The sequence below is a fragment of the Mixophyes fleayi genome, chromosome 6 (genome assembly GCF_038048845.1).
Source record: "Mixophyes fleayi isolate aMixFle1 chromosome 6, aMixFle1.hap1, whole genome shotgun sequence".
Classification (NCBI taxonomy): Eukaryota; Metazoa; Chordata; class Amphibia; order Anura; family Limnodynastidae; genus Mixophyes; species Mixophyes fleayi.
In genome coordinates this window covers 12,514,365-12,586,453 of record NC_134407.1, presented here as the reverse complement: position 1 = coordinate 12,586,453, position 72,089 = coordinate 12,514,365, and the positions used below count along the sequence as shown (strand labels likewise).

General features: G+C 43.0%; 2 protein-coding genes across 4 annotated transcripts in view; both read left to right on the top strand.

The window, feature by feature from the left end:
• The window catches only part of TPI1 (triosephosphate isomerase 1), a 7,651-nt gene extending 160 nt beyond the window's left edge, over positions 1-7,491 (top strand). The window contains exons 1-7 of the mRNA XM_075215819.1: positions 1-20; positions 5,080-5,203; positions 5,280-5,364; positions 5,808-5,940; positions 6,141-6,226; positions 6,640-6,727; positions 7,222-7,491. The exon at positions 1-20 is cut by the window's left edge and continues 160 nt beyond it. Coding sequence (XP_075071920.1) covers positions 1-20; positions 5,080-5,203; positions 5,280-5,364; positions 5,808-5,940; positions 6,141-6,226; positions 6,640-6,727; positions 7,222-7,340 — 655 coding nt within the window. The 3' untranslated portion in view covers positions 7,341-7,491. The remainder of the gene's footprint in view (positions 21-5,079; positions 5,204-5,279; positions 5,365-5,807; positions 5,941-6,140; positions 6,227-6,639; positions 6,728-7,221) is intronic.
• Positions 7,492-11,478: 3,987 nt separating this feature from the next.
• Positions 11,479-70,392, top strand: LRRC23 (leucine rich repeat containing 23). 3 transcript variants are annotated; one of them, XM_075215818.1, is made up of 8 exons: positions 61,306-61,515; positions 62,742-62,903; positions 65,674-65,786; positions 66,766-67,022; positions 68,128-68,258; positions 68,792-68,928; positions 69,060-69,279; positions 69,507-70,392. In XM_075215818.1, exons 2-8 carry the CDS (start codon positions 62,745-62,747, stop codon positions 69,519-69,521), a joined length of 1,032 nt encoding a protein of 343 aa, XP_075071919.1. In that variant the 5' UTR covers positions 61,306-61,515; positions 62,742-62,744; the 3' UTR covers positions 69,522-70,392. The 3 variants fall into 3 exon arrangements, with proteins under 3 accessions (XP_075071918.1, XP_075071917.1, XP_075071919.1); XM_075215817.1 differs by lacking the exons at positions 61,306-61,515; positions 69,507-70,392 and adding an exon at positions 11,479-12,159 and having other exon boundaries at positions 69,060-69,499; XM_075215816.1 differs by lacking the exon at positions 69,507-70,392 and having other exon boundaries at positions 61,304-61,515; positions 69,060-69,499.
• Positions 70,393-72,089: the final 1,697 nt, after the last annotated feature.

The window sequence follows — 72,089 nt, the reverse complement described above, 5'->3', positions numbered from 1 at the left end:
TAAGCTCAACGCGGAGACAGGTAGGAGAACCGATACCCGGATCAATATCTAATCATGGTGTCCATACCCTGATCAATATGTAAATGTGTGTCCTGATCAGTGCAATTACTAGCCTATCAATAAAGTGATTAGCTATGATTATTGTATCCAAGTCCTGATCAATAGTGATTATTGCATCCCTACCCTGATCAATATGGCAATGTGTATCCTGATCAGTGCAATTACTAGCCTATTGTCAAAGTAACTAGCCATGAGATTATTGTATCTGAGCCCTGATCCGCAGTGTTTATTGGCTGACTAGTTAGGTATATCCCTGCTCAGTGCAGTTAGAATTCTATCAATACAGTGATCATTGTATTTATTTTACTATTCTATCAATATCCAGATTGATGGTGATTATTGTATCTATAATCTCATCAGTACAGTAACTTATAAGGTGGACTGGTTGTTTGTACCCTGATAAATGTAATTATTATTGTATTAATACTATGATTCTTATTTGGCCTGGAATGCTTTGTGTGTATGATTAGTGACTTGGCCAATTGAACCTGTATCCTGATCAATTTAAATAGTATTGATTTCTATGTAATATTACCTGTCAATCTGTGTTGTACTTGCTATGATAAATAAATTGTACATGATAACTATTCATAAAGGTGGTTGTACAACAGCCAACTATGTTTGCCAGCCCTACATAGTTCTATAATGTTTATTAATTGCTGATTTAAGTACAGGGTCAGTCTGGGACTTAAAACCAGTTCTGGTTTTTAGACCACCAGCCCTAGTTTGTGTGTGGCCCCAAATAAGCTGTAATTAGCCGGATAATGTCAGGCTTCCATCATTACAGGTAGGTGAAGGTGTCTATTTACTAACAGCCACTGATCCAGTTCAGTGGTGGGGACAGTACAGTGGCTGCAGAATTACCATGTAACCGATATAACGGGCGTTCAATCTCCTGTTTGGTCCCTTTTGCAGACTTGGTGTCACAATGCATGCCGACCAATACACTCTGTATTGCATCAAGGGCAAATGCTGGCTAATTGGGCCCTTCGGAGCTTGGTAATTTGCATCCGGAACCGCTGTATTGATGGTGGGCAGGGTCTTTCTATTTTAGTGCAAATCGATGGACTGGGTAATGGTGAAGCAATCATCTGCCCTTCATATAACCTGTTCAGCGAGGCTATGGATGCTTTCTATATATATATCTGATATAAATCAACATTAGTAGATGTACGATGGGAAGGGGAGGCACTGACTGACAAGCCAGTAGTAATGTAACGATGCCCCTTTGACAGGGTCAAAAAAAAAAAATAACTGTACTGATTGTTCTGGTATCTCATGTTAGAAACTCACTAATTGGCTCTAGATTGCATTACCTGTGACTATAGTGCATTAAACTTCTGCCTCACAGCACTGGGGTCATGAGTTCGATTCCCGACCATGGCCTTATCTGTGTGGAGTTTGTATATTCTCCCTGTGTTTGCGTGGGTTTCCTCCGGGTGCTCCGGTTTCCTTCCACACTCCAAAAACATACTGTAGGTTAATTGGATGCTATCAAAATTGACCCTAGTCTCCCTCTCTGTCTGTGTGTCTGTTTGAGTGTGTGTATTAGGGAATTTAGACTGTAAGCTCCAATGTGGCAAGGACTGATGTGAATGAGTTCTCTGTACAGCGCTGCGGAATTGGTGGCGCTATATAAATAGATGATGAATAATGAAGAGTTCTCACATATTTGGCAGTGAAGAGGGTTAATGGTTGAATGATTCTGTAAGAAACTGTATTTCCGGTTACTAAGTATATTGAACATTAAGTAATCCTTTGACCACAGAAATGTGTGTTCAGTGAAGTACACACATGTAACTGTCTACATGTGCAAAGGCCTATGTGACTTTTAAACTAGGATGTTTTAATAGGATATACTGCCCCTCAAATGTGATACATCTTCCTGTGACCTTAATGTCCTTGAACACTTGACTAATCAGGTCTAAACAAACAGAATGCATTTCCCATATAGAATGGATTACAAATACAATCCAGTGCACTGTAATTGGGCAGAAAGATGTGGTATGCAGTGTACTGAGCACCAAACCACAGCCACACAGGGCCGGATTGTAGATGGAGCCAGTAAGATGGCCCAGGATGCATTGCAATTGCAAAGAGGGCAAGAGATGCAGAATGCTGACTTGTAACTAGATCCAATTAGGTATAGCCCAAAATTCAGTGCAATGAATTATAAGGGATGCAAAAGCCAAAAGGGAGAGGCACAGGAGTAAGAATGCAGGGACCAGGGAGATATAAGGCCTAGAATGCAGTGCAGAAGGATGGGAGTAGAATCATGTGTATATGCTGCCTATTGGCGGAGGTGGCTGTCTCTGCAGAACGTGGACGTGCCTGTGAGCACAGTGACAGGTTTAAAGAGACAGTAGCTGGGCCCTGCCCACATGCATGCAGCAATGTGGCTGTACTCGCTCTGCTGATCTCTCCCCTCTTCTCTGCACCAGGTCCCCTCAGGCCTCCGCTTCTTGTCCTCTCTGCCCCTGGGTGAAGGTTGCATCACTCGGTTACTGAGCACAGATCAGCCCAGACAGACTGATAGTCTTTCAAGTGACCTTTAACCCGGCCTGCCTGTGACAGCTGAATAGTCCTAAAAACAGCTCTGACCTTTGAAACCACTCTGTACTTGCCCATGGTGTGAAGGTCGTGACTCTTAACCTTTTCCTGTGCCCAAAATAAACGCTATGGGTGTCTAATATTAGCCTGGTGTAGGGGGGATTACTGTCCTTGGTCTGCATATAGCTGTACTGTACTTGTGTAAGGATCCCTGGTGTCTGTGTATATGGATAAAACTACACTGATCTAAACTACATGGATATTAAATCGCTGACCATATCCATTTTTATTTTTTTAAAGATCAGAGAAATCTGTGGTGACTTATAGGGAGGGCTTTATTCATTATTAGCACAGTCCCCAAATGAACACTGAAGTGGTGATGTCTGAGCTCATTTATGCATATTATATACAGGAATATACATATCTATATCTGGGTTTTTTTGGGTTTTTTTTTTTATTGAACCTGCATCCCCAACTGTGCCCCCCCCCCCCCCCCCCTCTGAGTTCCCAGACAAGACTGCGTTGTATGACATCATTGTCCTTAACCACATTGTGCTCAAATGCCGAATACTGTTACTATAGGAGCCAACTTTTTTTTTAAATGATTAGGTGCTCAGGTTATCACCCTACCCAAATATGACTGAGAAATGCTATGATTAGATATGGGTGAGTGGCAGCACAAGTGATATTTGGGGGGGGGCGGCTCCAACACCCACAGAGCTGACTTGTAGTGTAGATACTTGGATATTAGTGACCTCTATTTACAGGATTGCTGAGAGGATTATCTAATGGTTTTACTGCATTTGGCTATGAAAATACATCTCTGAATAAGGGATCATTCAGTCTTGGAAGCCAAACTTGAAATTGGTGCCCTTACTTCTGTGTATTGGAGGTTCCCCAGTTATCTGAAGCCAGGAGTGATTGATGTGAACTGCAGTAAACAATAAGACAATCCAGGACTGTGTTTCTGGGGGGCCCTCTATTTATTGTATGCAGTACCAGATATTAATGGGGGGTTGTCCAAACGTGGATAGCCTCGTAATCGTGTCAGGTCCTCGTTATAGTGCTGGGAATATTTCTGTGTGGATTATATTAGAATCTATGGAGGTCTCACAGTAGGGTGCCACGTAAATGCTCGGAGAGCTGCCTCTGCCTCAAATTCTTATTTTACAGATATAACTTAGGAGAGGGGTAGCACCCAGAATGCATTGCACATGATGCCAGGGAGAGGTGCAGCACCCAGAATGCACCTCTCCCTGGCATGTGCAATGCATTCTGGGCGCTGCACCTCTCCCTGGCATCGTGTGCAATGCATTCTGGGCGCTGCACCTCTCCCTGGCATCGTGTGCAATGCATTCTGGGCGCTGCACCTCTCCCTGGCATTGTGTGCAATGCATTCTGGGTACTGCCCCTCTCCTAAGTTATATCTGTAAAATAAGAATTTGAGGCAGCTCTCCGAGCATTTACGTGGCACCCTTCATGCATTGCACATGATGCCTGGCTTCAGAGTGCCCTCTAGGGATGGTGCTTCATTGCAATGTACAAGCATTAGCATGCCCCGGGCACAGTTTGGGTAGTTATATACTGAGTAGTGGTCTCTTTATTGCACTAGTTTCTATAGCTACACAGAATACACAATGAGGGATGTTTTTGTCTTAAGTTTCATCAAAGTTACAAAACCACTGCACTGGTGATGTTTAAAGATGTGCAACTGAAGAGTAGCTAGGGGTTAGTAATGCAGGTGTTATACGGAGAGGAACAGGAGTCTGTGATTACTCTGATACTGTGTTCTCGTAAAACATTCACCAACTCGTGTCTTGTAGGTAAGGATTTAATGCCTTTCTTCAGTTAAATGAATATGGTAATAGCACCACAAACTCAACTGGGAATATTTTGAAAAACTGTTGCAAGGGCAACTGCTAAAAAGGTGCTGTATCCCGTAGCAACTTGGGGTTTCCAAGGTAGAAAAGGACGAGCAATTGTCCGATTATGGATGAAATTGTGTCTTATGCAAACTTCCAAGTGCACCAATTTGCTTTCTCCCCCTGGTTTTATCCTGTTCTGAAACTTTAAAACTTATGGAAATCAAAGTTGTGGATACCTGAAGCCTGTGATCTCCTTCACTCTGCAAATAACCGGCCCTCACAACCTTCCCTAGCATCAGCAGGACATGGTACTTACTTGGCTGGTAAATGCAGCCAACTGGCAGTGTCTGATCACTAGCACCTGTCCCCTCTACTCTCCATATTCCCCGTCTCCTCCGCTGTGTGCATGCCTTTCATATAAGGATAACCTTTGTACAGTGCAATATAACCAATGTGTTTCTCCTGGGGGGGAGCACACAAGGGGTCTAGGTGTATAACGATATCATTATTGGTCTTGTTACATAGAATGTTTCTGAAGTAACCATATAACTTCACCCCTTCAATATATGATTCACATTTAATTTTTCTTCCTTGAATCCTGCAGATGTGGTCTGCGGTGCTCCCACCGCTTACCTGGACTTTGCACGACAGAAGCTGGACGCTAAAATTGCAGTAGCTGCGCAGAATTGTTATAAAGTGGCTTCAGGAGCTTTTACTGGAGAGATCAGGTATAGATCTGTACAGTTGTTCTTTCCTTACACTGTGTGTTGTAACCTGTACTAATACAATCATTGTTTCGCCCAGCCCAGCTATGATCAAAGATGTTGGTGCTACCTGGGTGATCCTTGGACATTCCGAGAGGCGACACGTTTTTCTGGAGACAGATGAGGTGAGATCATGGTCTAACCTGTCTCTTGAATGAAGGGGTCCTGTAGTAAATATTACAAGAGCAAATAGAGACACTTTAGATATTGCAACTTGTGTACTATGAAGCTCCCATCTGTGACCATTTTTATTTGAAACATCTATCTACGAGGTTAGAGCCTCTCTATTCTACAGCATATTGTTGGAAGACTGAGCTTGCAGTCTCCTAGGTAACCATTATTAATGTTCTGTGTAGACATCTTTTCACGCCCTGGTGTGCAAATGCACAAGTGACGTGCCAGGATTATCGACTGATCTTTTTGCCCTATGTTAGATTTTTATCACTAGAAGGACAGTGGGATGTGGTAAATCTGCTCTTTGAGATGGAAAGAAGAGTCAACACTTTACTTATCAGCATTTTTTTAAATAATATTGGGCTGTCCTGACTTTAATCTCCATTCTGTACAGCTGATTGGCCAGAAAGTGGCTCATGCATTGTCTGAGGGCCTGGGTGTTATTGCGTGTATCGGGGAGAAGCTGGACCAGCGGGAAGCTGGAATCACAGAGAAAGTCGTGTTTGAGCAGACCAAGTTCATTGCAGGTGAGTTTCCCTGGTGACTCCTGTCTGGTGGGCAGCTAGGTGTTGGCTAGCATTGATATTAGCCATGAGCTGATCCCACCTGTAGCCAGTAGGGGGCATTGGAGGGGGGAGGGTGTACTATGTTGCGCAGCAGTTTCTACATGTACTCCCTATGTCATACAGTGCTGTATCCTGCAGTAATTCAGTCTTTTCTCTCGCAGATAATGTTAAGGACTGGAGCAAGGTTGTCCTGGCATACGAGCCCGTCTGGGCTATTGGTACTGGCAAGACTGCCACACCCCAGCAAGTGAGTACTAGTCTTTCATAACGCTGAGCCCAGACTGACAGTGGTATAAAAACTTCCTGGTTACCGCCTAGAAAAGGTGGCTTCTCATTTTTCTTGTTTAGAAAACAAAAAGCCAGTGAATCTGGATGCGTTTGATAACATCAACCTCTGTAGAACAGTTTTCATATCCTCCAGTGTTTCACCTACTGCATTGTACTGGCTATAGATTGTTTATCATGTCTGAGACAGATAATCTAATGGTGATAACTAGTTCTGTTCCCCCTGTGACCACAAACCCCATGTTCCATAACTTCACCCTGTCTCTTCATTCATGAGATCCAGAATGTGTCATTATCTCCACGTCCATGGTCCTTGTTATATGTCTGCATCATATGATCTTTTGCTGTCTCTAACTCTAAACATGTCCCGTTTAGGCTCAGGAGGTCCACATTAAGCTCCGTGATTGGCTGAAGACCAACGTATCTGAACAAGTTGCCCAATCCACCCGCATTATCTATGGAGGTAAAGTCTAACTGTAACCAAGACAAGATTCTTCCTTTCTATTCCTTGCTTAAATTACTATCCCTCAAAATAATACCAAATTTGGTGGGACTAACCCCATTCTTGGACCCTCAGCGGGATCTGGCCTAGCCAAAATGGCAATGGTTTGGCTGGATCACCTCTGATATGAAAGAGGGATCACTAGCTATTTATATAGCGCCACTAATACCACAGCGCTGTACAGATAAGGCCATGGTCGGGGATCGAACTCATGACCCCAGTGCTGTGAGGCAGAAGTGCTAACCACTGAGCCACCGTATTGCCCACAGATGTGTGTAGGATGGGAAGAGTATTTAATCTGTAAACCCTGCAAAAGGCAACCATTTATTACCTTGTGTAATCCTGACCTGTGACTGAGGCTTATATAAATTAGAGCATACAATATACGGGCAGTTTGTGTCTTGCTGTATTAAAGTGCAGCTATAAGATTATTATTTTTTTTCCCCCTGTCCTAGGATCAGTCACTGGGGGCACCTGCAAGGAATTAGCATCTCAGCACGATATCGATGGATTCCTGGTCGGAGGAGCTTCACTGAAGCCGGAATTTGTTGAAATCATCAATGCCAAGCATTAACTCTTTCCCTTCACAGAACGTACCCTTCTCACACGGTTTAGCTCACATCCGTACTGTCTAATGTCCCAAATTTTCATGTCCAGTGCCCCATTGGTGTATAGGAGGAGTGTGGGTGATTTAGAATGTGTAATAAATTAAAGACTGTCGTCTAGAGTTGTGTTTGTCTTTTCCTGGGACAGCGGGCTACTCGTATCACTTTAATCTCCTGTACATTAGGGTGAATACGGTAACATTCGTCCTACCAGAAAGACTGCCACTGGTTGCTGTGTCTGACCTCTTTCTGGTGCCTTGCCATTTTTACGATTGAAAATAATCTCCGTATCACTGGTGCATTTAAAGGGCTTGTGACACCAAGGTATAATCACACCCTTCATTATCCAGTAAAAGTACATTGAGAAGTGTCGTCTTACCGGTGTGAGTGAAAGTGTTTTACTTTGCAGCAGTCCGGGAATAACTCTGGAACATTTACACTAAGCAGGAATGCTGCAGACGCAAGAGATGAGTTTGTCTCAGGTCTGTCTTCACGTGTGTTTGAGCGCCCCCTTGTGTTTCCCTGAGGTCTGGTACTTTCATTTTCCCTTACAGCTGACTAAAAATAAAATGGGGAAAAATGCCAAAGGGGCTGAATGGAATTAAAATGGATTTATTCAGAAATCTGTCCACTGTACAACACAACCTACCCTGTAATGTGAAATGGGGGAGAAAACTAACTTCTTTCTTAACTATAAATATGTAGTAGGTCTCCTCTGTATCTAGGACAAGATTTTTAGGTCTTTATGACTCTATAGAGTGTGTGTATTGACAATTTTTTCCCCCAAATGGGAATGCTCATGTGCCTATCATATGCTGGAGGACCAAGTTCATGGATGCTATAATCTCCTGCTCAATGTGGTCTGACTGCTGTATGATTGTTTAATGGGCCGTGGGCCTCTTCCCAGGTGAAAGAACTAGTACTGACTGTAATGGCCACCAGTTCTACAACACTGGCTGCAGAATGACAACATCAAGTAACAGTTTAGTAAGACCAGAAGGATTTGCCTGTGTCTCTAAAATGTATGCAATGGAGTATGTCTTCTAATAATGCCACCTGCAGCGATCACGATGTAAGTTCTGCAGTTTGCAGAAACTTCATGGTTAGCTTCGTCTTTTTTTTTTTTTTTTTTATCACCTGCATGGTGAACAGTTACCCCAGCATAAGTACACCTTCCCACCGCTGACTTACACTACCTAAAGTAATAACCCTCTATTTCTCGTGGCCTGCACTGCAAGCTGCTGCTCTGGTCTGTCTGACCCCCCCCACACACAACACGTACATCACTACTGCAGTTGTCTTCACCCACTAATACCTGCACCTCTGCTGCTATGCCATCTGTCACCTGCTGCTGAAGGGAGAAGATGACAACAGTGACTGCCCATTAAAGCTTTGCCCAGAGGTGAGGGACAGGAGAACCAAGAGGAACATGGCAGCAAAGCAATTAGGAACAGAGGAGGAGAGACCAAGCAGTGGCTGATGCTTCATCGATGGTGGTATCTCTGAGACAAGCACTGGCCTGTGCCTTGGACTGATGTAAGCTGCTGCTGTGTGATGGTAATGGGGGAGAGTTACAAAGAGAAATAGTTTGGAGCTGTGGAACAGTAAATGAATAATACCAGAGCTCCATGCATAGCACAGTACAGTGAAGTTGGAGCAGAATAGGTAAAGAGACAGCAGGTACAGTAAGTAGAGGGGATCTAGTGCAAAAGGAGCACTATAGTTCCTAGAGGCACTCTGGGAATCTGTAGTGTTGTGAATGAGTGCATCCAGTAATATACCTGTGATTTGCAGGGTATTACAGTGCCAGCCCAGGTGCCTAGTGAAGGGTATACTAGCAGCAACAGTTACCCAGAAGAATGCAGCTAAGGAGTCCAGTGATGGCAGCAGCTTAAACCTCTCCTGCTGCAGTTAGAGGGTGCATCTGTGAGAAAGGAAGGGAATGGTAGGAAGACAAGCCCAGCCAGTCCCAACAACCCAACAGATGGGGGCATAGGTGGTCCATCCTGTCACAGTAGTGTACAGCGAAAAGAGTAGAGGGCCAAGAGCAGATCTCTGGGGGACTCCTACAGGAAGGGGGGGGGGGGGGGGAGAATGAATTAGAAGTGGATACAGAGAAGGAGCGGTTGGTGAGGTATAAGGTGAACCATGGGTGGACATAGTACATATATACTAACATTCACGCAGGATCTACAATGCTCAACACGATTTCCCAACACTCTATTTTGGGAAAAATATGCAACACCTGCTCTCTGTAAACACGGAGGGCCTGATTCATTAAGAGATGCATACTGAGCACAATGTGTGTTTGTTTTAAAATACAAGTAAATTGGGTATACGAACGCCCGAATTCAACAAGGAGAGGATCTGCCGATACGTGTGGTAATGAATATGGGTGTAGGTCTATTGTCTACTACACAAGACACAGCAGAATAGTCTATATATATATATATATATAAACTTTCAAAAGAACGCACAGAATTTAATATTTAATTAATGATTAAACATTAAAGTTTCCATGAAAAACATTTATTAAGATGTTTTTAATGTCTACTGTACATAAAATATATTTTTTACGGTTGCTTCTGTCAGGCGCCGTCCCCACACTTCCTGTAGCTGCTGGGGATGGACGCCTGACTTCTTTCGCTGCCCGCATCCTGTTGCCTGGCAACGGGGCGTTCTTCCTGGCTCCGGGTGCCAGCGCCCGCATGCGCAATGATACTGGTGGCCCGCTGCTAGACAACAGGATGCTCCCCACTCGCTTCTGTTGGCGGTCAGCTGTATCTCACCACTGAATATTAAAGCACTGTTTAAGCCGGGGCCCAACTTCATCGCTGGTACCCGACTAAAAAGCTTGTAAAATTAGGGGTGAAAAAAATCCTGTTTTTTTTTTTGTTTTTTTTAAATGTTTTGGTGATCTGTCAGTGTCACTGGAAATAACATTGTTATAATTATTTTCAGGTCAGAGGGCTTGTAAAGAATTTTATTTTAGGAGCAAACCTAAATGTATCAAAATGTAATTGCCTCGTTATTTAAGGTATGGTCATGCCAAGTAGCAATAATTTTAAACAAGGTCTGACTGAGTTGTAGAGATACATCCTCCCCATGTGCATGAGTTCTAAGTTTGAAATAGAGGTTTTAGAACACACATTTTGGAGGTGTGAGTCCATTGGGGGTGACAGTCACTGAGTGTCACCATATTGCGCTCACAAAGAAGGCGTGCATGTGATATTGTGCTAGCTAGGGACTGAGGGGCCACAATGAAAGTTCGCTGGAAGTATGAGGAGGACAGAGATTTGCCAAAGCTGACAAAATAAAATAGCTGAAGAAATAAAATGACACATTGTCAAAACAAGGGGTGAGTGGAGGAAGATACATTTTACCAGCACTTTTCATATCTAAAACCCCCTCTGGTGTTGTTGTTCACACCTCCCAGTGACTGAGCGTGTGACCGGCACTAGGACCCAGAGGAGACACCCAGGGAATGTTGCTTAGCAACATCAGGCTGATATAAGGGATTTAAGAACCAGCAGAGGGAGGGAAATCCAGGGACCCAGGACAGAGGGGAGGAGGTCCTGGGACCCCCCTGATCATCTGGGGAGCTGGTCCATCGCCTGCTGCCACTAGGGGCCATAGTACAACATCACTGACATAATACTAGTGACATGGGGCAGATTACAGGGATAATTTACCTCAGAAAGTGACACCATGATAGAAAGTAGCAGCACACAGGGAGTGTCTGTCAGCGTCCAACTGAGAGATAATACCCCCCTCCCCAAGGGACAGGAGAGAGATAATACCCCCCCCCCCCTCAGAGGAGGGGTGAGAGATAATACCCCCCCCCCCCTCAGAGGAGGGGTGAGAGATAATACCCCCCCTCCCAGGGGACAGGTGAGAGATAATACCCCCCCCCCCCTCAGAGGAGGGGTGAGAGATAATACCCCCCCCAGAGGACAGGAGAGATAATACCCCCCCCCCCCCCCCAGAGGACAGGAGAGATATATCCCCCTTCACCCAAAGCATGGGAGAGAGATAACACCCCCCACAGAGGAGGGGTGACAGATAATACCCTCAGAGAGAAATGTGACTACCCCATTAATATTCTGTCTATGTAGCCACTAAGACCCGTGCAGGGGACAGGGGATGTATATAGGAACTGCACATATTTACATTATCACTGCAACCGTTTAAGAATGTGCTGGAGTGAAGAAGGAGGTAAATAAATAAATGTATTCTGCAATATAGACATCTTATTGCACTGCACCCCAAGTTACATCACCTGTGTCTCAACATATTCACAGACACTGTGTAATAACCTGCATGTGTGAGGACCCTCTGGTCATCTACATCCACACCAGGCATAGTTGCCAATTCCGCTTATAACAAGCGGAATTGGGCTTCTTTTCTTCTTAAGTTGCGGGTTTTCTTGGTCTGCCGCAGGCAGCTTGTTTTTGGGCTTGGACAGAGCTCCACGTCCTCGGGCTGCACAATCGTTTTGTTTGGGTTTTTCTTTTGTCGGTTTCCATTTTGTTACTGGTGCATTTAATTTTTTGGTTTTTGTGGGCGGGTTGTGCAGTGATTTCCTCCTTTGAAGTGGCGCTTTGTTGGTGGGTGGGCGGCGTCAGAGGAGGACATGGAATAAATCACATACACTTGTATAAACACATGGCAGATTTGGCACACTGTTAACCAGGTAGCAGCAGGGATAACACAGACGGACAGAGACAGCGATCCACAGCAGCCTCATCATTCATCATTATCATCTCATCTCCAGCAGCTTTATTAACGGTGAGCGGGTATATGAGAGTATATGAGGGAGCCTGCATCCCTACACCCCTTTCCCTGCCCTTATAGTCCCCAAGGGTCCTTTTTTTTTAGGGAAGGGGGGGGCTTTTTAGGATTGGTTTGGGCTTGTTTTTTACTTACCGGTTGCTTGTTTTTCATTTCAGAGTTGGCTACACTGACACCAGGGGGTAAATGTATCATACCCCGGTTTTGTCAACTCGCCGGGAATCGGCGAGTTGACAGCTAAAATTTAAAGCGGCGCTGGCTTGTAAAGGCAGCGCTTGCCTTTGCAAGCCAGTGCCGCTTTTAATTTTAGCTGTCAACTCGCCGATTCCCGGCGAGTTGACAAAACCGGGGTATGATACATTTACCCCAAGGTGTTAACCAGGGCTGAGAAGGAGGTGTACTGCCTAAACTGTGCACCTCATACTACACACAGTGACAGGGGGTTACACATATATTATTACAGTTATGTGTTGCTTGAAATGGTATTTCTAGGGGAATGGCTTATTTAAAAATGTATTTGGATAGATATATAAAACTTGGTTTTGTATCTATGTATATAATATATACTTGTCCACTCTCCCAAAATGTCCTGGAGACTTTCGAATTCCAGGTGGGACTCTCAGGAGAGCAGGACATTCTCCCGCATCCTGTGGGATGGGGGCCTTCATGATGCGATTCGTGTAATTTTGGCCCGTCACCCACCCTGTGATGAAATTGCATAGGGCGTGGTCAAAACGATGCAATTTGCATCATCCCGGGAAAAAAAAATAAAGTTGTCAGGTATGATGTAATATAAACATAAGCAACTTGTGGCTCTGTAACTTCTGGGGTACTACAGGTCCCAGCATGCACTGTTGCTTATATTTGAAATAAAATAATAGAACTATGATTATGAGTGGTGCTATTTGGAGAGGTAGATTCAAGTGAGGAGGGCGTCTGGTTTAGTTAATAAACTTTAATATTTTAAATATCCACTTGTTTTATCTAACGGTTGTTAATTATAATTCCTATATGTCTAGTTCAATCAGAGATGCAATATTGACCCAAATGATAATATGGATTTGATAATTGAGAAAAACAAGACCTTTATAGTAATATACCATACACTTGTTGGAACATTATGCAGCACTGAAACACTTATGATCCACGTGACTGGGTCCTTTCCTCCCTCATATGATGAGCAAATCTTTTAGTAATCTATCTGGTCCTCAGTCTGGTCCTGATACGTTTTAGTTTAGCTGCTGAACATTCCTCTCCCATCCTTGGTGTAATAAGTAGGTGTAGGACAGATGTTGTACGATCACATGCTGAGTCTGATATAAATGACAATAGACTAGATGATAGGTAGGCACTAAATTTTTCCTGTTTACATCATTACATACCTATAAAATTGCCATTTCCTGTATTGACACGAAGAACAATGACTGGTCATTATGTCATGTGCATTAATTCTGCCCTCACCACCATATCTTCTGGGAGGTTGTGATGATACCGGGTTTAATGTAACCCTCTGTGCAGCACAGCTGGCCTACCTGGTACCAAGGTTCAAAATCACCCAGACAAATATCCAAAATATAATAAATAGGTTTATTTAGCAACTTGGTAACACCAAACAGCAATAATCATATTTAAATAATACCCTGCAACAAATAACACTACAGTCTGGCACAGACAACACACAGGGTATAATGAAAACATCTCATCAGTTTCCTAGCAACTCTCAGGGGGTGCCGTCTATCCACACTTCTCCTGGCTACCAGCAAGGCAGCGGTCCTGAGTTACTGTCACTCTGCTTTTGGCAGACACACAGCTCCCCAAGACCTAGAAAGAATAGATCAGGACAAAGGCAGTACTCCAAGGACCCACTGTCCTTTTCCTGTCAGGGCAGAGACCGAGACCTCAACACCAGTCTGACTACAGCTATCACTCGGTAGTGAATTCCAATTTGCTGTTCTCTGGAGCTTGTTTCTAAAGGACCTCAGGAGTTTTAGGACCAGCATGATTGGTCCTTTTCTGTGCTTACCTTTTCACAGATAGCAGATGATTTGCTCTTTATACAATAAGAGACAAGTATTGTTCTATGGCTATACAGCAGAGGTTGTTTAAACAGAAGAGATCACAATCCAGTCACATTACATTTATATACACAATGCAGTCCTCTGTAATTAAACATAGAGCTCTATCTGTTAATCTGTTCCCTATATTAAAACATGAGACCCCTGGTGTGTGGTACATTCATTCAGGAATGGTGGACAATAATCCTTTTGCCTAGGCTGAAACAATGCATGATACAACAAGTACGGCTGTATAATCAAGCCAAGCCTGATGCCGTGTACAATGTCCAACATAAAGAATGAATAGATAAAATGCAGCTTTTCTTTTCCACATATGGGACCGAACACGGTTAGGGGATATAAATCCCCATATAGTTGTTTCTTTAATTTGAAAGAATAGAATAGAAAGAACGATATGGGGATTCATATCCTATAACTGTGTTCAGTCCCATAGGTGGAAAAGAAAAGACTGCTTTTTATCTATTCATTCTTTATGTTGGACATTGTACACAATATTGAGCTTGGTTTGATTATACAGCCGTATTTGTTGTATCTTGCAATGTGCGCCTCAGGTACTTTGTATGTTTTATCCATGGTTTGAATGTAGTGGCATTCTTTTGTGTATTTAGGCAGCTATTTGCAGGGAGCGCTGTTTGTTAGGGATGACTTTTTATTTATATCATCTAAAACAATGGACTTAGTCTACAAGATAAGAAAACCATGCTGCCACACACTTTAACTGCTTACAAATAGAATATATTATTATTATTATTATTATTATCATTTATTTGTTAGGCGCCACAAGGTATCCGCAGCGCCGCACACAGTACTAACAGTAGACTATACAGGGTGAAACCATACAGAACAATGAACAAAAAGTACCAATACTTCAGAAACTCCGGCCAGTCATATGCAGTAAAAACGGAGCGGAAGAACAGGTATGGAGACAGGAGTGGAGGGGGCTCTGCTCATACGAGCTTACATCCCAAGGGAGGGTAAACAGACCAGGCACAAGAGGAGCCAGTTGAGGCAAGAGGAGAGAAGGGAGGACGAGCTAAAGGGAGGAGATGGGGGTTATACAGGTTTAAATATGATTGACAAATATGTGGAACCAGAGGGCTAGAAAAAGTATATGTTTTTATAGTCCACAGTTTGTGAGAAACGAGGTGCAGACTGGTTGAGGTGATATTAATGCCTTGTTTCATCTCAGAGGTAGAAAGCATTAGCTGGCTGTGGTCTGTGTGTTTGTCTACACACTTATGATTTGGATTTTACATTTAGACAAACTCACAATATTTATCATCTACAGCTACTGAAAGATAAACAACATCCACTATTTATAGAGGAATGTCACAAGTTTGAGAACACAAGATATAGACATTCTGTAGACCCTCCTCCCTTGTGGAGAGGGTGTTTACACACTGTGATTCCCTGTATAGGTAAACCAATCTGTCTCATATTTGCATCCTTCCCTCGCTATCCGTCCTTAATATTCACTTGTTGTTCCATCAGCATCATGTCTTCTACCATTATATGTGGTTTTGCTGCACCCTTGATCATGGTCTGCCTCTTGGGACTGACTACTAATGGTTTTGTGCTGGCAGTCATCCTTTAGGACCAGATTCTTTCTATCAATGCAATGTTGTGAAGGGTTAACAAGGGGGGGTTGTTCTTGCCCTCCCCCCTCCCATTTAATGAGGCAACTGCAATCCATGGATTTGACTAGTGTACTATGATATCTACTGACAACAAGCAAATCAGGCACAACAAAAACATTGATCCTGTTCTCTTCACCCTCCTTCTTCTAAAAATGGTGTGTTCTCTCTCCCAGAACTCTTGGTGGAAACGGTAACCCAATGCTTCCATGTTTTGCATCCTTTTGTCTTCATTCTAGTCTCACTCCATCATTTCATTTGTGTCGTCAACATGTCTTCAACCATTACATTCGTTCTCTCTGCATTCCAGGTAGCTGCCTCTTTGCCAGGGGCAGCCACTAATGGCTTTATGGCTGGAGTGAACCTTTGGGACTGGAAACAAGGCTGCACCCTAACTGCCTCTGATCATTTAATATGTACCGTTGCCCTGTCAAATCTCTCCCACCTGCTGTGGTCAGGATTTAATTGGTTTTGTGAATTCATCTGGCCCATGGAGGTCTTCTGCCAAGTTAGCTTTGCGCTGAAGATGATCTCCACTCACTGTAGTCTTATAGTGGCAGGATTCCTGTGCTTGTTCTACTGCACTAGAATTGTGATGTCCAAACACTGGTTATTTCAGTTTTACCAAAGACGCCTCTTCGACCATTACAAACGTATAATCCTTAACTCCATTGTTTTTTGCATCTTGATTGGGTTACCACTGTTCAACATGACTAAATTGTCAGCCAGTGCTAACTACAGTTTCATCTCCAGCTCTACTGATACAATTCAAAACAATTACTTTGTAATATATCGGATTGTACTTTTGTCTTTTGGATACACATTTCCATTAGTATTAATGGTAATTTCAGCTGGTCTTATAATAACATCTCTCACAAGACACATGAAGCAGATGAAGGACACCATGAAGAACAAGCATGAAGCCTACATAGACGTCCATCTACGTGCTGGCTTCACCGTGTTTTCTCTTCTTATATTATTCATTATACACTTTATAACCTCCGTCATTATCCTAATTGATCTGTTTCCTAAAAACGACCTGCGACTCGCTCTCTGCCAGTTGACCTCTATTCTATACGCACCCATAGTTAGCATTGTTCTTATTAAAGGCAATTCCAAACTCAGGAGGGTGGCAGCTGACCTCCAGGGGAGGGTAGGAGGTGTACTAAGGTCACAGCGTTCCAAGGAAGAAGAAACATTAGCATATATTACTCAGAATTAAAAGGTTACCGGTATTTACATATTAAACATTAGAAAATCAGTCAAAATCCTGACTAAAGCTTCTAAAAAAGAAAAGTATAAGAAAAGTATAAGTGGTGCCCATAGCAACCAAGAAAAATGGATGTGTTGCCCATAGCAAGCAATCAGATCCTAGCTATCTAGTACAATGATAGCTAGAATCTGATTGGTTGCTATGGGCAACACCTCCATTCTTCCTTTTTAGAACCTTTAGTGAATCTATTCCATAGTTTGGAGTGTACATTGCACCTATATGTATAATGTAGGTAAGATCTTTGAAATACATTTGGTTGTAGTAGTAACATGATAGTGTCTGCATATTTCGGTGTGTTATTCTGTCTTCTGTGTTAAAAGATACAAATTATTTATACAGGACCTCAAGTCAATGATGGGACAACTGCACAACTTGTTAGTTTCTCTGGTTGTACCTCCTCTCCGCTTCTTCTATTACTGGTTGTACTACAAGGCTCAGACCTTGGTCCTGTGCTCTTCTCTATCTATGATGCTTGTCCTAGAAAACTAATAAGGCCCTGTAAATTCCCTCTGTGCAGATGACACCCGAATTTATGTATCCTCTCAGAATCTTTCACCGTCTGGGTTGATCCAAGTTACTGAATGTGTTTCTGACATTTCATTTAGGATGTTCTATTTGAAAAATGTTAATTATAACAATATTAATAATAATTGTGCAGGTTGATGAGTAACGGAAGAATTACTGTGTGTGAATTGGCTTCAAAATGTAACTGTAATGTAGGTAAGGTCAACACAGTAATCCATGGTAAAAAAAAAAGAGCTGAAATGACGGGTTAGAGAATGCAGTCCAGGAGTGGGATAACATCCAACTAAACTTCAATTTGTGTCAAAATTAGTGAGAATGCTTGGAAAATCTTCTATCGTTGGTACCTGTTTCCGCACAGTCTCCATGTTATATTTCCGACCTGTTCTCCTCTTTGCTGGCGGCTCTGTGGTCACATTGGTACTCTGTCTCACATTTTATGGCATTGTCCGAAATTGATTCCTCTCTGGAAAGCTAATCATCGTTTGCTTACCACTATCACCCAAGTCGCTGTCCCCAATTCCGTTTCTTATACTTTGTTAATCCGTCATATTCCTGATGTCCCTAAACATACCCAGAAGATTATCAGGCATGTTCGTATTGCCACGAGATGTCAAATTGCTCTTTCTTGGAAGAACCCGGAACCACCTTCAATTCTATCCATTATTAGCCTCATATAGGAAGTTTATCATATGGAATTTATCTCAAGCATCCATCATTACACCCCCAATACATTTTCTTGTGTTTGGAGTCCTTGGACTGAGTACCTTGGGATCTCTCCTCCTCTATTGGTCTGATGTCCCCTCTTCCTCATATCCTTCTTTTCTATCTTCAAACAGTGACTTCTCCCCTTCCTCCCTCTCCCTCTCTCTCTTTACTCTTTTACCCCTTCCCTTTTGATGTAAGATGTATTTCTTTTGTTAACATATTTCCTATTCAGCTGAATTACTCTATTGCTGTTTACTTATTGTTCTGATTATATATGCTCTTGTTTACATTTTGTCTCCATTTACTGTACCTTCCCCCCTTTTTTATTTCTGTATCACCATTGCTTTCAATATCTGTTTTCTTTATTTTTGCACAATCCAATAAAAACGTTTAAAAAACGAGATTTTGAAAAGATGATAATGATGTGTAGAAGGACAGCTGAGAAACATGAAACATCAGATACATGCATAAAATGTACTTAACTTACTCAATTTAGGGAAAAATATATATTTTATGTGGGTTTGGTATTTTCAAAATAAATATATTGCTTGACGTTTTGTCGGGATTGCATTTTCTTTTCCTTTTTTTTAAAAGGTGTAAGTTTAAAAAAAAGGAAAAGAAAATGCAATCCCGACAAAACGTCAAGCAATATATTTATTTTGAAAATACCAAACCCACATAAAATATATATTTTTCCCTAAATTGAGTAAGTTAAGTACATTTTATGCATGTATCTGATGTTTCATGTTTCTCAGCTGTCCTTCTACACATCATTATCATCTTTTCAAAATCTCTCTGGAGGTTACAAAGTATGGCTGCCAGTTAAACAAACACAGGCTCACTGCTCTCAGCCTGTCATGTGATGGCAGAGGGGAGAGTAAGAAGGGAGGATGGCACAGAGCAGTTAGAGTTCAGAGGGTTGCTACAAAGACTCACTGCTCAGTACATCGTTTGCTATGTGACTGTGGTTGCCATGGAAGTCCATGGCACTGTGCAGACTAATAATTCATTTCTAGAAGCCTGAAGTAGCAAATGAAGGAAAAAATGTAATTACCTTCTAAGGAGTTTCAGGACCTGCCTGATTGGTCTTTTTCTGTGTTTACCTTTTCACAGATAGCAGAAGATTTGCTCTTGATACAACTAGGGACAGATATTGTTCTATGGCTACACAGCAGAGTTTGTTTAAACAGGAGAGATCACAATCCAGACACATTACATTTAAATACACAATTCAGTCCTCTGTAATTAAACTTAGAGCTCTATCTGTGGACCTTTTCCCTATATTTACACATGAGACCCCCTGGTGCGATCTACATTCATACAGGAATGGTGGACAATAATCATTTTGCCTAGGCTGAAACAATGGATTATTATTATTATTATTATTATTATTATTATTATTATTATCCTTTATTTGTTAGGCGCCACAAGAGTTCTGCTGCGTCGTACACAGCACAAACAGTAGACTATACAGGGTGAAGCATTACTGAAATATAAACAAAAAATACCAAAACTTCAGAAACTCCAGGCAGGCTAATGTAGTAAAGATGAAACAGAAGAACAGGTATGGAGACAGGAGGGAAGACGGCCCTGCTCATACGAGCTTAGATCCTAAGGGAGGGTAAGCAAAATTCAGGCACAAAGGGGATCCAAGTATGGGGGAGAGAAAAGGCTGGCCGGGAGGAGAGAGTTGAGAATGAGCGAAGGAGATCAGAGGGTTAGGTGTAAGTTTGGTAGACTTTGGGGAACAGGTGAGTTTTAAGTGCCCCTTTGAAGGAGTACAGATTAGGAGAGAGACGCATGGAGCGAGGGAGGTTGTTCCAGTGAAGGGGGGCCGCACGGGAGAAGTCTTGGATTTTGGAGTAGGAAGAGGTGATCAGAGTGGAGGAGAGGCAACGGTCATTGGCAGAGGGCACGGAACAGGCAGGAGTGTGAATGGAGAGGAGGTTAGAGATATAGGGGGCAGTAGACTGGGAGAGAGTCTTGTAAGTGATGGTCAGGAGTTTGAAAGGGATTCTGTAGGGGATGGGGAGCCAGTGTAAAGCAAGGCAGAGAGAGGAGACAAAGGAGGAATGGCAAGAAAGGAAGATGAGTCTTGCAGCCGCATTGAGTATAGAGTGGAGAGGGTCGAAATGGGAGTGGGGGAGGCCGGTAAGAAGAAGGTTGCAATAATCGAGGCGGAAGATGATGAGTGCATGGATGATAGTTTTGGTGGCATCTTGAGAGAGGAAGGGCCGGATGCGGGCAATGTTGCATAGTTGGAAGCGACTGGCTTGAGCAAGGGATTGAATGTGGGGGGTAAAAGAGAGAGGAGTCGAGGGTGATGCCCAGGCAGCAGAGTTGGGTGACAGGGGAGATGGTGGTGTTTTTAACAATGATAGAGAGGTCATGGTGGGAGGGGAGTCTAGGGAGAGGAAAGACAATGAGTTCAGTTTTAGAGATGTTAATTTTGAGAAAGCGCGAGGACATCCAGAAGGAGATGGCAGAGAGGAAGTCGGATACATGAGAGAGGAGGGTGGAGGAAAGATCAGGCGAGGAGATGTAGAGTTGAATGTCATCAGCATAAAGGTGATACTGAAGACCAAAGGAGGAGATAAGAGCACCAAGGGAGGAAGTGTAGAGGGAAAAGAGTAGAGGGCTGAGAACAGAGCCCTGAGGGACTCCAACTGGAAGAGGGGAAGGGGTGGAAGAAGAACCGGATGTGGATACAGAGAAGGAGCAGTTAGCGAGGTATGAGGTGAACCAGGCGATGACAGATCCAGAGAGGCCAAGAAAGAGAAGAGTTTGCAGAAGGAGGGTGTGGTCCACAGTGTCCAAGGCCGCAGAGAGGTTGAGGAGGATGAGTATGGAGAAGTGACCCCTGGATCTCTTCTGCAAGATAAGAAAACCATGCTGCCAGACATTTTAACTACTTACAAATAGAATATATAAAGGTTTAAATATGTTTGACAAATAAGGGGAATCAGAGGGCTAGTAAAAGTATATGTGTTTAAAGTCCACAGTTTGTGAGAAACGAGGTGCAGACTGGTTGGGGTGATATTAATACCTCGTTTCATCACAGAGGTAGAAAGCATTAGCTGGCTGTGGTCTGTGTGTTTGTCTACACACTTATGATTTGGATTTTACTTTTAGACAAACTCATGATAATTATCATCTGCAGCTACTGAAAGATAAACGACATCCACTATTTATAGAGGAATGTCACAAGTTTGAGAATACAAGATATAGACATTCTGTAGACCCTCCTCCCTTGTGGAGAGGGTGTTAACACACTGTGATTCCCTGTAGAGGTAAACCAATCTGTCTCATATTTGCATTCTTCCCACGCTATTCATCGTTAATATTCACTTGTTGTTCAGTCTGCATCATGTCTTTTACCATTATATGGGGTTTAGCCGCCCCCTTGATCATGGTCTGCCTCTTGGGATTGACATCTAATGGTTTTATGCTGGGAGTCATGCTTTGGGACCGGATTCATTCTATCCCCCTCACTAGATCAGACATGTATATTTGTTCTATGGCCATAAGCAACCTCGCTCTCCAGAACTGGTCTGCTGCCAAATGGATATGTATCATCTCTCAAGATGAAGACTTTGTCTGTCACTTTGTAACCGCCGTGAAGATGATCGCCAGTACCACTAGCCTATTGATGTCTGCCAGTCTGTGTATGTTCTACTGCAGTAGGATCGTGGTGTTTAAGTTCTGCTTTTTCCAATGGGCACAAAGGCAGATCACGGACTATTACAGAGTTTTTATATTTGGAGTTATCCTTCTCTGTACAGTGATGGGTCTACCCTTAGCATGGACTGGTAATTCTTCTGTTATTAATCTATGTAATAGCTCTGTTGCTCCATGTAACCAGACACAAACATTTATCTCTTACATGAATATATACCGCTCTGTAATAATATGATTTGGATACACATTGCCACTTGGCTTCATCCTACTGTCCGCTGGTCTTATACTTCGCTCACTCATCAACCATATGAGGAGCATGAATGTGACCTTAAAAACGGGCCATGGAGTCCGCATGGAAGCCCATCTACAAGCTGGATACACAGTGATATCTCTACTGCTCTTGTTCATTGTGTACTTTGTGTTCTCTATATTGCTTCTAATTTATGTGGTTCCCCAGGATGACCCACTTTCATACATTTGCCATTCAGCCCCAATCCTGTACTCCCTTATTCATAGCCTCATCATGATTAAAGGTAATGACAAACTAAGAAGAGCAGCAGCAGGTTTTATGCAGAAGTTTCAATCTGTGAAGGGTTAACAATTGTTCTTGCCCCTCCCCCATATAATGAGGCAACTGCTATCCATGGATTTGCCTAGTGTATTCTGAATTCTCCTGACAACAAGCAAAGCAAGAATAACAAAAACACTGATCCTCCCTTCCTCTTCTAAAAATGGTGCGTTGTCTGTCCCAGAACTCTTGGTGGAAACGGTAACCCAATGCTTCCGTGTTTTGCATTCTCTTGTCTCCTTTCTAGTCTGACTCCTTCATTTCATTTGTGTCTCCAACATGTCTTCAACCATTACATTAGTTCTCTTGGCTTTCAAGGTAGCTGCCTCTTTGTTAGGGGTAGCCACTAATGGCTTTATGGCTGGAGTGAACCTTTGGGACTGGAAACAAGACTGCACCCTAACCACCTCTGATCATTTAATATTTACCATTGCCCTGTCAAATCTCTCCCTCCAGCTGTGGTCAGGATTTAATTGGTTTTGTGAATTCAACTGGCCAATTGAGGCCTTCTGCCAAGTTATTTTTGCGCTGAAGATGATCTGCACTCATTTTAGTCATGTAGTGGCTGAATTCCTGTGCTTGTTCTACTGCTCTAGAATTCTGATGACCAAACACTGGTTATTTCAGTTTTACCAAAGATACATCTTCAACAATTACAGACGTTCAGTCCTTACCTCCTGCCTTTTTTGTATCTTGGTTGGATCACCACTGTTCAACATTACCAAAGTGTCGGCCAGTGGTAACTGCAGTTTCATCTCCTGCTCTACTGCTACAGTTCAGGACAATTACTTTATAATATATCGGATTCTGCTTTTGTCTGTTGGATACACAGTTCCATTCCTATTAACATTAGTTTCAGCTGGTCTTATAATAACATCTCTCACAAGACACATGAAGCAGATGAAGCATACCATGAAGAACAAGCATGAATCCTACATAGACGTCCATCTACGTGCTGGCTTCACCGTGTTTTATCTTCTTATATTATTCATTATACACTTTATAACCTCCGTCATTATCCTAATTGATCTGTTTCCTAAAAACGACCTGCGACTCGCTCTCTGCCAGTTGACCTCTATTCTATACGCACCCATAGTTAGCATTGTTCTTATTAAAGGCAATTCCAAACTTAGGAGGGTGGCAGCTGACCTCCAGGGGAGGGTAGTAGGGGTGCTAAGGCCACAGCGTTCCAAGGAAGAAGAAACATTAGCATATATTACTCAGAGTTAAAAGGTTACCGGTATTTACATATTAGTTAAACATTACAAAATCAGTCAAAACCCTCAGGGTTGTAAGGAGTAGATTTAAAAAAGCTTGTAAAAAAGAAAGTATAAGAAAAGCATGTGTTGCCAATAGCAACCAAGAAAAATGGAGGTGTTGCCCATAGCAACCAATCAGATCATAGTTATCTAGTACAATGATAGCTAGAATCTGATTGGTTGCTATGGGCAACACCTCCACTCTTCCTTTTTAGAACCTTTAGTAAATCAATTCCATAGTTTGGAGTGTACATTGCACCTATCTGTATAATGTAGGTAGGATCTTTAAAATACATTTAGTTTTAGTAGTAACTTGACATGATAGTGTCTGAATAATTCTATTTCAGTGTGTTATTCTGTCTTTTGTGTTAAAAGATGCAAATTATTTGTATAGGGTGTCAAGTCAATGATGGGACAACTGCACAACTTGTTAGTCTCTCCGGTTGTACCTCCTCTCTGCTTCTTCTATTACTAGTTGTACTACAAGGCTCAGACCTTGGTCCTGTGCTCTTCTCTATCTATGATGCTTGTCTTAGAAAACTAATAAGGCCCTGTAAATTCCCTCTGTGCAGATGACACCCGAATTTATGTATCCTCTCAGAATCTTTCACCGTCTGGGTTGACCCAAGTTACTGAATGCGTTTCTGACATTTAATTTAGGATGTCCTATATGAAAAAAATGTTAATTATAACAATAATAATAATAATAATAATAATAATAATAATTGTGCAGGTTGATGAGTAACGGAAGAATTACTGTGTGTGAATTGGCTTCAAAACGTAACAGTAATGTAGGTAAGGTCAACACAGTAATCCATGGTAAAAAAAAAGAGCTTAAATGACGGGTTAGAGAATGCAGTCCAGGAGTGAGATAACATCCGACTAAACTTCAGTTTGTGTCAAAATTAGTGAGAATGCTCGGAAAATCTTGGTACCTGGCTTCGCACAGTCTCCATGTTATATTTCCGACGTGTTCTCCTCTTTGTTGGCGGCTCTGTGGTCACATAGGTACTCTCTCACATTTGGTGGCATTGCTCGAAATTGATTCCTCTCTGGAAAGCTAATCATCGTTTGCTTACCACTATCACCCAAGTCGCAGTCCCTAATTCCGTCTCATATACTTTTTTACCCCGTCATATTCCTGATGTCCCTAAACATACCCAGAATCTTATCACGCATGTTCGTATTGCCACGAGATGTCAAATTGCTTTTTCTTGGAAGAACCCAGAACCACCTTCAATTCTATCCATTATTAGCCGCATATAAGAAGTTTATCATATGGAATTTATCTCAAGCATCCTTCATTACACCCCCAATACATTTTCCTGTGCTTGGAGTCCTTGGACTGAGTACCTTGGGATCTCTCCTCCTCTATTGGTCTGATGTCCCCTCTTCCTCTTGTCCTTCTTTTCTATCTTCAAACAGTAACTTCTCCGCTTCCTCCCTCTCCCTCTCTCTTTTTACTCTACTCTTTCCCCCCTTCCCTTTTGATGTAAGATGTCTTACTTTGTTAACATATTTCCTATTCAGCTGAATTACTCTATTACTATTTACTTATTGTTCTGATTATATATGCTCTTGTTTACATTTTGTCCCCATATACTGTACCTTACCCCCCTTTTTTATTTCTGTATCCCCATCGTTTTCAATATCTGTTTTCTTTATTTTGCAAAATCCAATATAAACGTTTTTTCAAAAAAAGAAAATAAAACGCAATCCTGACAAAATGTAAAGCAATATATTTATTTTGAAAATACCAAACCCACTTAAAATATATATTTTTCCCTAAATAGAGTAAGTTGAGTACATTTTATGCATGTATCTGATGTTTCATGTTTCTCAGCTGTCCTTCTACACATTATTATCATCTTTTCAACATCTCTCTGGAGGTTACAAAGTATGGCTGCCAGTTAAACAAACACAGGCTCACTGCTCTCAGCCTGTCATGTGATGGCAGAGGGGAGAGCAGGAAGGGAGGATGTCACAGTGCAGTCAGAGTTCAGAGGGGTGCTCCAAAGACTCACTGCTCAGTACATCGTTTGCTATGTGACTGTGGTTGCAATGGTAGTCCATGGCAGTGCGCAGACTAATAACTCATTTCTAGAAGCCTGAAGTAGCAAATGAAGGGAAAAATGTAATTACCTTCTCAGGAGTTTCAGGACCTGCCTGATTGGTCCTTTTCTGTGTTTACCTTTTCACAGATAGCAGAATATTTGCTCTTGATACAACTAGGGACAGATATTGTTCTATGGCTACACAGCAGAGTTTGTTTAAACAGGAGAGATCACAATCCAGACACATTACATTTAAATACACAATGCAGTACTCTGTAATTAAACATAGAGCTCTATCTGTGGACCTTTTCCCTATATTTACACATGAGACCCCCTGGTGTGATCTACATTTATACAGGAATGGTGGACAATAATCCTTTTGCCTAGGCTGAAACAATGGAGTATTATTATTATTATTATTATTCTTTATTTGTTAGGCGCCACAAGAGTTCTGCTGCGTCCTACACAGCACAAACAGTAGACTATACAGGGTTAAGCATTACTGAACAATAAACAAAAAATACCAAAACTTCAGAACCTCCAGGCAGGCTAATGTAGTAAAGACGGAGCAGAAGAAAAGGCATGGAGACAGGAGGGAAGACGGCCCTGCTCATACAATCTTAGATCCTAAGGGAGGGTAAACAAAAATCAGTCACAGAGGGGATCCATTTGAAGTATTGGGGAGAGGAAAGGCGGGCCGGGAGGAAAGAGTTGAGAATGAGTGGAGGAGATGGGGGGTTAGGTGGAAGTTTGGTAGACTTTGGGGAACAGGTGAGTTTTAAGTGCCCGTTTGAAGGAGCACAGATTAGTAGAGAGACAGATGGAGCGAGGGAGATCGTTCCAGTGAAGGGGGGACGCATGGGAGTAGTCCTGGATTCTGGAGTAGGAAGTGGTGATCAGAGTGGAGGAGAGGCAACGGTCATTGGCCGAGCGCACGGAAAGGCCAGTAGTGTGAATGGAGAGGAGGTTAGAGATATAGGGGGTAGTAGACTTGGAGAGAGTCTTGTAAGTGATGGTCAGGAGTTTGAAAAGGATTCTGTAGGGGACGGGGAGCCAGTGAAAAGCATGGCAGAGAGGGGAGGCAAAGGAGGAGTGGCAAGAAAGGAAGATGAGTCTTGCAGCCGCATTGAGTATAGAGTGGAGAGGGTCGAAATGGGAGTGAGGGAGGGCGGTAAAGAGGAGGTTGCAATAATCGAGGCGGGAGATGATGAGTGCGTGGATGATAGTTTTGGTGGCATCTTGAGAGAGGAAGGGCCGGATGCGGGCAATGTTGCATAGTTGGAAGCGACTGGCTTGGGCAAGGGATTGAATGTGGGGGCAAAAGAGAGAGAGAAGTCGAGGGTGACGCACAGGCAGCAGAGTTGGGTGACAGGGAAGATGGTGGTGGTGTTTTTAACAATGATAGAGAGGTCATGGTGGGAGGGGAGTCTAGGGGGAGGAAAGACAATGAGTTCAGTTTTAGAGATGTTAATTTTGAGAAAGCGCGAGGACATCCAGGAGATGGCAGAGAGGCAGTCGGATACACGAGAGAGGAGGGTGGGGTGGAGGAAAGATCAGGCGAGGAGATGTAGAGTTGAATGTCATCAGCATAAAGGTGATACTGAAGACCGAAGGAGGAGATGAGAGATCCAAGGGAGGAAGTATAGAGGGAAAAGAGTAGAGGGCTGAGAACAGAGCCCTGAGGGAGAGGGGAGGGGGTGGAAGAAGAACCAGATGTGGATACAGAGAAGGAGCGGTTAGAGAGGTATGAGGTTAACTAGGCGAGGACAGATCCAGAGAGACCAAGAGAGAGAAGAGTTTGCGGGGGGAGGCTGTGTTACACGGTGTCCAAGGCCGCAGAGAGGTTGAGGAGGATGTGTAGGGAGAAGTGACCCCTGGATCTAGTCTGCAAGATAAGAAAACCATGCTGCCAGACATTTTAACTACTTACAAATAGAATATATAAAGGTTTAAATATGATTGACAAATATGGGGAATAATAGGGCTAGAAAAGTAGATGTTTTTATAGTCCACAGTTTGTGAGAAACGATGTGCAGACCGGTTGGGGTGATATTAATACCTCGTTTCATCACAGAGGTAGAAAGCATTAGCTGGCTGTGGTCTGTGTGTTTGTCTACACACTTATGATTTGGATTTTACTTTTAGACAAACTCATAATAATTATCATCTGCAGCTACTGAAAGAAAAACGACATCCACTATTTATAGAGGAATGTCACAAGTTTGAGAATACAAGATATAGACATTCTGTAGACCCTCCTCCCTTGTGGAGAGGGTGTTAACACATTGTGATTCCCTGTAGAGGTAAACCAATCCGTCTCATATTTGCATTCTTTCCTCGCTATTCATTCTTAATATTCACTTGTTCCGTCAGCATCATGTCTTCTACCATTATATGGGGTTTTGCTGCCCCCTTGATCATGGTCTGCCTCTTGGACTGACATCTAATGGTTTTATGCTGGGAGTCATCCTTTGGAACCGAATTCATTCTATCCCCCTCACTAGATCAGACATGTGTATTTGTTCTATGGCCATAACCAACCTCGCTCTCCAGAACTGGTCTGCTGCAAAATGGATATGTATCATCTCTCAAGATGAAGACTTTGTCCATCACTTTATAACCGCCATGAAGATGATCGCCAGTACCACTAGCCTATTGATGTCTGCCAGTCTGTGTATGTTCTACTGCAGTAGGATCGTGGCGTTTAAGTTCAGCTTTTTCCAATGAGCACAAAGGCAGATCACGGACTATTACAGAGTTTTTATATTTGGAGTTATCCTTCTCTGTACAGTGATGGGTCTACCCTTAGCATGGGCTGATAATTCTCCTGTTATAAATCTATGTAATAGCTTCATTGTTCCATGTAACCAGACGCAAACCTTTATCTCTTACATGAATATATACCGCTCTGTAATAATATGCTTTGGATACACATTGCCACTTGGCTTCATCCTACTGACTGCTGGTCTCATACTTCGCTCACTCATCAACCATATGAGGAGGATGAATTTGACCTTAAAAATGGGCCATGGAGTCCGCATAGAAGCCCATCTACAAGCTGGATACACAGTGATATCTCTACTGCTCTTGTTCATTGTGTACTTTGTGTTCTCTATATTGCTTCTAATTTATGTGGTTCCCCAGGATGACCCACTTTTTCATACATTTGTCATTCAGCCCAATGCTGTACTCCCTTATTCATAGTCTCATCATGATTAAAGGTAATGGCAAACTAAGAAGAGCAGCAGCAGGTTTTATGCAGAAGTTTCAATCTGTGAAGGGTTAACAATTGTTCTTGCCCCTCCCCATATAATGAGGCAACTGCTATCCATGGATTTGCCTAGTGTATTCTGAATTCTCCTGACAACAAGCAAAGCAAGAATAACAAAAACACTGATCCTCCCTCCCTCTTCTAAAAATGGTGCGTTGTCTGTCCCAGAACTCTTGGTGGAAACGGTAACCCAATGCTTCCGTGTTTTGCATTCTCTTGTCTCCTTTCTAGTCTGACTCCTTCATTTCATTTGTGTCTCCAACATGTCTTCAACCATTACATTCGTTCTCTTGGCTTTCAAGGTAGCTGCCTCTTTGTTAGGGGTAGCCACTAATGGCTTTATGGCTGGAGTGAACCTTTGGGACTGGAAACAAGACTGCACCCTAACCACCTCTGATCATTTAATATTTACCATTGCCCTGTCAAATCTCTCCCTCCAGCTGTGGTCAGGATTTAATTGGTTTTGTGAATTCAACTGGCCAATTGAGGCTTTCTGCCAAGTTATTTTTGCGCTGAAGATGATCTCCACTCATTTTAGTCATGTAGTGGGTGAATTCCTGTGCTTGTTCTACTGCTCTAGAATTCTGATGACCAAACACTGGTTATTTCAGTTTTACCAAAGGTACTTCTTCAAAGATTACAGACGTTTAGTCCTTATCTCCTTACTTATTTGTATCTTGGTTGGATCGCCACTGTTCAACATTACCAAAGTGTCGACCGGTGGTAACTGCAGTTTCATATCATGCTCTACTGCTACAGTTCAGGACAATTACTTTGTAATATATCGGATTCTACTTTTGTCTGCTGGATACACAATTCCATTACTATTAACGTTAGTTTCAGCTGGTCTTATAATAACATCTCTCATAAGACACATGAAGCAGATGAAGGACACCATGAAGAACAAGCATGAAGTCTACATAGATGTCCATCTACGTGCTGGCTTCACCGTGTTTTATCTTCTTATATTATTCATTATACACTTTATAATCTCTGTCATTATCCTAATTGACCTGTTTCCTAAAAACGACCTGCGACTCGCTCTCTGCCAGTTGACCTCTATTCTATACGCACCCATAGTTAGCATTGTTCTTATTAAAGGTAATTCCAAACTCAGGAGGGTGGCAGCTAAACTCCAGAGGTGGGTAGGAGGGGTGCTAAGGCCACAGCATTGCAAGAAAGAAGAAACATTAGCATATATTACTCAGAGTTAAAAGGTTACCGGTATTTACATATTAGTTTAATATTTTAACCCATTCCCCTAACAAGGCATAAATTTAACTCAGTAGAAAATAAGTCAAAATCTTGAGGGTTATAATGAGTAGATTTACGAAGGAAAGAGTGGAGGTGTTGCCCATAGTAACCAGGAAAAGTGGAGGTGTTGCCCGTAGCAACCAATCAGATCCTAGCTATCTAGAACAATGATAGCTAGAATTTGATTGGTTGCTATGGGCAACACCTCCACTCTTCCTTCTTAGAACCTTTAGTAAATCTATTCCATAGTTTGGTGTGTACATTTCACCTATCTGTATAATCTAAGTAAGATCTTTGAAATACATTTGGTTGTAGTAGTAACATGATAGTGTCTGCATATTTCTATTTCAGTGTGTTTCTCTGTCTTCTGTGTTAAAAAATAGGAATTAATTTGTAAAGGGTCTCAAGTCAATGATGGGACAACTGCACGACTTGTTAGTTTCTCCGGATGCACCTCCTCTCCGCCTCTTCTTTTACTTGTTGTACTACAAGGCTCAGACCTTGGTCCTCCGCTTTTCTATGTCTATGACGCTCGTCTCGGAATATTAATAAGGTCCTTTAAATTTCAATATCACCTCTGTGCAGATGACACTCAAATTTATCTATCCTCTCTGAATCTTTCACTGTCTGTGTTGGTCTTCATGACATTTCTTTTAGGATGCCCTATATTTTAATAATGATAATAATAATAATAATAATAATAATAATAATCGTGCAGGTTGATGAGCTCATATGGAGTAACAGAATAATTACTGTGTGTGAATTGGCTTCAAAACTTAACATTAATGTAGATAACGTTAATGCTAAACAAAAAAATCAGCTCAAATGACAAGTTAGGAAATTAAGTCCTGACAAAATGTAAAGCAATATATTTATTTTGAAAGCACCAATCCCACATATAATATATATTTTTTCTTTAATTTAAGTAACTTTAAGTTAAGTTCCTTTTAAGCATGCAATTGATTTTTCATTTTTCTCAGCTGTCCGTCTACAAATCCTTTTCAAGATCTCTCTGGAGGTTATAAAATATGGCTGCCAGTTAAACAGACACAGGCTCACTGCTCTCAGCCTGTCATGTGATGGCAGTGGGGGGAGAACAAGGATGTCAGAGAACAGACAGAGTTCAGAGGTGTGTTCCAAAGCCTCTCTGCTCACTACATCATGGGCGACTGTGGTTGCCATGGTGGTTCATGGCACTTTGTTAAATCATTAACAAACTGTAATTACTAACATTCCTCTTATAGCCTGCCATAGTGATGTATGTTAGAAAACACACTTCATGATTTGTTCATGCGATTGCTACTTTAAACTGGTATATCAATACGTACAGACTGTTGGAACAAGTGTATTCTATAGGAGGGAGATATATTTAACAGTTTACTGTAATATTATTTTACTGTTAATTAGATATGTAATATATATTCATTTAAAAAAAAAACAAATTTGAACGTCCTTTGTCTATTTTTCAATCAGGTGCACATACTATACTGTATATTTCAGTTCTTAGGGGGGAGTCTAAATTATGAGTGTCCCAATGTTAATTTTTGTGAATTTTGTGTTTTCAATAATCGTCAATATTTTGTAATCTCCTATTTTATCTAGTTGGATAGAATAGAAGTTGCCAATTTTCTAATAAATAAAAAATATATATATAGATTTATACATTATTCTATGTGTTGTAATTTATATGAGACTACATAATGCAATGTACGGGAATAGTACTGGCGAGGCATGAATGTGAGCAGAATGGTATAGTTCAAGCGTGCCAAACTGAGGGCAACATTTTGCATACATGTTTACAGATTTTGTGTGTATCATGGCATATACAAATGAAAGACAGCAAAGCTACATTTATACCTATGTATTCTTAATATTATCTTTTGTTTATTAACCGCCTCAGCTGACTACCACCGGCGGGTGGTAGTCAGCTTAGCGATACTGTCTACCCCGACAGTATTAACAACGACGTTGCAAATCCGAAGACTCATACCCCGACTTGACATTGATTTACCATTACACAGAAGCGGTTATTTCACGAACTGATGTCTTGTCGACTGTTGAAAATTACATCACTTCAAAACGCGACTCCTCTTAAAGTGCCGGTGCAGGGACCCGGCAGACATTCATCCCATGTAAGTATTATTTTAGGGGTTAGGATTAGGAGTTAGGGTTAAGAGTTAGGGTTAACCTTACCATTAGACTAAACTTCTGACATTCGCGTTTTGAAGTTAGGTAATTGTTAACAGTCGAAAACACATTCTGCCGTCAAATGATTGCATCTATGTAATCTTATGTCAATGTATTTTTCATTTCGGGGTATAAGTGTTAGGAGCCGCAGCGGCCGGGGACACCGCCGCGACTCACTACCTCCAGTCTCTGCCATCCTGGCCGTCTCCATGACGAACGGGACGTCACTTCTGGCTTCCTCGTCCCGGTTGCCTAGGCAACAAACGGGACGCTTGGGGCCCCCTGCCACCGCGTCCGGCCAGCTGTCAAACAGCATGCGCGCTGGGCTGTATAGGCTCATCCTTCCATGGCTGATTAGGTCTATTACTTTGCAGCCCTGGCTGATTATGAAGCTGGGCTTTCTGTGCACTCATTGGTTCCCAGTACTATTTAGGGCAGTGAGGACTATAGCATTCTGCTCCAGTTTTCTTCCTGCTTCTGTGCTTTGTTGGTGATAAACCTTTGGATTGCTTTGCCATGTATGACCTTCTGCCTGTACCTGGACTCTGAACCATCGCTAGTCGCCCTGACCTTCTGCCTGTACCTGAAATTGAACCATTGCCTGTGACCCTGCCCCTGCTTGCACCTGCCTTCTCCGGCTGTGCTGTGTTAGTCCGATCAGACATTATCATCTCTGTTCCAGTCCGCAGACCTCTGGTCTGTCCCTACTCCTGAGTTCCGCTGTGTGACCATAAACTTGTACTACATTGAGTGTAAGACCTGGTGGCATCCGAGTACCTGTGAGCATAACCAGTCTCTACGAGAAAGGCAGATGCTATAGGTTCTACAAGTTCTACAAGTTTATGACGCATTGGTGGCCATAACATTATAACCGGCCAGTGAAGATTGGAGGTAATTCTGTCATGGAGGACAGCGAGACGAATCATTCCCCAGCCCAGGTCCTGGCAAATCAGATCCAGATCTTGTCACAGGTAGTACAGAATTTGTCTCATCACATGTCAATACAAGAAGAGTCCTCCAGAAATCTGCAGGTTCAACAGGCCTCTTCTGGCGTTATTACAGAGCCAAAATTGAACTTGCCCGATCGATTTTCTGGAACCAGATCCCCCTTTCCTCAACTTCAAGGAGAGGTGCAAATTATATTTTTGCCTGAGACCGCTCCTCAGGCTCTGAGCAGCAAAGAGTCATTATTGTAATCTCCTTTCTTCAGGGCGATCCCCAGTCCTGGGCCTTCACTCATCTACCAGCAAGTCCCTCCTTACAAACCATGGATGCTTTCTTCTAGACCTTAGGCTTGCTATATGATGACCCAGACAAAGTGGCCTCAGCTCAGTCTCATCTCCGTGCTTTGAGGCAAGGGCGGCACACTGCTGAGAAGTATTGTGCAGAATTCAGACAGTGGTCGACCGATAGTGAGTGGAAAGATCCGGCGCTTCAGAGTCAGTTCCGCTTAGGCCTTGCTGCCTGCCTGGAGAGCGTTCCAGACGGCGCTCCCTGGGTCTCTGCATGTATTGTGGTAAATCGGGTCACCTAGTTCGTACCTGCCCTATCAAGTCAGAAAATGCCTAGACCTAAGCTCTGGTGAAGGGGTGTGCTTAGGTCTTCAAATAATCTCTTCAGAAAATTCTTTGTTCGTTCCTGCACGCATAATCTTCAGAGATCACTCTACAGATGTGTCAGCCTTCCTCGATAGTGGTGCAGCAGGTAATTTTCTGGATATGCACTTGGCTCAGATGCTTGGTATTCCAGATATCAAATTGGGTTCCAGCGTTACCGTCTGTGACTTGGATAGTAACCCCTTGTTCGGGGGTAGAATACTCGCTAAGACTCCATTGGTATGCTTATCTTTATGAGCCCTCCATACAGAGGAGCTCTCATTCTTCCTGATCACCTTTCCCTCTGCTCCATTGATTCTGGGGTATCCTTGGCTTCAGAGCCATAATCCCCTCATTGATTGGAAAAAGGAGTCCAGAGTGCTCTTCTACATGCTTGACCCTACCTCTCAGAGTTCTAGAGCCTAGTCTGGAATTGTTACCTGCACCTTATCAGGACCTTAGTGATGTGTTCTGTAAGAAGAAAGCTGACTCTCTCCCGCCTCATCTGGATTTTGACTGTGCAATTTATCTTGTACCTGGTGCCAAGTTGCCCAAAGGGCAACTGTATTATTTTTCTATCCCTTAGACCCAAGCGATGGAACAATACGAGGAGGATAACCTGAAAAAAGGATTCATCCGTCATCCATCCTTCCAAATCTCCAGTAGGAGCTTGTTGTTTTTACGTGGCCAAAAAAGATGGCAGCCTGAAGCCCTGCATAGATTATCGTGGCCTGAATAATATCACGGTCAAGAACACATATCCTTTGCCCTTAATTTACGTTTGATTTGACCAGCTTAAATCAACCACCATGTTCTCGAAGATTGACCTCCGAGGTGCCTACAATCTTATACGTATAAGAAAAGGAGTGGAAGATAGCCTTTAACACTCACTCTGGACATTATGAGTATCTAGTTATGCCATTCGGTTTGTGCAATGCTCCGGCAGTCTTCCAAGACCTCATCAACGACTGTTTTACGAGAATTCCTTGGAAAAACAGTTGTGGTTTATCTGGATGGCATTTTAATTTACTCTCAGTCCTTGTCTCAGCACCGCCAACAAGTTTGTGAGGTTCTGCAAAAATTACGCCAACATCTCTATGCAAAATTGGAAAGGTGTGTTGAGGAAGTTGAGGTCTCCAGTGTGGCCTACTTAGGGTACATTATCTCGTCATCTGGTTTCTCCATGGACCCCAGTAAGGTTCAGGCAATTCAGGACTGGGTCCTCCCTACTAACTTGAAGGCAATTCAAAGATTCCTTGGCTTCGCCAATTACTATCGAAGATTTATACAGTCATTCTCCTCCTTAATGGCTCCTATCACTGCACTCAAGGGGCTAACATCAGGGCCATCTTAACAACACTTTGGCCCCCGGGCAAAGCAGTGCAACGGGGCCCCTACCTCTATATATGTGTATCATATATAGCTATGTATATATATATATATAAAGAGAGTGAGAGAGATAGATATATTTGCATGATTTTTTTTTTTTTTTTGCAGGATTATTTATTTTACTTAAGAGCCCTGTCTATGGGGCCCCCTTGCCTGTGGGGCCCCCTGGCTAACATGGCTAATTGGTCTTCAGAAGCGTTGGTGAGCTTTTCATCCCTTAAAGCCGCCGTCACTTCTGCACCTGTTCTTAGGCACCCAGACCCAGAACTCCCGTTTATTGTGGAAGTAGATGCTTCGGATGTTGGGGGAAGTGCTATTCTTTCTCAAAAAGATCCTCAGAGTAAAAAATTGCATCCCTTTGCATACCTTTCCAGAAAACTCTCGCCGACCTTACATATATGTAAGTTCTTAGGGGTGAGTCTAAATTATGAGTTTCCTAATCTCTATTTTTGTGTTTTCAATAATTATGATTTTGTACACCCATTATATCTGGTTGTAGTTTTGTGTTTCCTCCTTGTGTGCTACAACACAATTACAGCAATTACAATGTAATATAAACATAAGCAACTTGTTTCTGAAACTTCTGTGGTACTACAAGTCCCAGCATGCACTGTTGCATATATCTGGTATAAAATAATAGGACTATGATTATGAGTGGTGCTATTTGGTAAAGTAGATTCCAGTGCGGAGGGCGTCTGGTTTAGTTTTACTTAAATATTTAGTTGTATTTAAATACACAATGCAGTCCTCTGTAATTAAATATAGAACTCTATCTGTGGATCCTTTACCTATATTAACACATGAGACCCCCTGGTGTGATGTACATTCATACAGGAATGGTGGACAATAATCCTTTTGCCTAGGCTGAAACAATGGACTAGTCTGCAAGATAAGAAAACCATGCTGCCAGACACTTTAATTACTTACAAATAGAATATATACCGGTTTAAATATGATTGACAAATATGAGGAACCAGAGGGCTAGAAAAAGTATATGTTTTTATAGTCCACAGTTTGTGAGAAACAAGGTGCAGACTGGTTGAGGTGATATTAATAAATCACTTCATCACATTCCTCCCCCAATTTTTTAGCCCTGGTTCAATAGTGGCTGTGGCTTGCCCCAAGCTGAAAGTCTCTGGCCTAATCCACTGAATTGACCCGCTGGGTTGTCACCTGAGTACGGGGGGATAGTAGGCAGCAGTCTATAGTTTCTGAATTCCCCACCAGTGTCCCAGGGTGTTGGGCCAAGCAAATCCCATGGTGGAAGGGGCTGCTTGATTAGTCAAGTGGCAAGGGAAACAGTATATGTCAATATGTTCGGTGGCACTAGAGAAGTCTAAGCCAGTGCAGTCCCTGAGAAGTACTGGGCAAACTCCAATAGTCCCATTTCTTTCTCCAGTGGTCTGTGTCCAGGGAACTCACAACCCCCAGCAAATCTATATGCGGAAACAGGGTCACCGAACAGCATCCTCCACTGACTCTTTCCACCCCCAAACAAAATGCACTGAAGAGCCCATAGGCAGAAAAACTTGTGATTCCAAGGGAATGCAATGGATCTGCTGAAGTCCTATCACCTAATTCATCCACTAACTGACTCTCCATGGAAAATCCAATCAAGAACTGGGACTTCTTTTCTGGCTCTTGTTTCTTGAAATTCAACACCCTCCTCCCCAAACATCCAATAAAATTCTGCTCAGCTGCAGTAACATTACATTGCTCTGGGGCACTGTGGATCATGCTTGGGTCTCCTGGACAAATCCTCTGTTCCGAAGGATATCTCTCTCCAACCCCGCACCCATTTCTACTGTGTACTCACTTCCATCACTTCTCATGCTTCAGGATAGTGGGTACCTTCTGCCTCCCCACTTCAACAAGTAAAAGCTGTTCAGAGACAAACAAATGTTGGGTTTCCAGGATGCCAAGTGTTACTGACTCTTAAGCTCCCTCAAGCATCTTGAAGATAATGGGGTTGACAGTGGCCTCTGTGAACTCCACCATCTTGTTAGTGGTGTGGATCTGGAGATCAGTCTGGGATCAACTTGGTCTGGAACAGGTGGCTCTGTGTTGGCAGAGGAGGAATAAACTCCTCTTACGGAACAATTTGCTTGCCCTTCTCGGACCTTGTCTCCTCTGTGTCAACCACTCCTAATGGTGGTGTGGCTTCATCCCTGGCTGAGGGATGAAGCTGGTGCAGGCGGGTCCTCCTGCCATCCACCTGTTCTATGTCTGCCTCCCCCAGTGTAACATAGAGGACAGCCAGTGGTTGGTATTCACTTTTTAAATCCTCATCCTCCAAGCCTGCAAAAGGCCAGTTGTGTAACACAGCTCAGTCTGGTCACTAACAATTTCACTATGATCTTCCCCCAGGGAGGAGAAAAGGGATAGAAGGCGGTGCTCCCTAACGTCCACCAGGTCAAGGTCGGCATTCCCCACTCTACTTGCTGTGGGATTACGACCCACCACTGTGTAATCTGTGGGGCTGAGACCCACCACTTACACTCAAATCTCAGGGATTTAGCCCAAAATCTCACACCGCTGATTGGGTGCACAGACCCACTGCCAGGCTGGTCTGTAGGTGGACCACAGCATCACACTTCCTCAGTGTGGCTCCGACCCACTTTCATACATGGTGGGGCTGGGAACCACTACCAAGCACCCTGCTTTCGGGTCCTGAACAGTTTCGGCGGCAGGGTTCTGTCCAGCTCTCACCTCACTTAGTACCTAAGAGAGGGCATGCAGACCCTACTCCAGCCGGTACAATGGCCTTCTCTTGTGCCACACTAATCTCACATCCAGGCTGACCATAATCCAAGTCTTATGCTGGGGTCACCTGTCTGTGATCCCCCTTGTGGGACACGGCCCACAATTCTGTACTGCCCAAAGGGTGAATGCAGACCCCGAGCCAGTACCCTTGTCACCCTTAAATCCTTTTGAAGCTCCCAATTACTGGTTACTGATACCCTAGCTACTATGCCACGGACTGTAGTCTGCAGGGTTGATGCTTTGGATATTCGCAGAGCCCTGGTCCACACCCTATGTGTGACCCCTGCAGCTCTTCCTGGCTAGACTAAGCGGGATGGGGTGATCCCCCTGCTTGCTGCCAATTGTGATGATTCCAGGTTTAATGTGCCACACACTAAGCTCTCAGGTCCTGTTACTTACCACTTCAGCTTTCCTTCCAACACCAGATCCTGGGAGCTGCCATCTTGGATATGGTCACCTGATCCATCTCAGCAACTCAGAGTGCTGTTTCTGCTCAACTGACCTCAGTCTCCAATAAGGAATCATCAACCACTATAAAAGGACTTCCTGGAGCCCTTACCTGTTGCCAGTGCAATGTTGTTATTTCAAATGCTAACCTGGTTCCCAGCAGTCTGTAATCCTTTCTGTTGTTCCAGTTCAGACTGTGCATTCTGCATTCCGGCTCCAGTCCATTTCCAGTATTACGGTTCCAGCATTACCAGTTCCATTCCGATTCCAGCATTCCTGCTCAATTCCGGTTCCAATATTACGGGTTTCAGCATTTCTGGTTCAAGCATTCAAGTTCCGTTCCGGTTCCGTCATCCAGCATTCCAGTTCCAGCAGTCCAGTTTCAGAATTCCGGTTCCGTTTCAGATTCCGTCAGCAAGCATTCCAGTTCCAGCAGTCCAGATCCAGCATTCCGGTTCCACCATTCCGGCTCCGTCATCCAGCATTCCGATTCCGTTCTGGTTCAGTCATCCAGCATTCCGGTTCCAGCATTCATGTTCTGTTCTGGTTACGTCATCCAGCATTCCAGTTCCAGCATTTCAGTTCCATTCCGGTTCCAGCATTTTGGTTCCAGCATTTCGGTTCCATTCCGGGTTCAGCAATTCAGTTCCTATCTGGTCTTCTCTGCTAATTTATCACCACCTGTTCCTGTCCTTTCACCTACATGCAAAGGAGCATAATCAGGCCACTCAGGTTTCTGTACATAGTCACCAGCCTAACTCCAGAGACACAACCCAGTCTGGGTACGCACAGATCCTCAGGCGTGACATAATGTAACCCTCTGTGGCACACAGCTGGCCTACGCAGTACCTATCCAAGTTTAAAATAAAAAAAGGCAAATATCCGAAATATAATAAATAGGTTAATTTAACAAAATGGTACCAATAAACATAATAATACCCTGCAGTATGGCACAGACAACATACAGGGTATAATGAAAACACCTCACCAGTTTCCTAGCCACTCTCAGGGGGTGCCGTCTATCCAAACTTCACCTAGCTACCAGCAAGGCAGCGGTCCTTAGTCACTGTCACTAAGCTTTTTGTCAGACACAGAGAGAGTAGATCAAGACAAAGGCAGTACTCCAAGGATCGATTGTCCCTTTCCTATAAGGGCAGAGACTGAGGCCTCAACGCCAGCCTGACTACAGCTAGCACTGGGTAGTGAATGGGTAGTGAATGCCATTTGCTGTTCTCTGGAGCTCATTTTTAAATTCAGAAATGACCTCAGGAGTTTCAGGACCTGGCTGATTGCTCCTTTTCTGTGTTTACCTTTTCACAGATAGCAGATGATTTGCTCTTGATACAACCAGGGACAGTCATTGTTCTATGGCTATACAGCAGAGTTTGTCTAAACAGGAGAGATCACAATCCAGAAACATTACATTTATATACACAATGCAGTCCTCTGTAATTAAACATAGAGCTCTATCTGTGGACCTTTCCCTTATCTTAACACATGAGACCCCCTGGTGTGATGTACATTCATACAGGAATGGTGGACAATAATCCTTTTGCCTAGGCTGAAACAATGGACTAGTCTGTAAAATAAGAAAACCATGCTGCCAGACATTTTAATGACTTGTTACAAATAGAATATATAGAAGTTTAAATATGTTTGACAAATATGGGGAACCAGAGGGATAGAAAAAGTATATGTTTTTATAGTCCACAGTTTGTGAGAAACAAGGTGCAGACCGGTTGGGGTGATATTAATACCTCGTTTCATCACAGAGGTAGAAAGCATTAGCTGGCTGTGGTCTGTGTGTTTGTCTACACACTTATGATTTGGATTTTACATTTAGACAAACTCATAATAATTATCATCTACAGCTACTGAAAGATAAACAACATCCATTATTTATAGAGGAATGTCATAAGTTTGCGAATACAAGATATAGACATTCTGTAGACCCTCCTCCCTTGTGGAGAGGGTGTTTACACACTGTGATCCCCTGTAGAGGTAAACCAATCTGTCTCATATTTGCATCCTTCCCTCGCTATCCAGTCTTAATATTTCACCTGTCATTCCATCGGCATCATGTCTTACACTATTATATGGGGTTTTGCTGCACCCATGATCATGGTCTGCTTCTTGGGATTGACCACGAATGGTTTTGTGCTGGGAGTCATCCTTTGGGACCGGATTCATTCTATCCCCCTCACTAGATCAGACATGTATATTTGTTCTATGGCCATAAGCAACCTTGTTCTCCAGAACTGGTCTGTTGCCAAATGGATATGTATCATCTCTCAAGATAAAGACTTTGTCTGTCACTTTGTAACCGCCGTGAACATGATTGCCAGTACCACTAGCCTATTGATGTCTGCCAGTCTGTGTATGTTCTACTGCAGTAGGATCGTGATGTTTAAGTTCTGCTTTTTCCAATGGGCACAAAGGCAGATCACGGACTATTACAGGTTTTTTATATTTGGAGTTATCCTTCTCTGCATGGTGATGGGTCTACCCTTAGCCTGGACTGGTAATTATCCTGTTATAAATCTATGTAATAGCTCTGTTGCTCCATGTAACCAGACACAAACATTTATCTCTTACATGAATATATACCGCTCTATAATAATATGCTTTGGATACACATTGCCACTTGGCTTCATCCTACTGTCCGCTGGCCTTATCCTTCGCTCACTCATCAACCATATGAGGAGGATGAATGTGACCTTAAAAACGGGCCATGGAGTCCGCATGGAAGCCCATCTACAAGCTGGATACACAGTGATATCTCTACTGCTCTTGTTCATTGTGTACTTTGTGTTCTCTATATTGCTCCTAATTGATGTGGTTCCCCCTGGTAACCCACTTTCATACATTTGCCATTTAGCCCCAATGCTGTACTCCCTTATTCATAGCCTCATCATGATTAAAGGTAATGGCAAACTAAGAAGAGCAGCAGCAGGCTTTATGCAGAAGTTGCAGTGTGTGAAGGGTTAACAATTGTTCTTGTCCCCCCCCCATATAATGAGGCAACTGCTATCCATGGATTTGCTTAATGTACTCTGAATTCTACTGACAACAAGCAAAGCAAGAATAACAAAAACACTGATCCTGTTCTCTGACCCAGAACTCTTGGTGGAAACGGTAACCCAATGCTTCCATGTTTTGCATCCTGTTGTCTCCTTCCTTAGCTGACTCATTTAACTCATTCGTGACCCCACCATGTCTTCAACCATTACATTCGTTCTCTCGGCATTCCAGGTAGCGGCCCATTTTGCTAGGGGTAGCCACTAATGGCCTTCATTATCATCATCATCATCACCATTTATTTATATAGCGCCACTGATTTCGCAGCGCTGTACAGAGACCTCATTCACATCAGTCCCTGCCCCATTGGAGCTTACAGTCTAAATTCCTTAACATACACACACAGACAGAGAGACTAGGGTCTATTTTTTGATAGCAGCCAATTAACCTACTACTATGTTTTTGGAGTGTGGGAGCACCAGGAGGAAACCCACGCAAATACGGGGAGAACATACAAACTCCTCACAGATAAGGCCATGCTCGGGAATTTAACTCATGATCCCATCGCTGTGAGGCAGAAGTGCTAACCACTTAGCCACCGTGCAGCCTCCAGCCTCCGTCCGGCCTTATGGCCGGAGTGAAACTTTGGGACTGGAAAACAAGGCTGCACCCTAACTGCCTCTGATCATTTTATCTCTATCGTTGCCCTGTCAAATCTCTCCCTCCAGCTGTGGTCAGGATTTAATTGGTTTTGTGAATTCATCTGGCCCATGGAGGTCTTCTGCCAAGTTAGCTTTGCTCTGAAGATGATCTCCACTCATTGTAGTCTTATGGTGGCTGGATACCTGTGCTTGTTCTACTGCTCTAGAATTGTGATGTCCAAACACTGGTTATTTCAGTTTTACCAAAGACGCCTCTTCGACCATTACAAACGTACAATCCTTAACTCCATTGTTTTTTGCATCTTGATTGGATCGGCACTGTTCAACATGACCAAATTGTCAGCCAGTGCTAACTGGAGTTTAATCTCCGGCTCTACTGATACAATTCAGAACAATTACTTTGTAATATATCGGATTCTACTTTTGTCTATTGGATACACATTTCCATTAGTATTGTCATTTCAGCTGGTCTTAAAATAACGTCTCTCACAAGACACATGAAGCAGATGAAGCACACCATGAATAACAAGCATGAATCCTACATAGACGTCCATCTACGTGCTGGCTTCACCGTGTTTTCTCTTCTTATATTATTCATTATACACTTTATAACCTCCGTCATTATCCTAATTGATCTGTTTCCTACAAAGGACCTGCGACTCGCTCTCTGCCAGTTGACCTCTATTCTATACGCACCCATAGTTAGCATTGTGCTTATTAAAGGCAATTCCAAACTCAGGAGGGTGGCAGCTGAACTCCAGAGGAGGGTAGGAGTGGTGCTAAGGCCACAGCGTTCCAAGAAAGAAGAAACATTAGCATATATTACTCAGAGTTAAAAGGTTACCGGTATTAACATATTAGTTTAACATTAGAAAATCAGTCAAAATCCTGAGGGTTGTAAGGAGTAGATTTTTCTAAAGCTTCTAAAAAAACAAAAGTGGACGTATTGTCCATAGCAAACAAGGAAAGTGGAGGTGTTGCCTATAGCAACCAATCAGATCCTAGCTACCTAGTACAATGATAGCTAGAATCTGATTGGTTGCTATGGGCAACACCTCCACTCTTCCTTCTTAGAACCTTTAGTAAATATATTCCATAGTATGTTGTGTAGATTGTACCTATCAGTATAATGTAGGTAGGATCTTTGAAATAAATGTGGTTGTAGTAGTAACATGATAGTGTCTGCATATTTCTATTTCAGTGTTTTATTCTGTCTTCTGTGTTAAAAGATACATATTTTCTGCAGTGGGTCTCAAGTCAATGACGGAACAACTGCACAACTTGTTAGTTTCTCTGGTTGTACTTCCTCTCTGCTTCTTCTATTACTATTTGTACTACAAGGCTCAGACCTTGGTCCTGTGCTCTTCTCTATCTATGATGTCTGTCTTCGAAAGCTAATAAGGTCCTTTAAATTCTCTCTATGCAGATGACACCCGAATTTATGTATCCTCTCAGAATCTTTCACCGTCTGGGTTGACCCGAGTTTCTGTATGTCTTTCTGACATTTTATTTAGGATGTCCTATATAAAAAAATGTTAATTTATAACAACAATAATAATTATAATTGTGCAGGTTGATGAGTAACGGAGGAATTACTGTGTGTGAATTGGCTTCAAAACTAAACAGTAATGTAGGTAAGGTCAACTGAGTAATCCATGGTAAATAAAAGAGCTCAAATGACGGATTAGAAAATGCTGTCCTCCAGGAGTGGGATAACATCCGACTAATCTTCAATTTGTGTCAAATTTAGTGAGAATGCTCGGAAAATCTTCTATCGTTGGTACCTGATCTCGCACCGTCTCCATGTTATATTTCCGACCTGTTCTCCACTTTGCTGGCGGCTCTGTGGTCACATTGTTACTCTGTCTCACATTTGGTGGCATTGCCCAAAATTGATTCCTCTCTGGAAAGCTAATCATCGTTTGCTTACCACTATCACCCAAGTCGCCGTCCCCAATTCCGTCTCCTATACTTTGTTACTCCGTCATATTCCTGATGTCCCTAAACATACCCAGAAGCTTATCACGTATGTTCTTTGTGCCACGAGATGTCAAATTGATTTTTCTTAGAAGAACCCGGAACCTCCTTCAATTCTATCCATTATTAGCCGCATATAAGAAGTTTATCATATGGAATTTATCTCAAGCATCCTTCATTACACCCCCAATACATTTTCATGTGTTTGGAGTCCTTGGACTGAGTACCTTGGGATCTCTTCTCCTCTATTGGTCTGATGTCCCCTCTTCCTCTTGTCCTTCTTTTCTTTCTTCAAACAGTGACTTCTCCCCTTCCTTCCTCTTTCTCTTTACTCTACTTCCCCCCCCTTCCCTTTTGATGTAAGATGTCTTACTTTGTTAACATATTTCCTACTCAGCTGAATTACTCTATTACTATTTACTTATTGTTCTGATTATATATGCTCTTGTTTACATCTTGTCCCCATATACTGTACCTTCCCCCCCTTTTTTATTTCTGTATCACCATCGTTTTCAATATCTGTTTTCTTTATTCTTGCAAAATCCAATAAAAATGTTTTTTTTAAAAAAAGAAAAGAAAATGCAATCCCGACAAAACGTAAAGCAATATATTTATTTTGAAAATACCAAACCCACATAAAATATATCTTTTTCCCTAAATTGAGTAAGTTAAGTACGTTTTATGCATGTATCTGATGTTTCATGTTTTCAGCTGTCCTTCTACACATTATTATCATCTTTTCAAAATCTCTCTGGAGGTTATAAAATATGGCTGCCAGTTAAACAAACACAGGCTCACTGCTCTCAGCCTGTCATGTGATGGCAGAGGGGAGAGCAGGAAGGGAGGATGTCACAGTGCAGTCAGAGTTCAGAGGGGTGCTCCAAAGCCTCTCTGCTCACTTCATCATGGGCTATGTGACTGTGGTTGCCGTGGTAGTCCATGGCACTGTGCAGACTAGTAAATCATCATCATCTTCATTTATTTATATAGCAACACTAATTCCGCAGCGCTGTACAGAGAACTCACTCACTTCAGTCCCTGCCCCTGTAAGCCTGTTGGACATACAGTCTAAATTCTCTAACACACACACACACACACACAGAAACAGACTAGGGTCAATTTGTTAGCAGCCAATTAACCTATCCTGATTTTTTTTCCTGTGTTTTCAATAATTGGGATTTTGTGCACCCATTATATCTGGTTGTAGTTCCGTGTTTCTTCCTTGTGTGCTACAACACAATTACGGCAATTACGATGTAATATAAACATAAGCAACTTATGTCTCTGTCACTTCTGTGGTACTACAAGTCCCAGCATGCACTGTTGCTTATATCTGGTATAAAATAATAGAACTATGATTATGAGTGATGCTATTTGGTAAGGTAGATTCCAGTGAGGAGGGCGTCTGGTTTAGTTAATAAACTTTAACGTTTTAAATATTCACTTGTTTTATCCAACGGTTGTTACATATAATTCCTATATGTCTAAATATTTAAATCAGAGATGCAATATTGACCCAAATGATACTATGGATTTTATAATTGAGAAAAACAAAATCTTTATAGTTATATACCACACTTGTTGGAACATTATGAAGCACTGAAACACTTATGATCCACGTGACTGGGCCCTGTCCTCCCTCATATGATGAGCAAATCTTTTAACAATCTATCTGGTCCTCAGTCTGGTCCTGATACATTTTAGTTTAGCTGCTGAACATTCCTCTCCCATCCTTGGTGTAATAAATAGGTGTAGGACAGATGTTGTACGATCACATGCTGAGTCTAATATAAATGACAATAGACTAGATGATAGGTAAGCACTAAGTTTTCCATGTTTATATCATCACATACCTATAAAATTGTCATTTCCTGTATTGACACAAAGAACAATGACTGGTCATTATGCCATGTGCATTCATACTGCCCTCACCACCATATCTTCTGGGAGGTTGTGATGATACCGGGTTTAATGTAACCCTCTGTGCAGCACAGCTGGCCTACCTGGTACCTATCCAAGGTTCAAAATCACCCAGGCAAATATCCGAAATATAATAAACAGGTTTATTTAACAAAATGGTAGCACCAAACAGCAATATTCATATTTAAATAATACCTTGCAACAAATAACACTACAGTCTGGCACAGACAACACACAGGGTATAATGAAAACATCTCACCAGTTTTCTAGCCACTCTCAGGGGGTGCCGTCTATCCACACTTCTCCTGGCTATCAGCAAGGCAGCGGTCCTGAGTCACTGTCACTCTGCTTTTGACAGACACACAGCTCCCTAAGACCTAGAGAGAATAGATCAGGACAAAGGCAGTACTCCAAAGACCCATTGTCCATTTCCTGTCAGGGCAGGGACCGAGACCTCAATGCCAGCCTGACTTCAGCTATCCCTCGGTAGTGAATGCCCATTTGCTGTTCATGGGATCTTGTTTTTAAAGGCAGAAATGACCGTTACAAGAATTTCAGGACCTCCCTAATTGGTCTTTTTCTGTGTTTACCTTTTTACAGATAGCAGATGATTTGCTCTTGATACAACTAGGGACAGGTATTGTTCACAGCAGAATTTGTTTAAACAGGAGAGATCACAATCCAGACACATTACATTTAAATACACAATGTATTCTTCTGTAATTAAATATAGAGCTCTATCTTTGGACCTTTTCCCTATATTAACACATGAGACCCCCTGGTGTGTGGTACATTCATACAGGAATGGTGGACAATAATCCTTTTGCCTAGGCTGAAACAATGGACTAGACTGCAAGATAAGAAAACCATGCTGCCAGACATTTTAACTACTTACAGATAGAATATATACAGGTTTAAATATGATTGACAAATATGGGGAACCAGAGGGCTAGAAAAAGTATATGTTTGTATAGTCCATAATTTGTGAGAAAGGAGGTGTAGACTGGTTGAGGCTATATTAATATCTCGTTTCTTCACATTCCTCCCCCACTTTTTTAGCCCTGGGTGGCTGTGGCTTGCCCCTAATCCATTGAACTGACCCGCTGGGTTGTCACCTGGGTACAGGGGGATAGTAGGCCACAGTCTAGAGTTTCTGTGTTCCCCACCGGTGACCCAGGGAGTTGGGCCAAGCAAATCCCATGGTGGAAGGGGCTGCTTGATTAGACAAGCGGCAAGGGAAACAGTACATGTCAATATGTCCAGTGGCACTAGACAAGTTTCAGCCAGTGCAATCCCTGAGCAGCACTGGGGCAAACTCCAATAGCCCCATTCCTTTCTCCACTGGTCTATGTCCAGGGAACTCACAACCCCCAGCAAATCTATATGGGGAAACAAGGTCACCGAACAGCATCCTCCAATGGCCCTTCCCACCCCCAAACAAAATGCAGTGAAGGGCCCATAAGCAGGTAAACTGGTAATTCCAGGAGAATGCAGTGGATCTGCTGAAGTCCCATCACCCAATGCATCCACTGAGTGACCATCCATGAATAATCCAGTCAAGAACTAGGACTTATTTTCTGGTTCTTGTTTCTTGAAACTCAATTTCCCCGTCTCCAAACATCCAATAAAATTCTGCTCAGCTGTAAAACTATCACATTGCTCTGGGGTGACTGTGGGTCATGCTGGGGTTTCTTGGACCAATCTTTTGTTCCGAAGGATAACACTCTCCAACCCTGCACACATTTCTACTGTGTACCCCACTTCCATCACCTGTGGTGCATCAGCATAGTGGGTAACTTTTGCTTCCTCCTTCTACAAGTAAAAGCTGTTCAGAGGCATGCAAATGTTGGGTTTCCAGCATGCCAAGTGATTCTGATCGTGAAGCTCCATCAATTATCTTGAAGATAATGGGGTTGGCTGTGCCCTCTGTGAACTCCACCATCTTGTTAGTGTTGTGGATCTGTAGATCAGTCTGGGAAGTACTTACAACTTAGTCTGTAACTGGTGGCTGTGTTGGCAGGGGAGGCATCAACTCCTCTTCTGGAACAATTGGATTGCCCTCCTCGGGGCTTGTCTCCTCTGTGTCAACATTTCCTAATGGTGGTCTGGCTTCCTCCCTAGCTGAGGCATGAAGATGGTGCAAGCGGTGTCTCCTGGCATAAACCTGTTTGATGTCTGCCTCCCCCATTGTAAGATACAGAGCAGCGAATGGTTGGTATTCACTTTCCAAGTCCTTATCCTCCAAGCCTGCAAATGGCCAGTTGTAACACAGTTCAGACTGGTCACTGAGATTTTCACTGTGACCTTCCACCAGGGAGGAGAGAAGGGGTGCGGTGCTTCCTAGAATCCACCTGGTTGAGGTTGGCATTTCCCAACATAGCTAGTAGTTTAGCTGGTTGCAGAATCTTCTCTTTAGCTGCGTCCTTCCCAGCATCCACTTTCACAAGGTTCTTCCACAGCCAGTTTGGCTGGAGGGCAAGGTGTCTCACTGGCCTCATAACATCAGCAGGTGGATGGAGCATCTTTTCCCTGGGGATGACCTCCAATGGCTGGATGATAGCTTCTTTGGCTAGTGAAAGAAGCTGATGCAGGCAGTGCCTTTCGGCATCCACCCATTGGCACTGGTCTTGCCAGGTCGGGCTATTGAGCTGTTCACAATCTGATGCCTCTTCTTGTGCCTATTCAAAACACTCATCTAAGCATTCCAGCTCCTCCAGAAGACTCATCCCGTGTAAGAATCTACCTTCAGGAGTCGCCGAAAGCCTTGACTGAGTTTACTTGATCACGTTTGAGGTCCTGGATGATTTCCCTACAATCATAACATTCCTAACAACAATAAGGAACACCACGCAGTTGACATTCACCTACTAGTGCCATTCGGTCCATCCCTTCCAAAGGATCTATTGAGGTTGATGAGCAGGACTCTTGCTACTCATACGTTCTTTCTGTGCAAGCAACAGGCCCCTTGGTAGCCTGGCTGGACTGCTGGATATGAGGACTAGGTTTCAGCACTGTTTCAGCTGGCTTTCCCATTGTACACTGACTGAAGCTTGGATCTCTTCATACAGTGGGTATACCATAACTCATTTAACAAGTATCTTCCACTCAAGTTCTTCAGTCAAGCCGAGGTTTATAGAATCCTCTGTGCACTGCAAGATGGCATCCATGAGAGCTCTCATCTGCTCCTGGATTTTGGCTCCTTCTCTCTATGCCCAGACATCGAAGAAGTGTTCCCAGGGATAAGGGCCCTCGTTACCATTGGTGAAGGTGAAAGCACCACATACTGGAATCTTACTGGAGCCCCTTCATCTAGGGCAACCATCTTCAGGAGGACCTATAACACTTCTGTCCCTTCTTCAGGGCCATCTTTATGGTGTCGCTGATACCCACTCTAACTGCTTTGGGGCTGGGACTCAGTCTACTTGCAGTTGGGCTATGACTCACTGCAGCATACTCTGTAGGGCTGGGACCCACTGCAGGGGCGCACGGAGGATTGTCGGGGGGGAATTTCTCCCCGCCGACCGAAAAAAAACAAAAAAAAAAACACGAGAGAGAGCTGTCTAAGAAGCATCTGCGGCAGTGCTGTATACAATACAGCACCGCCGCGGACGCTTCTTTGACAGCGCCGCGGCTGCTGTATAGGACAGTGGCCACTTAGTTATCGCAGGGGGGGTTTCTAGAGACTCAGAAACCCCCCCTGCGTGCACCACTGCACTGTACTTGCTGTGGGGTTACGACCCAACACTGCATAATCTGTGGAGCTGAGAACCACCACTTGCACTCAAATCTCATGGCCTTGGCCCAAAATCTCACACTGCTGGCTGGGTGCACGGACCTGCTGCCAGGCTGGTCTTTAGGTGCGCCGCAGATCCAACCTACTACAGGCGTCACACTTCCTCAGTGGGGCTCCGACCCACTCTCATACAAGTTGGGGCTGGGACCCACTACCACGTACTCTGCTCCAAGGCCTTCCAGGCCCTGAACAGTATTTACATCAGGATTCTATCCTGCTCTCACCTCACTTAGTACATCTGAGAGGGCATGTGGACACTACTCCATCCGGTACAATGGCTTTCTCTCTTGTGCCACACTAATCTCGCATCTAGGCAGACCGTAATCCTAGCTTTATGCCGCAGTCACCTGTCTGTGATCCCCCTTGTGGAACATGGCCCACAATTCTGCACTGCCCGAAGGGTGAACGAACCTACCAAGAGACAGTACCCTTGTTGCCCTTGAATCTCTTTGCAGCTCCCAACTACTGGTTACTGCTACCCAAGCAACTATGTCCCAGACTGTAGTGCGCAGGTTTGGTGCTGCGGGTATTCGCAGAGCCCTGGACCACACCCCATCTGTGATCCCCTGCAGCTGGTATATTATGGCATTCCACATCCAGATCCTGATGGAATGTCACTGGCAGAAGACTTGTATAGGAAATAAATGATATAACTCACTTATTTGTCTCAGTAGTTCCAATGCTGCAGCTCCCAGCTTATGACTCTGTCCAGAAAACTAAAACAGAAATCCCAGTATGGAAATGCTGATGCATTCCGTCTGTTGAACACAGACTTTATCAAAGATAGAATGAGGTTTACTCTGTTATGATGACCTCTTTTATATATAACAAATCCATCCAACAAGTCCCCTGCCAGTGACGTTCCATCAGGATCTGGATGTGGAATACCATTAATATACCAGCATTACTTTGATTGTTATACATCTTTCTACTTATGGGCCAACTAGCTGGAAATCTTGGAGGGATTATATTGTGACAAAATCTTTATATGAACTACCATACATTTATTAGAGCTACACGGACATACTCATTAATTTAGTCCATTTATATACATCATTTGTGATTCCATTTATATAGCTCTTAGTTAAGTGTTTTCTAAATGTTTGGTTTTAATTACCAATTTACCAATTCATGAGTCCTATGTATTATATTTATTGAGATATTAGTTTTTATTTTATATATTATCATCTCTGGTTTTAAGTATCCTGCCATGGCTTTATTTGTTTTTTTCAAGTTAAGGACACACCTATATATCATTATTCAGTGCTGTTTTTTTTTTTTTTTTTGGGTGTGTAGATAATAAAAACACTTGACCCGTTTCCTAGCCACTCTCAGTGGGTGCTGTCTATCCAAACGTCTCCTGGCTACCAGCAAGGCAGCGTTCCTGAGTCACTGTCACTCTGCTTTTGGCAGACACACAGCTCCCCAACACCAAGAGAGAGTAGATCAGGACAAAGGCAATACTCCAGGGACCCATTGTCTATTTCTTGTCAGGGCAGAGACAGAGGCCTCAACGTCAGCCTGACTACAGCTATCACTGGGTAGTGAATGCTCATTTGACGTTCAATGCCGTTCCCTATCTTAACACATGAGACCCCCTGGTGTGATGTACATTCATACAGGAATGGTGGACAATAATCCTTTTGCCTAGGCTGAAACAATGGACTAGTCTGCAAGATAAGAAAACCATGCTGCCAGACATTTTAATGACTTACAAATAGAATATATACAGGTTTAAATATGATTGACAAATATGGGGAACCAGAGGGATAGAAAAAGTAGATGTTTTTATAGTCCACAGTTTGTGAGAAACGAGGTGCAGACTGGTTGAGGTGATATTAATACCTCGTTTCATCACAGAGGTAGAAAGCATTAGCTGGCTGTGGTCTGTGTGTTTGTCTACACACTTATCATTTGGATTTTACATTTAGACAAACTCACATTAATTACCATCTACAGCTACTGAAAGATAAACAACATCCACTATTTATAGAGGAATGTCATAAGTTTGAGAAACACAAGATATAGACATTCTGTAGACCCTCCTCCCTTGTGGAGAGGGTGTTAACACACTGTGATTCCCTGTAGAGGTAAACCAATCCGTCTCATATTTGCATCCTTCCCTCGCTATCCGTCCTTAATATCCCACCTGTCATTCCGTCGGCATCATGTCCTCCACCATTATATGGAGTTTTGCTGCACCCATGATTATGGTCTGCCTCTTGGGATTGACCACTAATGGTTTTGTGCTGGGAGTCAACCTTTGGGATCAGATTCATTCTATCCCCCTCACTAGATCAGACATGTGTATTTGTTCTATGGCCATAACTAACCTCGCTCTCCAGAACTGGTCTGTTGCCAAATGGATATGTATCATCTCTCAAGATGAAGACTTTGTCTGTCACCTTGTAACCGCCGTGAAGATGATTGCCAGTACCACCAGCCTATTGATGTCTGCCAGTCTGTGTATGTTCTACTGCAGTAGGATCGTGGTGTTTAAGTTCAGCTTTTTCCAATGGGGACAAAGGCAGATCACGCACTATTACAGAGTTTTTATATTTGGAGTTATCCTTCTCTGTACAGTGATGGGTCTACCCTTAGCATGGACTGGTAATTCTCCTGTTATACATCTATGTAATAGCTCTGTTGCTCCATGTAACCAGACACAAACATTTATCTCTTACATGAATATATACCGCTCTGTAATAATATACTTTGGATACACATTGCCACTTGGCTTCATCCTACTGACTGCTGGTCTAATACTTCGCTCACTCATCAACCATATGAGGAGGATGAATTTGACCTTAAAATTGGGCTATGGAGTCCGCATGGAAGCCCATCTACAAGCTGGATACACAGTGATATCTCTACTGCTCTTGTTCATTGTGTACTTTGTGTTCTCTATATTGCTTCTAATTTATGTGGTTCCCAGGATGACCAACTTTCATACATTTGTCATTCAGCCCCAATGCTGTACTCCCTTATTCATAGCCTCATCATGATTAAAGGTAATGGCAAACTAAGAAGAGCAGCAGCAGGTTTTATGCAGAAGTTGCAGTGTGTGAAGGGTTAACAATTGTTCTTGCCCCCCCCCCCCCATATAATGAGGCAACTGCTATCCATGGATTTGCCTAGTGTATTCTGAATTCTCCTGACAACAAGCAAAGCAAGAATAACAAAAAACACTGATCCTGTTCTCCTCACCCTCCCTCTTCTAAAAATGGTGCGTTCTCCGTCCCAGAATGCTTGGTGGAAACGGTAACCCAATGCTCCCATGTTTTGCATCCTCTTGTCTCCTTTCTAGTCTGACTCCATCATTTCATTTATGTCTCCACCATGTCTTCAACCATTACATTCGTTCTCTCGGCCTTCCAGGTAGCTGCCTCTTTGCTAGGGATAGCCACTAATGGCTTTATGGCCGGAGTGAACCTTTGGGACTGGAAACAAGACTGCACCCTAACTGTCTCTGATTATTTAATATGTACCATTGCCCTGTCAAATCTCTCCCTCCAGCTGTGGTCAGGATTTAATTGGTTTTGTGAATTCAACTGGCTCATGGAGGTCTTCTGCCAAGTTAGCTTTGCGCTGAAGATGATTTCCACTCATTATAGTCTTACAATGGCGGGATACCTGTGCTTGTTCTACTGCTCTAGAATTGTGATGTCCAAACACTGGTTATTTCAGTTTTACCAAAGGTACATCGTCAGCCATTACAGACGTTCAGTCTTTATCTCCTTCCTTATTTGTATCTTGGTTGGATCACCACTGTTCAACATTACCAAAGTGTCGACCGGTGGTAACTGCAGTTTCATCTCCTGCTCTACTGCTACAGTTCAGGACAATTACTTTGCAATATATCGAATTCTACTTTTGTTTATTGGATACACAGTTCCATTACTATTAACGTTAGTTTCAGCTGGTCTCATAATAACATCTCTCACAAGACACATGAAGCAGATGAAGGACACCATGAAGAACAAGCATGAAGCCTACATAGACGCCCATCTACGTGCTGGCTTCACCGTGTTTTCTCTTCTTATATTATTCATTATACACTTTATAACTTCTGTCATTATCCTAATTGATCTATTTCCTAGAAAGGACCTGCGACTCGCTCTCTGCCAGTTGACCTCTATTCTATACGCACCCATAGTTAGCATTGTGCTTATTAAAGGCAATTCCAAACTCAGGAGGGTGGCAGCTGAACTCCAGAGGAGGGTAGGAGGGGTGCTAAGGCCACAGCGTTCCAAGGAAGAAGACACATTAGCATATATCACTCATAGTTAAAATGTTACCGGTATTTACATATTAGTTTAATATTTTTACCCATTCCCCTAACACAGCATAAATTTAACTCAGTAGAAAATCAGTCAAAATCTTGAGGGTTGTAATGAGTAGATTTACGAAGGAAAAAGTGGAGGTGTTGCCCATAGCAGATCCTAGATATCCTACACAATGATAGCTAGAATTTGAATGGTTGCTATGGGCAACACCTCCACTCTTCCTTCTTAGAACCTTTAGTAAATCTATTCCATAGATTGGAGTGTACATTTCACCTATCTGTATAATGTAGGTAGTATCTTTGAAATACATTTGGTTGTAGTAGTAACATCATAGTGTCTGCATATCTCTATTTCAGTGTGTTTCTCTGTCTTCTGTGTTAAAAGATACAAATTATTTGTACAGGGTCTCAAGTCAATTATTAATAAGGTCAGGTAAATTTCAATATCACCTCTGTGCAGATGACACTCAAATTTATCTATCCTCCCTGAATCTTTCACCGTCTGTGTTGGTCTTCCTGACATTTCTTTTAGGATGCGCTATATAAATAAATGGTAATTATTATAATACTAATAATAATAATAATAATAATAATAATAATAATAATTGTGCAGGTTGATGAGCTCATGTGGAGTAACAGAATAATTACTGTGTGTGAATTGGCTTCAAAACTTAACATAATGTAGGTAACATTAACAATGTAATCTATGGCAAAAAGAAATCAGCTCAAATGACGAGATAGAAAATGAAGTCCTGACAAAACTTAAAGCAATATATTTATTTTGAAAGCACCAATCCCACATATAGTAAAACAGACACAGTCTCTCTGCTCTCAGCCTGTCATGTGATGACAGTGGGCGGAGAACAAGGATGTCAGAGAGCAGACAGAGTTCAGAGGTGTGTTCCAAAGCCTCTCTGCGCATTACTTTATAGGCTATGTGACTGTGGTTGCCATGGTGGTTCATGGCACTGTGCAGATTAATAAATCATTAATAAATTGTAATTACCAACATTCTTCCTATAGCCTGCCACAGTGATGTTAGAAAACACACTTGATGATTTGTTCATGTGAGATTGCTACTTTAAACTGGTATATCAATACGTACAGACTGTTGAAACAAGTGTATTCTATAGGAGGGAGATATCTTTAACAGTTTACTGTAATATTATTTTACTGTTAATTAGATATGTAATACATATTCATATTGAAAAAAAAAATCATATTTGAACGTCCTTTGTCTATTTTTCAATCAGGTGCACATACTGTATATTTCAGTTCTTAGGGGGGAGTCTAAATTATGAGTGTCCCAATGTTACTTTTTGTGAAGTTTGTGTTTTCAATAATCGTGAATATTTTGTCATCTCCCATTATATCTAGTTGGATATAATGGAAGTTGCCAATTTTCTAATAAATAAAAAATATATATGTGGATTTATACATTATTCTATGTGTTGTAATTTAATTGAGACTGCATAATGCAATGTACGGGAATAGTACTGGCGAGGCATGAATGTGGGCAGGACGGTTTAGTTCCACAGCACGCCAAACTGAGGGCAACATTTCACATACATGTTTACAGGATTTGTGTGTATCAGAGCATATACAAATGAAAGACAGGAAAGCTACAACAGTTATACCTATGTATTATTATTATTTATTAACCGCCTCAGTGGATCCACCGATGGTAGTCAGCTTACCGATACTAACTACCCCGACAGTAATTACGATGTTGCAAAACCGAAGACTAATACCCTGACATGAATGATACATCGACTTACCATTACAGAGATACAGTCATTTCACGAACCGGGGGTAAATGTATTAACCTCCGGTTTCTACAACTCTCGCGAGTTCGGCGCTTAAATTTAAAGCGGTGCTGCCGAATGCCGAACTCGCGGGAGTTATAGAAACCGGAGGTTAATACATTTACTGCCCGATATCTTGTCGACTGTTGAAAATTACATCGCTTCAAAAAGCGACTCCTCTTAAAGCGCTGGTGCACAGACCTGGCAGAAATTCATCTCATGTAATTATTATTTTATGGTTAGGGTTGGGGATAGGAGTTAGGGTTAACCTTACCGTTAGAAGCCGGGTCCGTGTATTCCCACTTTAAAACTTAACATCTGACAGTCACATTTTGAAGTTACGTTATTTTCAACAGTCGCAAACACATTGTGCCGTCAAATGACTGCATCTATGCAATGGTAAGTCGATGTATCTTTCATTTCGGGGTATGAGTCTTCGGCTTTGCAACGACGTTATTACTGTTGGGGTAGTCAGTATCGCTATATTGTACTACACCCGGATCCACAGGGTTTATAATACAACAAAATTACATAGATACAAAAACAACAAAATTACATAACAAACATCAAAATTTACATAATTACATAATTAAACACCATAATATTACATAATTACCTAAAGAAAACAATAGGAGAGAGGGCCCTATTCATGAGAGCTTTAATTCTTGAGGGGAAGAGCGGACACAAAGAGGGAGAAGCAGAATGGGGGAAGAGGTTGGGGATGTGGAAGTGGCAGAGTTTTAGGAGGGCTGGGGAGCCTGTATGAAGAGGTGGATATCTAGGGCACGTTTGGAGGCTTGGAGACTAGTGGGAGTGCATTCAGCACAGGAGAAATCCTGAAGGTGGGAGTGGGAAGAGGTACTTAGTGGGGAGGCGTTGGTCATTAACAGAGCAAAGTTTGAGGGAGTGTGGGTAGAAACGATGTTGGAGATAGGTAGGGAGAGAGGAGTGGTTGAGGGCTTTGTACCTGAGGGTGAGGAGTTTGGACTGAATTTTGTAGAGTACAGAGAGCCAGTGTAGTGACTGCCAGAGTGGGACGATGAAAGGAAAATGAGAAGGCCGGCAACACTGAGGTCGGATTTATGTGGGGAGAGACGGGTGTAAGAGAGGCCAGATAGTAGAAGTTTACAGTAATCAAGGCGAGAGATATCTAGAGAGGGGGTGAGAGTTTTAGTTGCTTCCAAGGTAAGGGCCTGATGCTGGAGATATTAAGAGGGTGGAAGTGGCAGGATTGGGAGAGGGACTGAATGTGGAGGGTGAAGAAGAGATAGGCATAAAGGATGACACTCGGCCAGTGAATCTGAGGGACAGAGAAGAAGGTGGTATTGTCAATGGAAAGGGGAAATACAATGATATCTGTTTTCAACATGTCCAGTTTAAGAAAGCACCAAGACATCTAAGAGAAGATGGCTGACAAACACCAAGTGACGAGAAAGAGGACAGAAGGGCATAGGTCTGGGGAGGAGAAATAAATTTGGGTGTCGTCAGCATAGGGGTGGTATTAGAGGCCAAAGACCAAGGGAAGTGTGGAAGGAGAAGAGCAAGGGGCCGTTATGGGACTCCAACAAGAAAGGCATGTCACACACCAGGCTCTCAGGGTCTGTCACTTACCTCTTCGCTGTCTTTCCAAGTTGTCCCTGCGGTCCTCAGACTCTGCTGGTTTCAGACCTCTTTGTAAGATGCTGTCCAATCTGTCTCCACTCCAGAGATCCCTCCAGAATCATAATTTTGGTGTGGCCATCTTAGCTTCAGTCACATGAGTCCTCTCAGCCAATCAGGTGGTAACAGCCTCCATTTCAGATTCCCTCTAAAACTAGTTCATGGGAGCTGCCATCTTGGATATAGTCACCTGTTCATCTAAGCAACTCAGACTGCAGTCTCTAATCAGGAATCAACAACTATAAAAGGACTTCCTCGAGTCCTTAAATGTTGCCAGTAAAATGTTGTATTTCAGACACCAACCGGGCTCCCGTCAGTCCGTCAGTCAGTCTTGCTATAAATCCAGCTCTGACGGTGCAGTCTGCATTCTGGCTCCGGTTAAAGCTATTAGCGAAACGCGTGCCGGCGGACGCCGCGGATGCTACTCTGCTAATACTCATCTCTGAAATGCAGGTCCTCGGCCTAGCCACAATTACAATCTATATAGAGCTGGTGGGATTCCTTGCCAGAAATGTCAATGGGGTATGATAGCGCCGTGAAGTGCAGGGAAGCAAATAATATACATAGGAAATGAGCTGATAGTCTTAGCCTCGTTCATACGGCTTATCCCATTATGATCTAGCAGGTGGTGATAGTGGTTATAATACTGTCTCTAACTGCATTTCTGTTAGAAGACCAAGATATCTAATAATACCACTACTCGGGGACTTGAATAAAGGAGATATCTCCATTATTATAAAAGGGTATACAGATTCCCATTCTCCGAACTAACAGAACACAGGCGTTATAATAGGGATCTTATTCCCCCTAGTGGCATTTACTAGTAAAGACCAGTAACACGATATTGATGATCAGAATTCCCTCTTATATTCGAGGTGCAATCTGACGAATCATATAAGAGGACGAGATCAGAAACAGTTTGATTTATACACACCTGACATAAGATATGACTTATTTAATGAAGGAGTCCTAATTATTTCAGGGTAGCGACGCGGTTAGACAAGTAGGAATTGTCTATTTTAACAGAATTGTCTCACATTACAATATGTAACTCATTTGCAATTTTTAGATATTTCGCTACTAGATGTTTGTTTTATCCATTAAATTAATAAAGAATTTATTTTACAAGATTTCAAAACATATGAATATAATTCAAATATATATGTTTTCTATCTATTATGAGTGCCCCATACGATCATTCTTCTTCTTTCTCTTTTGAATTATTGCATTCTGGCTCCAGTCTGATCCCAGCAATCTGGTTTCATTCCAGCTACAGCATTCTGGTTCCAGTGATCCACTTCCAGCATTCCTGTTACAGTGATCCACTTTCAGCATTCCGGTTCCAATCTGGTTACAGCAATACTCTTTCAGCATTTAGTTTACAGTCTGGTCCAGCATTCCGGTTCCTGTTTGCTCTCCTCTGCTAGTGTAATCATCATTGGCACCAGTCCCTTCACTACATGCAGAGGAACATTTTCAGGCCACCCAGTTTTGTCCACGTAGTCTCCAGTCCAGCTCCAGAGACACAACCCAATCCAGGTACAGACAGATCCTCAGGTGTGATAAGGGGAGGTGGAGGCAGAGCTAGAAACAGAGGAGCAGTGCAGAGTCATGGAGGACGAGGGAGCAGAGTTTGCAAAAGGAGCGTTTGGTCATATGTATAGGCGTATATTTATACATTTAAACAGATTCACCAACATGTTCCTCAAAGATCAGCACAATCTCGCAATTATAAACATCTGTTATTCAAACATGCTCACACCTCCTTAGGATATGAGCAAAAATGGGGGAAAGAGAGTCCTATTATCAGTCGCAATGAGCATCTCGGGTCCATAAATTGACAAGTTCTCCTTGTATTAGCAGGACGTATAAGCACATATGGGGCATTCTGTATCAGACATTACAGAGGGGGTAATATCATACTTGCCAACTCTCCCTGAATGTCAGGGAGACTCCCTGAAATAGGGGTGATCTCCCACACTCCCTGAAGAGTCTGGCATTCTCCCTGATGCTGAGCCAGTACAATACGTGGTTGGCTTCGCCATCTGTGGCATAATGACACAGTTCAGAAATTGTGTCCTATGTCCATGCATTGATGCCTATGGAGGTGGCCATTTTCATGAAGACCAAGATTTAATCAAAGACTGACAGGTAAGACAACATGACTTCAGTAATGGAGACAGTAGTGTAAAAGACACTTCAGTCTTGAGATTTATTAGCTGCTTTTCTTTAACGCATAGTTGCCTACTCTCCCGCAGTGTCCGGGAGACTCCTGCATTTCTGGGAGACCTACCGGGCACCCGGGAGAGCAGGGCAACCTCCCAGTTCTCACCCCCGCAATAGATAAGTGACGGGGGTGGGGCGTAATGACGCAAATATCGCACCATCTTAGCCCAGCCTCCTGCTGTAATTGGCCAAAATTGTGACAATCGTTTAGGGGGCAGGGTGAAAATTACGCAATTCGTCATGTCCCGCCCCCACACGCCCACCTTCCCCAGGATCTCCCTGAAGTCAACGAAAAAAGTTGGCAAGTATGGGTAATATGTGTGTGAGACATTACAGAGGGGATATTCTGTGTGTCAGAAATTACAAGGGGGTATTATGTGTGTCAGACATCACAGAGGGGGTATTCTGTGTGTCAGACATCACAGAGGGGGTATTCTGTGTGTGTGAGATATTACAGGGGGGTATTCTGTGTGTGTGAGACATTACAGAGGGGGTATTCTGTGTGTGAGACATTACAGGGGGGTATTCTGTGTGTGTGAGACATTACAGAGGGGTATTCTGTGTGTGTGTGTGTGTGTGTGAGAGACATCACAGAGGGGGTATTCTGTGTGTGTGAGATATTACAGGGGGATATTCTGTGTGTGTGAGACATCACAGAGGGGATATTCTGTGTGTCAGACATTACAGAGGGGTATTCTGTGTGTGAGACATTACAGGGGGGTATTCTGTGTGTGTGAGATATCACAGGGGGGTGTTCTGTGTGTGAGACATTACAGGGGGGTATTCTGTGTGTGAGACATTACAGGGGGGTATTCTGTGTGTGTGAGACATTACAGAGGGGTATTCTGTGTGTGTGTGTGTGTGTGTGAGAGACATCACAGAGGGGGTATTCTGTGTGTGTGAGATATTACAGGGGGATATTCTGTGTGTGTGAGACATCACAGAGGGGATATTCTGTGTGTCAGACATTACAGAGGGGTATTCTGTGTGTGAGACATTACAGGGGGGTAGTCTGTGTGTGTGAGATATCACAGGGGGGTGTTCTGTGTGTGAGACATTACAGGGGGGTATTCTGTGTGTGAGACATTACAGAGGGGTAGTCTGTGTGTGAGACATTACAGGGGGGTAGTCTGTGTATGACACATTATACAGGCAGCAGAGTCTCTGTATATAACAGCCGCCTCTATAGGTTAGAGATGAGCTCAGGGTGGGCGGGGTCTGGACGTTGCCATGGAGCTGATACCACTTCCTGTTGCTTCTATAGTTACCAAGATCGAGTCTGTCTCTGGTGCTGCCTGTTTCTATAGTAACCTCTATAGCCGGAGAGTGAGGTGAGAGTGCTGATACTATATCTATATCTATATCTATATATATATATATATATATATATATAATGTACTGCAGCAATTCTACTCCCTGTCTCCTCTACTTTCCCCTGATACTATATATATATATATATATATATATATATATATATATATATATATATAAAATGTACTGCAGTAATGCTGCTCTCCATCTCTTCTACCTTCCCTTGATGCTGTACATATATGCTGCAGTAATTCAGTAATTCTGCTCCCTATCTCCTCTACCCCCCCTGATTTTATATATATATATATATATATATATATATATATATATACACACTGCAGTAATTCTGCTCCCTATCTCCCCCTGATACTATCTATCTATTTACCTATCTAACTATCTGTGTATATATCTACCTATATATATATATATGTATATATATAGAGATATATATATATATATATATATATATATATATATATATATATATTACACCAAATCACATTTAGACCAATCACTCTGCTACCCCTGGACCAAATTGACCGTTCCTCCATGCATCCAATTTCTCCTGCTTTCCATTCTCTCTACTACTCCCCCTGCATCGAGGTCTCCTTTATTTCTCCCGTCTCCCAGGTCCACCCCTCCATACAATGGACCCCATCTCAGCTGCAACAAATTCCGCACCTTTAACCTCATCGCCTTAGCACCTCTTCCGCCTGAACCCAGTCCTCTGTCCTATCCCTGCACCAAATCTTTCTCCTTTCCAGCCTTACCCCAGGCAAGTCATTCCATCACTTCATCTTTCCCCTGTATGAATATCCCACCTTCTCCTCCCTTCACTCGTTATTATACATGTCACCTCTGCTCTCTCCGATAAGCATGTCCTCTCATCCTGCATCCACTGCCCTATAGCTACACCTCCATCTTGTCTCTTCTTACAGAGCACCCTTTCCACTCCATACTCCCTACCCTTCTGCTCATTTCCTTTTCTCTATGTTCCATCTCTGTACCTGTCACCTGGAGCCATTTCTCAGTCTGCTCCAGCTATTCCTATTTCTTCCCATTTCGACAGCCTGGAATGAGCGCATCCCATGAAATAGCTCAGTCTCACACATATAAATCTAATTCACGTGTTCCCCGTCTACCTTATCGTCTCCTTCAGTGTATAGCTATCTGTTACTGTAATGTACCATACTCCACCCCTTGAGCTTCCAATGATTCCATGTGTCCACATTGCCTATTCTCTCAGGAGATGTCGGACACTGAAGATGATATTCAGGAGGAGGAGCAGGAAGCGGAGGAGCCTGTGGAAAATACAAATGAAGATGTCGAAGAGGGAGATGAGGAGGAAAAGGGAGAAAAGGAGGAGGAGGAGGGGGAGAACGAGGAGGAAGAACCTGAAAAAGAAGAGGTGACGACTGAATGCAGGAAGGAATGATTATGTAGTGTTATCACTAGTTATATGGAGGAGCTGAATCAAGAATTAGGGGTTTATTACTATAGTTCATTTACATAGCGCTGCCATATTATGTAGCGCTGTACAGAGGATAATCAGTCCCTGTCCCATAGGAGCTTACAGTCTAAATCACCTACCACACACAGACTATGGTCCATTTTTGTTACATGCCAGCAATTAACCTACCAGTATGTTTTTGGAGTGTGGGAGGAAGCTGGAGCCCCCGGAGGTAACCCGTGCATACAAACTCCACACACAAGGCCTGTCTGGAATCTAAACCCATTGGCTGGTGACTGAAAATGGACCCTAGTTTGTGCGTGTAGGGACTTCAGACTGTAAGCTCCTACGGGTTTACATGAATGATTAAATGCTCTTTGTACAGCACTGTGTAATACGATGGCGCTTTATAAATAAACTATAATAACCCCTGCTGACTGCTGGGGTACTTTTACTAACCAGCCACGTATACACAGCAAGTTTAACTCCGTGATGAGTGGGAGCGTTCACCAGCAGCTGAGCAACTGCTGCTGTAATATATGCTTCCCAGCAGCAGAAGGTGGACAGCATGTTACAAAGACATTGACAAATGCCGGTGCTAGTTTGGCGCAGTAAAAAAAATTAAATAAATAATCTAGGGGACAAAGGGGTGCGATTATCACCATAACATTCAGCAGCTAAAGAGCAGTAACACTGCAGCTCAGAGAGAGGCTCCATTATGGTTTCCTTAGGAAGCATCCAACTCCTGGCTCAATGTTTTTAAAAGATCCTAAATCATACTGGCCAACTCTCCCGGAATGTCCGGGAGACTCCCGCATTTCGGGTGAGTCTCACGGACTCCTGCGAGAGTATGGCAATCTCCCGCATCTGCCCACTTCACTAGGAAGTACAAAATTGCGCGATTCTCTGCTGTAAATTGGCGCGTTTGCGTCATTATATCACGGGGTGCGCGTCCAAAATGATGCGATTTTCGGAGCCCCGCCCCCCGCACGCCCACTTCTCCCGGGAGGCTCCCGGACGTCAACTACAAAAAGTTGGTAAGCATGTCCTAAATTGACCACTGTGTATCCTGTTTGATAAATATATGAGGTAATTTTGGCCAAATGCCAAGTGTTTGGGATACTATCATTGATGGCTGTTAGGGTGTACAGCGATCATTATCAATCATTTATTTTTATAGCGTCAGCATTTTCCGTAGCGCTTTACAATTGGGAACAAACACACTAATAGAACAATACTGGGTAATACAAACTGAGAGGTATGAGGACCCTGCCCACAAGATTACCATCTGTGGGATCATCTAACTGTACTGCTTGCCCCACATGTCATCTGCACATTTAGTCCAACACCTGAATAGCCGGATCTACCAATATGACCATACATGAGTGGCCAAATTGGAAACACCTTGTTGTTCAGCGAAAAGGCAGAATAATCTGATTTTACCATCCTTGGCCAGCTATACAGATAGGTACTAAGTGTAAGTGGATTGTACCTGAGTCATCATCAGAGTTAGGCTAGGTACACACAGAAGAATTTTCCGACCGACGTGTACATACGACTGAAGGTCCGATCAGTCTGATGATTCCTGCATTCCTGCACTGACACGATTTACCTTCAGATCTGTGTTCTTCATCTGGTCCTTCATCTGGTCCTCTAGTCTTCAGAGAATGACAGCACAATATCATCATCATTTATTTATATAGCGCCACTAATTCCGCAGCGCTGTACAGAGAACTCACTCACATCAGTCCCTGCCCCATTGGGGCTTACAGTCTATATTCCCTAACATACACACACAGACACACACACACACACACACACATAGACTAGGGTCAATTTGTTAGCAGCCAATTAACCTACCAGTATGTTTTTGGAGTGTGGGAGGAAACCGGAGCACCCGGAGGACACCCACGCAAACACAGAGAGAACATACAAACTCCTCACAGATAAGGCCATGGTCGGGAATTGAACTCATGACCCCAGTGCTGTAAGGCAGAAGTGCTAGCCACTACACCACCACAATATTCATTCATTCATTCTTGTCACATTGTCACACTGATTAAAACGCCTTGTTATAGCTTTTGCTATAGCTAAGTTCATTTGCGTGTTGTAATTTTTGTGTCACATAAAGTTTGTCACAATGTGCATGTGTTCACCTAACTTACGTCCGTATTTAGTCTGCTGGGATGCAGCAAGAATACTGAAACTCTAAATACAGGAGGTGTATTTAGTTTGGGCATTGTGCATACTTAGACACAAGTTTGCAAAGTTACGGACAAATCTAGATCCCTCCCTCAGACTATATGAAGAGATAAGAGCTAGGATATACAAGATGCAGTGGAATCCATTGCTGTAAAGAATACAGCTGGCAGAAATTGTGGAGAGAGGAAGATAATCCTATGTGAGTATATAATGGACATCAATGTACATGTTGTATAAGATTAGTAATGTGATAGCACCCTGCACATGTACTATGTTCCAGAACATGGCATATGTGCTATCTTGTATTTTTGTGTTCCTTTTTATTGGCTTAATAACTGTACATCGTGGTAGCTGCTTCCTCATTTCTTACATATATTTCTATAAAATGTTTAAAATTCTAAAAATGCTCTCAGTAGCGAAGAATTGTCTCAGTAACACCAGGATGGACGTAGGTAACAGATATTTGTTCAGTGTTGGGAGTCGGGATGGTTTTGTAGTTGATGATTATGTCACCGTTCTCTTACAGCCCCCTCCCCATGTGCCGCTGACTGAAGAGATGCTTAAGGAAGCGCTGTCTCTGCTGTGTAAGACTGGAAACGGTCTCGCTCACGCCTATGTCAAACTGGAAGTGAACGATATGTAAGTCTAGAGATCACTCTACTGTCGTTGTGTCTTATCACAGCCAACTCTTATTATCCCTTCTCACCTCTGACTGACGTCTGCCACGGAAGACTGTTCCACTCCTGTCTTACTCACTTCAACTACTAGACTGTCCCCACTCACCTCTGATTGGCCCTTCTACTGCCAACCATCCCCACTCCTGCTTTACTCGCTGCGACTACTACAGACTGTCCCTACTGCTGCCATACTCGCTTAAGCTACTACTGACTCAACTCCTGTCTTACTCACTTCAACTACTACAGATTATCCCCACTCCTGCTTTACTCACAACAAATAGAGATTATCCCCACTCCTGTTTTACTCACTTCAACTACTACAGATTATCCCCACTCCTGCTTTACTCACAACAACTAGAGATTATCCCCACTCCTACTTTACTCACTTCAACTACTACAGATTATCCCCACTCCTGCTTTACTCACAACAAATAGAGATTATCCTCACTCCTGCTTTACTCACTTCAACTGCTACAGATTATCCCCACTCCTGCTTTACTCACAACAACGAGAGATTATCCCCACTACAGCTTTACTCACAACAAATAAAGATTATCCCCACTACAGCTTTACTCACTTCAACTACTACAGATTATCCCCACTCCTGCTTTACTCACAACAAATAGAGATTATCCCCACTACAGCTTTACTCACTTCAACTACTACTGACTGTCTCAACTCCTGCTTTACTCACTTCAACTACTAAAATCTGCCTCCATTCAACTCTGATTTATCTCTTTCACTGCCAGCTGTATGCTCTCTCCAGTAATATCTTACTGAACTCATACAGAGTCACAGGGGCCATTTAACACCCACTGACCTGATATACTATACTCTGTCCCCACACACGTCTGATGTCACCTTTCTGTAGAGTAGACTTGTAGTACCTGTGCAGTGTTTTATATACAAGGCTCTTACCAGAGTCTGGTTTTCCCTTACAGGGAGATCACGGACATCTCCATCCTGCAGTCCTTCATAAACCTGCGCTATGTGGACCTGTCCCGCAATTCCCTGCGAGATCTGTCTCCTTTGGGAGCTCTCACGCATCTGCTGTGTCTACGAGTAGATCAGAATCAGCTGCTCAGTGTCAGCGGATTGGGGGAGCTGCCGTATCTACAACTGGCTAGTCTGTCACAGAACCGCATCAAGAACCTCCAGGGAATTGCACACCCGAAACTGGAATCTCTCAACCTGATAGGTCGGTGCTAACCACGTCTGAACGGCAGCCATGTATATCTGTATCTGCCTAAACTAAAGCTTTTCATGTTTTCCCTATTGTAACCTAACCCAAAACGTCCTCCTTTAGCTACTGCAAGTCTAACCTAAGGCACTTCTTATCTTAATTTCATATAACCTGAGTTACTTATGACCTGTCCTAAGCTTTTCTTGCCATAATTACTGACTCAACCAAACTCAACCCACTCCATTGTATTGTAAACTCAAGCCATTTAATAACTGCAACCTAAACCGTCATCTCATTCGAGCAGGGCAGACTTTTATAAAGAAAGTGCAGGTAGAGCAACAACAAAACTTTTTGCTCAGGGATGTCCTCATGAATATTATTATTAACCATTAGAGGGCGCCACATGTGGTCCGCAGCGCCGTACAGCGGGCAAACAACAAAACAGTACAGAACAGTAAACAAATAACACTGCAAGTCTCAACACAGCTACTGAAAGCCTGGATTGGTAATGGGGTGCAAAGGGTATATTCAGCTTAAGATGAAACCTGTGCCCATTACTGTGGGCGCAACTAACAGGTTTAGAGACACTGAAAGAGGTGTGGAGACCATAGAGGAGTGGGGTACATGGGCAGAGAGCCCAAGGAGGAGGTGCGCAGTGTAGCTGGTGAGCAAAAGTTATATGTAATGAGAACAGAAGGGAAGAGGGCCCTGGGCACTAGAGCTTACAATCTATAGGAAAAGGGGCAGACAAATGGTGAGCCAATGTAAGGTGATCTGAGGACGAGTGGGAGAGATGGAGGATGAAAGAGGGTGAGGTATACCACATAGTGAGATGGTTAAGTGGCGGACTGGTAGGATTTTATGAAGAGGTGGGTTTTCAATGACCGTTTGAAGTTATACAGGCTCGTGGATAGTCTGATAGAATGATAGTGGTCTATTATGTGACATTATAAATGTATTCCCTGAAGTATTGCTTGATGCATCACCATGTTCTTGAGTTGTATTTGTATTTATAAGCAATGTCCATCTGGTGAGTGCCCCCAGATATATGCATGGTAGTTAAGGGACTGGAGACTTGTCTTATGCCCTGAACTTACTTATTCTCAATCTATGGGTGCAGGAAATGAACTGCGCACGTTGGAAGGACTGGATTGCAGTAAACTGCATAGTTTGCGCACTCTGGAGCTCCGAGGAAACCAGCTGCAGAGCACGGCCGGACTCTACCTGCCCAACCTGCGGGAACTCTACTTGGTAAGTCCGGGTAGTGGGTCCAGCACCAAAAATGTCTATTCTTGTATGTACGTGCGTTCTGGTGTGATGTTGACTCGTTCAGTCCATTTCATGTCAGTAATGATACATTAGGACAGAAGTGCTGAAACCCAGTCCACAGGAGCTGCCAATAGCCAACAGGTCATGTTTTAAGGATTTCTGTGGGATCATTACTGACCCAGACAAATAGATTAACTCACCTGTGCATGATTAAAGAAATCCTGAGAACATGGACTGTTGGTAGCTCTTAAGGACTGATTTTGAGTAGATCTGCATTTGGAGGTCCAGGTAGGCAGCATATGCCCATCACTATGTAACCTTTATTGTCTTCATCTTCTCCCATAGCCAACACCAAGCACAGAGATGAAAAGTAGACACAATAGTAAAGATAGATATAATAGTACTGGATCATATCATTGGCGGTGTAGGAGGTAGTTTTTCATGCGTGTTCATTGTCATTGCTCTTTATCTCTATGTCCCCAACGGCCTCACTGTCTACCTCTGACAATCTCCAGGCCCAGAATAACATCAAGACATTAGAAGGATTAGAGAACCTTGTACAACTCACAAGTCTTCACCTGAGGGATAACCAGATAGAGACTCTGGATGGTTTCTCTGAGAACATGAGGAACCTTCAATACCTTAACCTCAGGTCAGTGCGGAGACTTTGGTCGCCAGCTCTGAAGAGCAGCAGGAAGATCTTTTCTAGGACAATTCCACCCTAGAGTCTTGTTTAGGTCCATATCCCAGTCAATTTACAGTCACCCCATTTTTCCTTTTCAGGGGTAATCTGGTATCCAGATTGCAGGAGGCGGAGAAGCTGAAAGTTTTGCCCACGCTACGGGCACTGGTTTTGCGGGAGAATCCATGTGCGGATGAAGATGCTTATCGCTTGGAGACACTAATCGCTCTGCCCAAGCTGGAGAGACTTGATAAAGATTTCTTTGAGGAAGAGGAAAGGACGGAGGCAGCCGAGGCCCAGAGGTCGAGGCTGGAGGATGGGGTAAATAGCGAAAGAGCAGAATGAGATGGCAGAAGAGGAGAACAGATACATGTGTGGTCTGGAGAGACGGGGTGGTAGATGTATATATATCTGCTATATATAAAGTAGTATTCTAGGTGAATGGATGATAACTGTATGTTAGGTTTATCAAAGGGGAATAAGGAATGAGTAGTAGATATGTGTGAGATGGGACTGTTCACATATTAGAATCTTTTACTCCATTTCAGATACTTGAGTCGTAAACGAATTTTATCTACACACCAAAGAGGGAAAAATATTTAATGCCTAAAGGATGTGACTGAGATGAACTGTGATAGTAACGTACTGAGTGCCACAGAGCAAGGAAATCTTCATGTGCCATACAGGGGAGGAGCCTATCCTGTAATACTCTTCATGTGCCATACAGGGGAGGAGCCTATCCTGTAATACTCTTCATGTGTCGGACAGGGGAGGGGCCAATCCTGCAATACTTTTCATGTGCCGTACAGGGGAGGAGCCTATCCTGTAATACTCTTCATGTGTCGGACAGGGGAGGGGCCTATCCTGTAATGCTCTTCATGTAGTGGACAGGGGAGGGGCCGATCCTGCAATACTTTTCATGTGCCGTACAGGGGAGGAGCCTATCCTGTAATACTCTTCATGTGTCGGACGGGGAGGGGCCTATTCTGTAATGCTCTTCATGTGCCGTACAGGGGAGGAGCCTATCCTGTAATACTCTTCATGTGTCGGACGGGGAGGGGCCTATTCTGTAATGCTCTTCATGTACCGGACAGGGGAGGGGCCTATCCTGTAATACTCTTCATGTGCCGTACAGGGGAGGATCCTATCTTGTAATACTCTTTATGTGCCGGACAGGGGAGGAGCCTATCCTGTAATACTCTTCATGTGCCGGACAGGGGAGGAGCCTATCCTGTAATACTCTTCAGACTCAGCACATAGGGGGAGTTTATCCTTGAATACTCAGATGGCGGACATCAGAGGAGCTTATGCAGAGACACTTTAAAACTCATGGATGGGGAGGCGGTAATGGACTAAAATAGAGGGTGTGATTAAGAGGTACAGTGGCCATTGTGGGTTTTTTCATTGCAAATAATCTCAGTAAACAAATTTGTGTCCATCAGACCCGTGTCTTGTTCTTTTTCTTTCTACATGATGTGTCTGTCTTCTCTCCACATATCCCTCCCACACAAGCTGGAGCCTCACAGGACTCACGCTAAGTCACACGTCTCATTCATCCCACGTGGAACCTATCCATTCAATAGAAACGAGAGACATCACTGAGGCGTGAGGCACAGCAAGCTGGATGGTGCTGATGGCAGAATAAAATGACAATACAGCATTGTATATGTAGCACAGGTCAGGCACAGGCAGAGTATAGCCTTATAGCCTTCCTCTCATTCCTGAAGTCTAAGAGCTCCAGGGTCTGGTCACTTATGTCTAGTCGGAGTTCCTCATCCTGCAGAACACTCGGAGTGCAACAGGAAGCAATTGTTCAACTCATATCTGGCAAGTTATGATCAACAGTAGTAACAAATCTCCTGACTTTGGCAAATATACAAAAAAGATAATATAGTGTATAGGTCAGCTATAATATTAGCACCCATGAGTCAATCATCATGAGGACTTTGTTATGGTGACCAGGGGAGATATGGTAGAACAGGATTCATTCTGGCAGCTCCCTAGATATAAGTATCAGCTGCTATGTCTTAATGTGAGCCAGCAGCGTTGGTAATGTGCTCGTAGTGTGCCGTTATGGGAATGAACAATGTGTACAGGCACCATGGCGTGAAAGAGCCTCATAGTTCATAACGCAGAGCTTCAATTACACATCCTGGGGATCACAACGCCATTGAGTCTCAGTGCTGTAGTTCAGAGTAACAGTATTTGGTCCAATCAATTGCAGGTGGAATATTTATAAACTATTATATATATATATATATCCATCCTTTTTTGGAGGAGTTACCAGCTACATAAAGGGTCCCTAAAATCTAGCCGGTGTCCTATCCCTGATTTGCATGCTGTTTAGCTTGCATTGGGCTTTGAGCTTAAATTGTAGCTAGTTTTCTTATATCGTATTGAATGATTGTGTCACTGCTGGGGTCAGACTCACTGGTCTCCAGTTACCTGATTCGCACATCCAGGCTGCATGAATATTACAGACTAAGAAGTATGACTTATAACCTGCATTTGATTTCACGTTTGGCGGGCAATGTTTTATAAAGCCTAATATGACAGTAGGGCCTTTATTAGTGAAAAGCACATTTACTCCTAGTATAAATATTTATTGAAAATGAGTTCCAGAATTACTATTTAATCTCTATTCCTATGCTAGAATATTTTTTATATAATTGTTTGTCCTGGCAATCATTCAGAAACCAGTGGCCTATATTAGGCTCAGAATACACGCAGCTCTCTGGCGTAATAACCTAAGCATGTATTAGGCTTAGTCTGGCAGGACATGATGTTACTTGTAGTTCCACAACAGCTGGAGAGCCACACTCTGCCTTGAAGTCTGTTGGCTATAAGAGTTTACGTAACACAGATATTAAATCACCCAGAGCTGAAATATAACGGACATCTCTGTGCAGGAACAGTCAGCTGACCAGGATGTGTGTCTGCAGGCCGTCTGCTAGGAAACAAGGGACTCCTCTCTGTCCGTGTCCCCAGCCTTATACACATCTTCCCAGATTATCCCTTCTCTGTCCATCCTCTCTATAACTGCAGACCTTCCTTTTGTGCATACTGCCTTTCTCAAGTTCACATCCCCTCGTACCTCCCATGCCCCACGTCTCGTTCTTCCACATTCCTCT

Excerpts from the sequence above, each read along its gene's own strand:
- LRRC23 (XM_075215817.1), top strand. The coding sequence starts at position 62,745 with ATGTCGGACACTGAAGATGATATTCAGGAGGAGGAGCAGGAAGCGGAG. Across the intron at positions 65,787-66,765 it reads AAACTGGAAGTGAACGATAT|GGAGATCACGGACATCTCCA; the intron begins GTAAGTCTAGAG and ends TTTCCCTTACAG. Across the intron at positions 68,929-69,059 it reads CTTCAATACCTTAACCTCAG|GGGTAATCTGGTATCCAGAT; the intron begins GTCAGTGCGGAG and ends TTTCCTTTTCAG.